Source organism: Magnolia sinica, chromosome 2, assembly GCF_029962835.1.
Source record: "Magnolia sinica isolate HGM2019 chromosome 2, MsV1, whole genome shotgun sequence".
In the NCBI taxonomy this organism is placed as follows: domain Eukaryota; kingdom Viridiplantae; phylum Streptophyta; class Magnoliopsida; order Magnoliales; family Magnoliaceae; genus Magnolia; species Magnolia sinica.
Genome location: NC_080574.1, coordinates 121,438,476 through 121,510,564, shown reverse-complemented (window position 1 = coordinate 121,510,564; position 72,089 = coordinate 121,438,476). Strand labels below are relative to the sequence as shown.

The 72,089-nt window shown below is 41.1% G+C and overlaps 1 protein-coding gene and 1 long non-coding RNA gene across 4 annotated transcripts; one reads left to right on the top strand and one right to left on the bottom strand.

The window, feature by feature from the left end:
- Positions 1 to 19,423: 19,423 nt before the first annotated feature.
- Positions 19,424 to 20,613, top strand: LOC131237507 (uncharacterized). Its single transcript, XR_009167289.1, has 2 exons — positions 19,424 to 20,206; positions 20,405 to 20,613. It is a non-coding gene; the product is annotated as an uncharacterized LOC131237507 (long non-coding RNA).
- A 10,167-nt stretch (positions 20,614 to 30,780) lies between these two features.
- LOC131237503 (fatty acid amide hydrolase-like) lies at positions 30,781 to 55,226 on the bottom strand. 3 transcript variants are annotated; one of them, XM_058235314.1, is made up of 20 exons: positions 55,002 to 55,224; positions 51,044 to 51,153; positions 50,023 to 50,083; positions 48,886 to 49,073; positions 48,680 to 48,809; positions 47,572 to 47,649; positions 47,028 to 47,175; positions 46,451 to 46,563; positions 42,695 to 42,770; positions 42,517 to 42,588; positions 42,356 to 42,407; positions 41,380 to 41,451; positions 41,144 to 41,224; positions 40,721 to 40,824; positions 40,525 to 40,617; positions 37,756 to 37,824; positions 34,206 to 34,270; positions 33,666 to 33,727; positions 33,487 to 33,582; positions 30,781 to 31,070 (listed from the first exon to the last, which is right to left on the bottom strand). In XM_058235314.1, the coding sequence occupies exons 1-20, from the start codon at positions 55,102 to 55,104 to the stop codon at positions 31,011 to 31,013; spliced, it is 1,833 nt and encodes a 610-aa protein (XP_058091297.1). In that variant the 5' UTR covers positions 55,105 to 55,224; the 3' UTR covers positions 30,781 to 31,010. The 3 variants fall into 3 exon arrangements, with proteins under 3 accessions (XP_058091297.1, XP_058091298.1, XP_058091299.1); XM_058235315.1 differs by lacking the exons at positions 33,487 to 33,582; positions 33,666 to 33,727 and having other exon boundaries at positions 55,002 to 55,226; XM_058235316.1 differs by lacking the exons at positions 30,781 to 31,070; positions 33,487 to 33,582; positions 33,666 to 33,727 and adding an exon at positions 33,745 to 34,087 and having other exon boundaries at positions 55,002 to 55,225.
- Positions 55,227 to 72,089: the final 16,863 nt, after the last annotated feature.

Below are 72,089 nucleotides of genomic sequence, written 5' to 3'. Positions count from 1 at the left end.
CAACATAAGATATACGTGAAAAAACCCCAACAAGGGTAAAAAATCACAGATGGAAACTTTCACTATGAAGAAAAACGAAGATTACAAGGCAATATACTAACCTCTCCCTTGGAAGTACAGAGAAAACCCTTTGCCCACACCTTAGAATTATTTCCCATACTCTAGAAAAGCCCCAGGGACACCTATTTATAGTTTAGGCAACTCCCCTTTCGCACCTCTGCGAAAACCGACTCAAATTTCCGCAGTCTGTATCCAATCCGGACTCAAATCTGCATAAGCTCTACTAGTCGTGCGGAGTCTTTGACCGGTCGAGCGCACCCACGACTGGTCGAGCACCTCGGAAATCCAAAATTCCAACTCACTGAAAAATGAGTCAAGCCAGTGCACGACCGGTCGAGCAGGTCACTCGACTGGTCGAGCGGCCGTCCAGATGTGGCTCCACATCTCAACAATCTTCCACTTGGAGACACATCACCATAAACCTTTGTCTTCTTCATCCAGAGTGCACCATCTCCCTGTCTTCAAGCCTGAAGACCAATCAAAGCTGAACAGAGCTTTAACTTCTCCCGTGTGACCACCTTGGTCAGCATATCCACAGGATTCTCACTTGTATGAATCTTCTCCAGAGTAATCGATCCATCTTCCAGTAATGAACGTATAAAGTGATATCTGATGTCAATATGTTTGGTCCTTGAATGAAAGGCTAAATTTTTAGCCAAGTGTATTGCACTCTGACTATCAATGTACAGCCTACAATCTGCTTGCTTCTTACCCAACTCTTCCATGAAACCTTGCATCCACACCATCTCTTTACACGCTTATGTAGCTGCAACATATTCTGCTTCCGTCGTACTGATAGATACTATTTTCTGTAACTGAGAGACTTTACTGACTGCAGCACTACACAGAGAAAAAATATAACCTGTTGTGCTTCTTCTCGATATCTCCTGCCAAATCTGAATCCACGTAGCCTTGTAGCTTGATTTTCGATCCTCCATAATACAACCCTACATCCTTAGTACCTACTAGGTATCTGAGGATCCACTTCATAGCTTCCCAATGTTTCTTCCTGGGGTTGTTCATGAACCTGCTAACAACTCCCACTGCTTGAGCAATGTTTGGCCTCATGCTCACCACAACATACATGAAACTCTTAATGGCTGACGCGTATGGGACTTTAGCCATGTAGTCCCGTTCCTCCTGCGTCTTTGCACATCGCTCCTTAGATAGCTTGAAGTGGTTGGCTAATGGAGTGTTAACCGGCTTAGCACCTCTCATATTGAATCGATCAAGTACCATAGCTATGTACTCTGCCTGTGAACTAGTTTCTTGTTTTCCCTGTCACGCTTTATCCTCATTCCTAGGATTTGTTTTGCAGCTTCTAAATCCTTCATGGCAAATTCTCTAGATAGTTGTCTTTTGAGATCTTAGATGTCCTTAATGCTTGAACCGGCCATAAGCATATCATCAACATACAGAAGAAGGATGATGTACGACGTATCAAACTTCTTTAAATAACAACAGTGGTCTGCATGACATCTCCTAAAACCCTTTCTCGACATGAAACTGTCGAACTTCTTGTACCACTGCCTCGGGGCCTGCTTCAGGCCATATAAACTCTTCTTCAGTCTGCACACCTTGTTCTCCTTTCCTGGTGCCACGTATCCTGTCGGCTGATGCATATATATCTCTTCTTCAAGGTCCCCATGAAGAAAGGCTGTCTTAACATCTAGCTGCTCTAGATGTAAGTCCTCTGTAGCCACTATACTCAAGACCATGCGAATCGTAGACATTTTCACTACCAGTGAAAATATTTCAGTGAAATCGATACTGTCTTTTGTTGAAACCCTTTCACAACCAGTCTAGCCTTGTACCGTTTCGAACCATCGTGCTCCTCCTTCAGTCTGTAAACCCACTTGTTATGAAGAGCTTTCTTACCCTTAGGTAGAGTGACTAGCTCCCATGTACGATTAGACTTAAGAGAGTCCATCTCATCATCCATGGCCTGCTCCCACTTAACCCGTGTATCCGACTGTAATGCCTCTTCAAAACACTCTGGTTCACCATTATCTGTCAGCAGTAGATAATGTAAGGAGGGTGAGTATCGGACCGTGGGTCTCCTCTCCCGAGTAGACCTCCTCACAACCGGTGTATGCAGCTCTGCCTCATAATGCTCCTGTGCATGATCATCCTGTGGCGCTGTAACACCCGTGTCCGGTAACTCTTCCAACTCTACGAATTCTTTCTCCTCGGCCTTATTTTCCTGCACACTGTCCTTATGCATCACTTTTTCATTGAAGACTACGTCCTTGCTTCTGATGATTTTCCTGTTTTCTGCATCCCAAAACCTATAGCCAAAATCATGTTGCCCGTAGCCTATAAACGTGCACCTCCTGGACTTCGCATCCAGCTTGTTTCTGTGCTCTGCATCAATGTGAACATATGAAGTGCAACCGAATACTCTGAGATGTGTAAGGTTCACTTCTTTCCCAGTTCACGTTTCTTCTGGTAGTCAACCATCCAATGGTGCTGAGGGACTTCTATTGATGAGATATGCGGCAGTATTCATAGCATCTGCCCAAAAGGTCTTGGGCATCCTTGCATGTAACCTCATGCTCCTAGCGTGCTCAAGGATGGTCCTGTTAATGCGCTCAACCACACCATTCTGCTGCGGTGTCCCTGGAATCGTTTTCTGATGTTTGATTCCATTTGCTGCACAATACTCCTCAAACCTCTTATCACAGTATTCTCCCCCATTATCAGATCTGAGACACTTTACTGTTTTACCTGTCTCGTTTTCTACCATAACTTTCCACTTCTTAAATACATCAAATACATCAGATTTGTGCTTTAAGAAATAAATCCACAGTTTTCAATTAGCATCATCAATAAAGGAAACAAAATAACGTGAGCCACCAAGAGATAATACCTGTGTTGGTCCTCACACATCAGTGTGTACAAGCTCCAACAGATGCGTTTTTGGAGCACGTCCTGTCTCTTGAAACTTACCCTCTTCTGCTTGCCATACACATAGTCATCGCAGAATTCCAAGTCAATAGACTTCAGCCCTGGTAGCTTTCCTTTTGACAATAGTACTTTCATCCCTTTCTCACTCATATGTCCCAACCTCTGATGCCATAACTGCCCATTCACTCCAGTTGATGCGACCGCGAGTGAACTATACGATCCTGAAGTCACGTACAAAGTACCTTCCTTTTTGCCTCGAGATATCACCAAGGCACCTTTTGTGATCTTCCAGGAATCACCGGTGAATGTCGTCACATAACCGGTATCGGCCAACTGCCCCACTGAGATCAAGTTCCGTTTCAAACTCGGTACATGTCTGACATCCTTCAATTTTAAAGCCGTTCCGTCTTTTTGATTTATATGAACATCTCCCTTTCCAACGATACTGCACGGCTCATCATCACCCAGGTAGACTCTCCCGAAGTCACTTGATGCATAATTACGCAGAACGTCCTTACATGAAGTGGCATGAAACGAAGCACCCGAGTCTATAACCCACGACTCATCCTCGCATCAAGAGACAAGATCAACGCCTCTGTGTCACTCTCCTCAGATAGATTCACTGAATCCTTCCCGCCTTGAGAGCTTCCTTCTTGTTTCTTGAGCATCCTGCAATCACATTTTATGTGCCCCTTCTTGCCGCAATGCCAACACCCATCTTTGTCTTTCTGTCCTTTGGACTTCTTCCTCGACTTAGAACGTCCGTGTTTATTACCTCTTTTGTTCAGCGATCTTCCTTTTCCTTCAAGGTTTAGAGCATTCCCTGAATCCCCTGAAACTCCTGATGTCTTTCTTCTAGATTCTTCGCTGAGAATTAGACCGGCCACATCATCAAATTTCAGTTTTGTCGACCCTGAAGAATTGCTCACAGCAATCACCAAACCATCCCAACTGTCTGGCAAACTGGACAAGATCAATAACGCCCTGACCTCATCCTAAAAAACAATGCCAACGGATTCCAACTGGCTCGTGACTGTATTGAACTCATTTAGATGTTCAGCCACGCTCCCACCATCTGACGTCTTCATGCTGAATAGATGTTTCATAAGATGAAACTTGTTGGACGCTGAGGGTTTTTCATACATGGTGGCTTGGGCTTCCATTAATTCTTTTGTAGTTTTCATCTTGGATATATTGAAGGTGACGCTCTTAGACGAAGAGAATCGGATCGTTCCTAAAGCCTTCCGATCCAACAAAAACTATTCATCATCTGTCATCCTTTCTGGTTTCTTCTCTTTTCCTCCTAGAGGAATATAGAGGTCATTCTGATACAGATAATCCTCCATCTGCATCTTTTAGAAGACAAAGTTTGAACCATCAAACTTCTCAATTCTAGTCTTCCCTTCTTCCGTCATCGCTCCCAATAAAACTAAACCAATAGCTCTGATACCAGTTGTTGCACAGCATGCCAACAACGTAGTGAACCGAGATCCAATCTCCGGTCTCACCCACAAACGATAAATAAGAAGAAATATAGACTAGAAACAGAATCAAAGCATTCCAAACAAACCACAAAACAAGATATACGTGGAAAACCCCAACAAGGGTAAAAAACCACGGATGCAAACTCCATTATGAAGAAAAACGAAGATTACAAGGCAATATACTAACCTCTCCCTTGGAAGTATAGAGAAAACCCTTTGCCCACACCTTAGAATTATTTCCCATACCCTAGAAAAGTCCCAGGGACACCTATTTATAGTTTAGGCAACTCCCCTTTCGCACTTCTGCGAAAACCGACTCAAATTTTCACAGTCTATATCAAATCCGGACTCAAATCTGCGTAAGCTCGATTCGTCGTGTGGAGTCTTTAACCGGTCGAGCGACACCCTTGATCGGTCGAGCACATCCCACGATTGGTCGAGCACCTCGGAAATCCAAAATCCCAACTCGCTGGAAAACGAGTCGAGCCAGTCCACGACTGGTCAAGTGGGCCACTCGACCGGTCGAGCAGGTCACTCAACCGGTTGAGAGGCCGTCTAGATGTGGCTCCACATCTCAACAGGATCCAAACCGCATTCCACACCAATTGCCTAATTTACCTCCAAACTAGCTGCTTGTCCTACCCAAAGAAATATCAAACTGCCTATCCTACATCGGCAAGTCATGTGGCCCACTTGAGTGTTGGATTTTCCTCATATTGACACACCCCTTAAACTGAGCTACTGACAATGGTGGATGGATGGATTTCTCTAAAACATCACATTGGCTCACGAATGTTTCAACGGTGGTGGATTGATATTGTCCACGGTGGGCATTTAATACCACTGTCTCAAATAGTGTGGCCCACTGAGTATTGGATTAGTCTTATATTGGTCTCACCCCCTAAAATGAGCTGACAAAAACGGTGAATAGGGTGGATTTCTCAAAAACATCACTGAGAGTTCTTGGAGCTCTGTTCTAATGATGGGTATTGAATGCCATTGTTTCAAACCATGTGGCTCACTTGAGTTTTAGATCTTCATCATATTTGGGCCCACCGGCTAAAATGAGTTAAAAAACTAGTGGATGAATGGATTTCTATAAAAAAAAATCATAGTGGGCCACCTAAATTTCAATGGTGCACTGGCACCATTTCAACATAAGGCATTCAATACCATTGTTGCAAGTCACATGGCCCACTTGAGTGTTGGATTTGCCTTACATTCGGTCCCACTCCTAAAACCAGCTGATGAAAATGGTGGAGGGGATGGATTTTTCACAAACATCAATATGGGCCCCATTACTTTTTCAACAATTCGCTCAATGGACAACTACCCAAAAAGCCCAAAGTACACAAATGTGGCCCATGATGATAATCATGACTATTAAGGCCACTATGATACCTATTTGCCATCCAACATATTCAAAAGGTCAGACAGACCTAGATGAAAGGAATACAAATATCAGCCTGATCCAAAACATCTGCAGCACAAGAAGTCATCAATCCCGGCTGTTTCATATGGTGGTCCACCAATGATGCCTTTGTGACATCTATTTGAAAAAACCATCCATCCAAAGTAGGGGCAACTAGACGTATGGACCTGGTTAATTCATTACACTGCCTCTTGTACTGTGGTGAGTTGTCACGACCATATTCTGATTCCACCCACTCTACTACATCAATCTCTTAAAATGGATTTGGGTCGTCTAGATTTTTTGGATGCCACACGCTTTGGGGGAGTGTTGCATGAATATCCCGTATCCTGCATGTGCACCACATTTGCCCGTATGGCACATTTGTTTGATGGTTGTTGCACTGTAGAATACAATGAGGTCGTCGTAAACCACCAAAACCCTAACAATTATCCACCGCACATCCATTTAGTGTACATGCAAAGCCAATCCAATCCATCCAAAGTATGGCCCCACCATGGCACTGATCAATCGATCCCAAAGTCGAATTGGTGCCAACAAAACAGAAAACTGGCACGTTTTCATCCAGAATATACTAGTCCAAGTTTCTGGAAGGTCCTTCTCCAAGAAGCTAGCTTTCAATTCCCAGTTTCAACTGGCATTCGGGCTTGAAAACTTCTCAGGCCATAGAAGTTTTAGTTCAAGTTGATATTTGTGTGCTCCCTTCATTCAAGTATGTGTGATCTCATGAACATGTTGGATGAAAAATAAACATCACAATGGCCATTTGTACTTGAGGCTTTTTGGGGTATTGTCCATTGAACCAACCATTGAAAAGCAGTGACGCCACAGTGATGTTTGTAACAAACCTACCTAATCCATCATTTTCATCAGCTCATTTTAGGGGTGGGTCTAAATATGAGGTACATCCAACACTCAGACTTGCAACAATGGTATTGAATGCCTACTATTCAAACATCGCTAGCACACCCTTGAAACTCATATGACCCACTATGATTATTATTATTTTTTTCAAAATTCCACCCTATCCACCAGTTTTCCAACTCAATTTAGTTAGTGGTCCCAAATATAATGAAGATCCACAACTCAAGTGGGCCACACAACTTGAAATAGTTGTATTCAACACCTACCCTTAGAATGGAGGAGCTCCAAAAAATCGTGTGGCCCACCATCATGTTTTTTTAGAAATCAACGTCGTCCACCATTCTTGTCAACTCATTTAGGGGGTGGGCCCAAATATAAGCCTAATCCATCACTCAAGTGAGCCACACTACTTGAAACAGTGGTATTAAACACCCACCACTAAGACAACGCCAACCCACCATTGTTGAAAGATTCGTGACCCAACGTCATGTTTTTTAGAATTCCACCCCATCCACCATCTTTGTCAACTTAGTTTAAGGGGTGTCCCCAAATATTAGGGGAATCTAACAGTCAAGAGGCCACATGACTTGCAACATTGGTTTTGAACACCTACTGTTGAAACAAAGCAAACACTCGTTTTGTGGCCCATCCCGATGTTATTGAGAAATCCACCTAGTCCACCGGTTTTGGCAGCACATTTTGGTTGATGTGCTCAAATATGATGAAAATCCAAAACAAGTGGGTTACAAGTCTTCAAACAATGTATTGAAGTCAAACTGTCATAACATAAAACATCTAAAAACTTGTGTGACCCACCATGATTTTTTAAGAAATCCACCATGTCCACCATTTTCATAAGCTCATTTCAGGTAGTGGGCCCAAATATGAGGCAGATCCAACACTCCAATGGGCTACACTACTTGAAACAATGGTATTAAACGCTCCCTATTGAAACACCAGCCCACCTTTTGAAACATTCGATGGAAGGCCCATATCAAAGGTGGGGCCCACATGATGGGTAGTCCACATCAAAAATGGGTTCCAGATGATAGGCAGTGGACATTGAACATGGCCACCACATGATGGACAATTAACATTAATGGTGGGTCCACATATTGGATGACTTGCATCAACATGAGCCCCACATAATGGGTGGTCCATATAAAAGGTTTGTCCCTAATGATGAATGGCCCACATCCAAGGCGAGCTACACATAATAGATGACCCACATTGAAGGTGGGGCCAACACGATGGATGGTCCACATCAAAGGTGGGCTACACCCAAGAACCATAGTGAATGGGAATGCTTTGTATTGCACTAGAGGGAAGATTACAACTCCTGAGGAGTTGGTAAGTCCCAAATGAGGGGTGGAAGGAGTTATTAAGTCCAAAATGAGGGGGCTTCCACCTCATATCATATGGACCTAGGAACCAGACAATGGCTAGGATGGTGCTATATGTATTGCATTCATCCAATAGTCAAGAACATTTTAGAAGCATTCTAGACTCTTCTAGATTAGTAGCTACCAAAACTCACTAGAGAACTCCGGAACCTCCCACAAATCTCTAAACAACTTTGTCATATTGTAAACCACTCTAAAATTATTTGAACTATACTACAACACTCTAGATTATATTAGATGCCTCTACACTACAACACTCTAGATTATATTAGAAGCCTCGGGACACCATGTCATGAACTTCCACTCCCATGACAGCTTCATAATACACATCTCATAATACAAATACTATAGGATAGATGATATTCCAAAAAAAAAAAAAGTTGTGGCATGCAGTACAATGGCACCATTGAGTACTACAAACCTCGATTAGCTGCAATGGCCTTTTATCAACAGCCCGGGGTCGAATTTTTGAAATTTTTAGACTTGTAGAACTGGTGACTGTCTAAACAGTCCTTACTAATGCCATCTCATGTGCTTGGTGCATTCGCTGACTTGATGTTAACAATGCATTTCTTCAAGCATCTTAAAAGAAGAGGTTTAAATGCAACAACCTTCAGAGTTTGTTGATTCATGTCACCCTCACCATGTATGTAATGTTTATAAAGCTATTTATGGTCTCTGACAAGCATCACGAACACGGTTTCAATGATTAAGCGGATTGCTTCTCGATGTAGGTTTGTGATACAGTGACATTGATTCCTTCTCGATGTCGGTTTTTGATATAGTGATGTTGATTCCTCCATGTTCGTTAATTACTCCATCAAACCTATTGTGGGAGCACTCTAATATCCCACTTAAACTCATCCCGACATCGCCAATTCATGCATGCTCCTAAGATTGTGTACATGCAGACCATCAAGAACATACTTTGTTATCTCAAGGGCTCTTTGAGTTATGATCTTCAACTAAAATCAGGACCTTTGATTCCCTTACATGCCTGCAGTGAGGCTGATTGGTCAGAATGCCCCTCCATTGGTTGATCAAGGTACGGTTTCTGCATGTTCCTTGTCCAAATATTGTCTTAGAGCTCAAAGAAACTACCCACCCTTCAAATTGTTTCCCTCGGTCCAGCCCACATGAATTATTAATGGGCATTTTTTTACCCATGCATAAATTTTGGTGTGCCATTTAATGTTTTGAGTGGATGTCACATAATCATCATGATGGGTCCTATAAAAAATCGACGATGGACATCTCTCTTCCAACCATTTCCTTTGGTGTGCCCCACCTGAATCATAAATCAGCCTAATTTTTTTGCCCTGTGCCTAACATGGGATGACACGTGTAATGGTCAGAGTGGATTTCACATAATCATCATGGTTGGCCCCATTAAAAATTAAGGGTGGGCATTCCCCTCCCAATTGTTTCCCTTGGTATGGCCACCTGAATCACGGATGGGGCTGGGTTTCAAGCCCTAAACCTAAAATTTAATCATGCACCTGACGGTTGGAGCGGATTTGGGAAACACATCATGGTGGGGCGCACTGCATGCAGCCGACCCTTTCTAGCACTAGAAGACATTTATGGGAATAAATGTTGTTTCTTGGAAAAGGGGCCCACTGGTTTATGTGAGATCCATTCTGACTATAAATGTGTAATCACATGCTAGGCCCGGATCCAAAAAATCAAGCTGATCTATAATTCAGATTGGCCACAACAATGAAAACAATCGGTAGAGAGACATCCATCCTTAATTTTTACAACTCACCATGATTATGAGATTGAATCCCCACTAACCATTCGATGCCACACTAAAACTTAAGTCCTAGGGCAAAAAATCAGGCCAATTAGTGATTCATGTGGACCACACCAAGGGAAACCGTTTAGAGGGTGAGCTTTTCCCTATCCACTGCTTCTAATTGTGTGGTCCACCTTAATCACGGATAGGGCTTATTTTTGGCTCCTGGGCCTAACATGGAATGATGGACATGGTTTTCGTTGAGGATTTCAAATAAACACAACAATGGGGTCTACTCAAGCCGGGCACCCTATTCTTTCCCTCCCTCATATAGACATATTGAGGGCCTGCCTGTATATCACCTTATATTTGTGGGGGGATTTGTTCATATGGCTGCTGCCTTTTTGGGCTATGGACTGAGAACCTCCTAACTTAAATATATTTCTGAAAACCTGCCTATAATTTTCATTGTTAGATATTAAACCCTCTGCCCACACTTTAAAGTCCACTTACCTCTCAGCTAACACGCTCGCCACGCCACGCTTGGTTGACATGCGATCCCAACTCCCACTGCAGGTGGGCCCATCATGATGTTTAAGAGAAATCCACCCTGTCCATCTATTTTGCTACCTCATTTGAAGAGGTGAGATAAAAAACGAGATGAATCCAAAACTCATGTGGGCCATACGACAGGAAAAATGGAAAGGGAAATGCATATCGTTGAAACCTTTCTGGTGTCCATTGTGATGTTTATATGCCATCGAAACTGGTCATAAGGTCATTCCCACTGGGATGAACCAGAAAAGATGTGAATAGTAGCCTAATCCAAATCTTCGGTGACCGAAGTATTTCGACGGTGGGCATGTTCAATCCCGACTGTGACCCCACTGTTTCTAGTTGTGTAGCCTACTTGAGTTTTGGATCTGCCTCGTTTTTTAGGTTATGTCTTAACATGACACTGCCTTGTTTTTTTAGGTCATGTCTTAACATGAGGTGGCAAAACAGATGGACATCATGGATTCTTAAAAACATCTTGGTGGGCCTGAATAGTGACCCTTCAGTCTCCACTTTTTCCTGGTGTGTGGCCCACCTTAGTTTTCCACGCACCTGACTTTTGGATCTGAATCATTTTTGGGCTCACCCCATAACATGAGCTGGCAAAACTGATGGACACAGTGAATTTCTCAAATACATCCCGATGGATCCCACAGATGATTGAAGTTGAACGATCAGTGTTCAATATGCAACATGCCGCATACTTGAGTATTGGATCTGCCTCATTTTTGTGCCAACAACCTATATAAAATGATCCTGCTGGAATGGTGGATGGAGTGGAATTATCGGAAACATCACTGTGGCCTGAGTGTTTCAAGGGCTGGCGTTCAATCTCCACACACTTACACTTAGTATTAATGCATGCATGCATGGATGATGTTAATGTATTTGGATTGCTACTAACCAGGGGCCCATGTGATGTATGTCGTTTATCCATGCAGTCCATCCATTTTGCCAACTCATTTTAGGGTATGATCTTGAAAATGAGTTGAACTCTACCTAAAGTCCAACGAAATGTTTTTGAGAAATCCATTGCGTCCATCCATTTTTCCCCTCCCATGTTAAGGTGCGGGCCCAAAAATGAGGCAGATTCAAAACTTAGGTGGAACACATGGCATGAAATGGTAGGGAGGGCAATGCCTGCCTTTGCCATTAAAAAAAAAAAAAAAAGAAGCTTTAGGCAGGGCCCACCATGATGCATGTTGAGAGGTCCACCCAGTCCATCCGTTTTTCTAGTTTACATTAATGGGTGGGCCACACTTAAGGAAACAATAGAAATTGAAACGACCACCGTTGAGTATTGGATCTACCTTATATTTAGGCCTGGCCACCCCCTAAAATGATTCGAAGAAAATGGTGAACATTATAGATTTCTCAAAAAACATCACAATAGGCCACAAATGCTTCAAAAGGTGGGCCAACGCTATTTCAATTGTGGATATTCAATACAACTGATTCAAGTTGTGTGGCCCATTGGAGTGTTGGATCTACCTCATATTTGAGCTCACTACCTAAAATGAGCTGAAAAAATGGTGGATTTCTCAAAAACATTATGATGGGCTATGAGTTTTTGGAGCCTCTATATTCTAAAGGTAAGGTTTGATAGTGTTTGAAGCTATTTGGCCCACTTGAGTTTTGGATCTTCATCATATGCGGACCACGGAATAAAATGAGTTGGAAAAATTGGCAAACTGGTTGGATTTCTCAAAAACATCACAGTAGGCCACACGAGTTTCAACGGGTGCTAGAGCTATCTATACTAGTGTTACAAGTTGTGTGGCCCACTTGAATATTGGATTGGCCTCATATTGACACACCCTCTAAACCGAGATGATGAAAATAGTGGATGGGCAGATTTCTAAAAAAACATCACAGTGGCTCACGAATGTTTCAACGATGGTGGACTGATGCTGTCTTAGCGGTGGGCATTTAATACCACCGTCTCAAGTAGTGTGGTCCACTTGAGTGTTGGATTAGCCTTATATTGGGCCTACGCTATAAATGAGCCAATAAAAGTAGTAGGTAGGGTGGATTTCTCAAAAACATCACAAAGAGTTCTCATAACTCCTCCATTCTAATGATGGGTGTTAAAAACCACTCTTTCAAGCTCTATGACTCACTTGAGCTTTGGATCTTCATCATATTTGGGCCCGCTGACTAAAATGAGTTGGAAAATCTGGTGAATAGGTGGATATCTATATAAAAAAATAAAATCACAGTGGGTCACACGATTTTCAAGGGTGCTTTCAATACCATTGTAGCTGCAAGTCGCGTGGTTCACTTGTGTTGGATCTGCTTCATATTCGAGCCCACCCCTAAAACAAGCTGATGAAAATGATGGATGGGGTGGATTTGTCACAAACATCAATGTGGGCCCTATTGATTTTTTAATGGTTTGTTCAATGGGCAACTACCCAGAAAGCCCAAAGCACACAAATGTAACCCGTGATGATAATCATGTTTTATTGAGGCCATTGTGATGCCTATTTGCCATCTAACATGTTCATAAGGTCACACTGACCTGGATGAAGGGAACATACAAATGTTAGTCTGATCCAAAACTTCTATAACACAAGAAGTTTTCAATCTCACCTGCTTCATGTGGTGTGGTCCACCAATGATGCCTTTGTGAGATCTATTTGAAAAATCCATCCATCCAAAGTAGGGGCAACTAGATGTACGGACCCTTCGATTCGACACACTCCACTGGATAAATCTCCCGAAATGGATCTGGACTGTCCAGATTTTTTGGATACCACACATGCGCTGGGCGAGTGTCACACGAACATCTCATATCCTACACTTGCAACATTACCATGTATGACACATTTGTTTGATGGCTGTTGGTTTGTGGAACACAACGGGTCGTCGCAAGTCCACCAAAACCGTGACAATTATCCACCGCATGTGCATTTGGTGTACATGCAAAGCCAAGCCTGTCCATCCAAAGTATGGCCCCACCATGGAACTGATCAATCGATCCAAACAGTATTGGTGCCAACAGAACAAAAAACTGGTGTGTTTTATTCCAGGATGTAGTCCAAGCCCACTTGAATATCTCTTTATGGAAGGTCCTCTACAAGAAGCTACTCATAGCTTTAAGCTCCCAGTTTCAACAACATGCTTTCAATCCCAGCTTTTTCATGTGTTGGGGTCCATCTATCCTGGCTTGAAAACTTCTCGGGCCATAGAAGTTTTGGATCAACCTGATATTTGTGTGCTTCCTTCATTTAGGTTTGTACGATCTTATGAACATGTTGGATAGCAAATAAATGTCACAATGACAGTAATAGGCATGATTATCATTGTGGACTGCGTACTTGGGCATTTTTTTTTTGGTATTGTCCTTTGAACCAACCATTGAAAAGCAGTGGGGCCACAATGCTGTTTGTAACAAATCCACCTCATCTACCATTTTCATCGGCTCATATTAGGGGGTAGGTCCAAATATGAGGTAGATCCAATAATCAAGTGGGACGGATGGCTTGCAACAATGGCATTGAATGCCCACTGTTGAGACAGCGCCAACACACCCTTGAAACTTGAAACTCATATGGTCCATTGATTTTTTTTTTTCTTCAAAAAATTCACCGTCCACCAGTTTTCCAACTCATTTTAGCCGATGGGCCCAAATATAATGAAGATTCACAACTCAAGTGGGCCACATGGCTTGAAACAGTTGTATTCAACAACTACCCTTAGAATGGAGGAACTCCAAAAACTAGTTTGGCCCACCATGACGTTTTTGAGAAATTAGCCCAATCCACCATTATATTGTCAACTCGTTTTAGGGGATAGGCCCAAATATAAGCCTAATCCAACCCTCAACTGAGTCACACTACTTGAAACAATGGTATTAAACGCCCACCACTATCACAATGCCAGCCCACCACTATTGAAACATTCTAGACCCACCTTGCTGGTTTTGAGAAATCCACCATCTCCATCTTTTTCACGTCAGTGTAGGCGTGCCCAAATATGAGGTGGATCCAACACAAGTGGGCCACACGATTTGCAACATTGGTTTCAAACGCCTACTGTTGAAACAATTCCAGAACTCGTTTTGCAGTCCATCATAATAATTTTTGAGAAATCCACCTGATCCACTAGTTTTGCCAGCTCGTTTTAGTGGATGGGCCTGATCCAAAACAAGTAGGTTACAAGACATCAATTGAAGTCAACTATTAGATCATAAAACCTCCAAAAAACTTGTGTGACCCACTATCTCATTTCATGTAGTGGGCCCAAACATGAGGTAGATCCAACACTACAATGGGTCACACTACTTGAAACAGTGCCATTCAATGCTCCCCATTAAAACATTGCCAGCCCATCTTTTGAAACATAACAAAGGTAGGGCCCACATGATGGACAGTCCACATCAAAGATGGGCTCCACATGATGGGCAATGGACAATGAAGGTGGGCCCCACATGATGGGCAACTAACATTAATAGTGGATCCACATATTGGATGACCCGCATTAAAGTGACTCCCACAGCTACGCATGATGGACAACCCACATTGAATGTGGGGCCAATATGATGGACAGTCCACATCAAAGGTGGGCTACACCAAGACAGTGAATAGGAATGCTTAAATTGCACTCGAGGGAAGATTACAACTCTTGGGGACTTACTAAGTTCCAAATGAGGGGGCTTCCTCCTCATATCATATGGACCTAGGAACTCTCCAAAGAACGAACAATGGCTAGAATGGTGCTATATCTAGCATTCTAGACTCTTCTAGACTATACTACTAGTTACCAAAAGTCACTAGAGAACTCCAGAACCCTCCACAAACCTCCAAACAACTCTATAATAATGTAGACACCACTCTTAAGATTATTTGAACTACACTACAACACACTAGATTATATTAGATGCCTCGAGACGCCATGTACAATCCTCATATGTACAAGATGTGGTAGAAATGGCTAAGTTCCTATGTGAACTTCACCCCATATATGGTCTTTGACAAGCATCACAAGCATGGTTTCAACGATTAAGTGGATTCCTTCTAGATGTAGTTTTGACACACTAACACCAATTCGTTCTCGATGTAGGATTTTGACACACTGATGTTGATTCCTTCTGGATGTCAGTTTTTGATACAATGAGGTTGATTCCTCCATGCTCATTCATCACTCCAAAACTATTGTTCCTCTCCTATTGTGGGAGCTCTCCAATATCCCACTTAACTCATCCTCATGCTCCTGTGTTGTGCACATGCAAACCATTATCTCAAGGGCTCTATAGGTCATGATCTTCAACTAAAATCAGAACCCTTGATTCCCTTGTATGCCTAAGGGAGGCTGATTGGTCAGAATGCCCCTTTGGCCCTCCATTGGTCAAACGAGGTCCGGTTTATGCATGTTCTTCGGTACAAATCTTGTCTTGGAGCTTAAAGAAATGAGCCACCCTTCAAACTGTTTTCCTTGGTCTGGTCCACATGAATTACTAATGGGGTTGATTTTTTGGCCATATGCCTAAATTTTGGTGTGCCATCTAATGGTTTGAGTGGATTTCACATAATCATCACAGTGGGCCCTATAAAAGATCAACGATGGGCGTCTCTCTCCCTGACTGTTTCCTTTGGTGTGACCCACTCACCTGAATCACAAATTAGCCTGATTTTTTTTTCCTTGGGCCTAACATGGGATGACACATGTACTGGTCAAAGTAACTTCACGTAAACATTACAGTGGGCCTGGTTAAAAATCAAGAGTGGGCATTCCCTTCCCAACTATTCCTGTTAGTATGGCCCACTTGACTCACAAAAATGGGGCTGGGCTTCGAGCCCTATGCCTAAAATTTCATCATTCACCTAGCAGTTTGAGTGGATTTAGGAAACACATCACGAGAAGATGTTTACGAGTATAAATGTTGTTGTTTCTTCGAAAAGGAGCCCACTGTTGCATATATGAGATCCCCATTAGATGTGTAATCCCATATTAGGCCCAGATCCAAACAATCAGGCTGATCTGTAATTCAGATTGGCCACAACAACAAAAACAATTGGGACAGAAACATCCACCCTTGATTTTTACAACTCACTGCGATTATGAGATTAAATCCCCTTTAACCATTAGATGCCACATTAAAACTTAGTCCCATGACCCAAAAAATCAGACAATTATTGATTCATATGGGCCACACCAACAGAACTATTTAGAGGGTGAGCTTTGCCCTATACACATGCTTCTAATTAAATGGTCCACCTTAATCATGGAGAGGGATGATTTTTGGGTCTTGCCTTGCGGCTGGCACCCATTTGCTTCCCTCACTCATATTAAGGGTCTGCCTGAAAACCACCCTATATTTTTTTTTTAGGGATTTTCCATATGGCAGCTGCCTTTTAGGCTATGGAGAAAAAAACTACTAACTTAAAACTATTTATAAAAACCTGCCTAAATCCCCTGACATTATTACTTATGTGACAGCTTTTTGCATTGAGGAAACTGCCTACACTTTAAAGTCCCTCATCTCTTGGCTAAGAGGCACTCCGCCCTATGCTTGATTGACCTCACCACACGTGGGCCCATCATGATGTCCGTGAGAAATCCACCCTGTCCATCCATTTTGCTACCTCATTTGGGACAACACGAGACCAAATACGAGAGAAATCGAAAACTCAAGTGGGCCCCCGACAGGAAAAATGGAGAAATGCCTACAGTTGAAACCTTTATGGGTCCCTTGAGATGTTTGTATGCCATCCAAAACAGTCAATGAGTCATAAGGTCATTCCCACTAGGATGAACAGAAAAAACGAAAATACTAACTTGTCCAAATCTTCTGTGGCCCAAGGAGTATTTCAACTCCCACTGGGATGAACAAAAAAGACGAAAATACTAGCATAATCCAAATCTTCTTAGTCCCAAGGAGTGTTTCAACAGTGGGCATTCAATTCCCATTGCTTCTATCTCGTGTAGCCTACTTTAGTTTTGGATCTGCCTCATTTTTTAGATCATGTCTCAACCTGAGGTGGCAAAATAGATGGACATGATAGATTTCTCAAAAACATCACCGTATGTTTGGACTGTGACCCTTGGCCCTTAATCTCCACTTTTTCCTGCCGTGTGGTCCACTTGAGTTTTGGATCTGTCTCATTTTTGGGTTCATCCCATAACATGAGCTGGCAAAACTGATAGACAGAGTGAATTTATTAGATACATTGCGATGGGCCCCACAAATGATTGAGGTTGAACAATCAGAGTTCAATACAAATTGTGTGGCACACTTGAATATTGAATCTGCCTCATTTTTGGGCCAACCACCTAAAATGATGCCACCCAAATGATGGATGGAGTGGAATTATTAGAAACATTACGGCAGGCCCAAGTGTTTCAAGGCTGACATTCAATCTCCACACTTACACAGAGGTAGTAGTAATTTACTATTGGATAACTATTTACCAACCTTGTTGCGACTCCGTGAGGCCATGTAATGTATATGGTTTATCCATGCAATCCATCCATTTTGTCAACTAATTTTAGGGCATGAGCCTAAAATGAGGTTGATCCAAAGCTCAAGTGGACCACACCAATAGAAGTGAGGACCCACTATTGATACCAACCTAAGGCCTACCATGATGTTTTTGAGAAATCCACTGCATCAATCAGTTTTGCCCACTCATGTTAGGGTGTGAACAAAAAAACAAGGCAAATCCAAAATTTAAGTGGGCCACATGACATGAACCAACCCCCCCCCTCTGTTTTCCTTCATTGGGTGGGCCGCATCTCCACTCCATCCATCCCTTTTTCTAGCTCACATTAATAGGTAGGCCACATTGAAGGAAACAGTAGAGAATGAACAACTGTTGAGTATTTGATGTACCTCATACATGGACCCAGCCGGCTTGACCCAACCTATCCCCTAAAATAATCCGAAGAGAATAGTGGATAGGGTGGATTTCTCAAAAACATCACATAGGCGCGCAAATGTTTCAAAAGGTGGGCCGGTGCTATTCCAATGGTGGGCGTTCAATACCGCTGTTTCAAGGGATGCGGCTCATTGGAGTGTTGGATCTGCCTCAAATTTGAACCTACTATCTAAATGGGCTGAAAAAATGGTGGATGTAGTGGATTTCTTAAAAACATCAAGGTGCGCTACAAGTTATTAGAGCTTCTATATTCTCAAGGTGGGGTTTGATATCGTGTTTGAAGCCATGTGGCCCACTTGAGTTTTGGATCTTCATTGTATTTGGACCACCATTAAAATGAGTTGGCAAAACTCGTGAACTAGGTAGATTTCTCAAAAACATTACAAATGGGATCTAGGACTATCTATAGCAGTGTTGCAAGTCATGTGGCCCACTTGAGTTTTGGATTTACCTCAGATTGACACACCCCCTAAATTGAGTTGATGAAAATCGTGTATGGGTGGATTTCTCAAAAACATCAAAGTGGCTCATGAATGTTTCAATAGCGGTGGACGACACTTTGTAGTGTGAGCAATGTTTTTTTTTTTTTTCTTCCACCCGCCACACACCCCCGCATGCCGTAGTCGGATTTCACCACCTATGGGTTTCGAACCCAAGACCTCATGTTGAAACTCCTCATAGTCTACCACTCAGGCAAGGACTGGAACCCATAGGTGGTCAAATCCCACTACGGCGTGCGTGGTTGTGTGGCAGGTGCATATGTAAAAAAAAAAAAAAAAAAAAGTTCACTGCAAACTGCAAAGATAATGTCGAGTTGAAACATTCATGAGCTATCTCAAGTAGTGTAGATCACTTGAGTATCAGATTAGCCTTATATGGGGCTCACTCCTAAGGTGATCACAAAAATGGTGGTTATGGTGGATTTGTAAAAAACTTCATAGCGTTGTTTTTGGAGCTCCTCCCATCTAATGATGGGTGTTGAATACCACTGTTTCAAGCCACGCAACTCGAGATTTGGATCTTCATCATCTTTGGGCACGCTAACTAAAATGAGTTGAAAAAACTGATGGATGGGGATGGATTTCTCAAAAAAAAATAAATAAATAAAATCACAGCGAGCCATACAAATTCCACTATTTCAATAGTGGCCATTCAATACCATTGTTGCAAGTTGTGTGGCCCATATAAGTGTTAGATTTGCCTCATATTTGGGCCCACCCCTAAAACGAGCCAATGAAAATAGTAGATAGGGTGGATTTGTGACAAACATCAGTGGGCCCCACTACCTTTTCAACTGTTCATAAAATGGACTACCCAAAAAGCCCAAAGTACATATATATGACCCATGATGATAATCATGTCTACTAGGGCCACTGTAATAATATTTATTTGCCATCCAACATGTTTACAAGGACCTGATGAGGAGAACAAACATCACCTGATCTAAAACCTATGTGCAAAATGTTTTCAATCCCGGCTGTTTCATGTGGTTTGGTCCACCAATGATGCCTTTGTGACATCTATTTGAGAATACCATCCATCCAAAGTAGGGGCAACTAGATGGATGGACCTGATTAATTCGTTACCTTGCCTCCTGTACTGTGGAAGAGTTGTCACCACCGTATTCCAGTTTCACCCACTTTACCGTATCAATCTCCTGAAATGGACATGGGCCATCCACATTCACCGCTTTTGTTTGATGGTTGTTGCGTCGTAGAACGCAATGAGTTCGTCGCAAGTCACCAAAATCCTGACAATTATCCACTGCACATGCATTCTGTGTACGTGCAAGCCAATCCAGTCCGTCCAAAGTATGGGCCCTACCGTGGCACTGATCAATCAATCCCAACAGTCCAATTCGTGCCAACAAACAAAAACCAGGCGTGTTGTCATCCAGAATGTAATGTCTCATGGTCTTTTCCAAGAATCTACTCAGTGCTTTCGGTTCCGAGTTTCAACGGCATACCTTCAATCCCGGCTATTTCGAGTGTTATTGTCCATCCACCCCGTTTGAAAACTTGGCAGAGCTACATTAATTTTGGATCTAAGCTGATATTTGTGTTTTCCCTTCATCCAGGTAGGTGCAACCTTATGAACGTGTTAGATGGCAAATAAACATTACACTGGTCCTTGTAGGCGTGATGATAAGTGTGTAGTTGGGGCTTTTTGGATGGTTGTCCATTTAATTCTTGAAGAATAGTGGGGCCACCATGTTGTTTATAACAAATCCATCTCGTCCACTATTTTCATCAGCTTATTTTTAAGGTGTGGGCCCAAATATGAGGTACGTCCGATACTCAAGTGGGCCACATGACTTGCAAACAATGGCATTGAATGCCCACTATTGAAACAATGCCCACACACTAGTTTATTTAGCCAGTGGGCCCAATTGTGATGAAGATCAGGCCCACAACTTAAGTGGAACACATGACTTGAAACCGTTGTATTCAACTATTATCATTTGAATGAAGGAGCTGCAAAAGCTTGTGTAGCCCACCATGATGTTTTTGAGAAATCAACCATATCGAAGAGCCACATATAAGCTTAATCTAACACTCAAGTAGACCACGCTACTTGAAACAATGGAATTAAACACCCGCCGCTGAGACAATGCCTGCCCTCACTGTTAAAACATTTGTGACCCACCGTGATGTTTTTTGAGAAATCCACCGTCCACCATCTTCCATCTTACGTCGGCTCACTTTAGGGAGAGTGCCCAAATATGAGGCAAATCCAACACTTAGGTTGACCACATGACTTGCAACATTGGAATTGAATGCCTACCATTGAAACAACACTAGCACTTATTTTTGTGCCTATCATCATGTTTTTAAGAAATCCACCCAATCCACTAGTTTTGCCAGCTCATTTTACCCAATGCCCCAAATAGGATGGATCCAAAACAAGTGGGCTACAAGACTTCAAAATTTGTGTTGAAGCCAACCTGAAAGCTCAGAACCTCTAAAAACTTGTAACCTAGTTCTTTAAGAAATCCACCCCTGATTTTTATTTATTTTTAAATAAATCCACTTTGTCCACCTTTTTTTTAAGCTCATTTTAGGAGTGAGGTCAAATATGAGATGGATCCACACTACTTGAAACAGTGATATTGAATGCTACTCATTGAAACACCATCGGCCAACCTTTTGAAACATTTGATGGATGGTCCACATCAATCCACATCAAAGGTGGGGCCCATGTGACGGACCATCCACATCACAGGTGGGGCCCACGTGATGGACAATCCACATCAAAGATGGGCTCCCCATGATGGGCAATGGACATTGAAGGTCGGCCCCAGATGATGGACAATTAATGTTAATGGTGGGTCCACATATTCGATGACCTGCATCAAAGTGGGCCCCACATAATGGGTGGTTCATGTCAAAAGGTTGGCCCCTGATGATGAATGACCCACATCCAAGGCGAGCTACGCATGATGGATTGCCCATATTGAATGTCGGGCCCATATGACAAACGGTCCACATTAAAGGCGGGCTCCATGAGATGGGCAGTTGACATTGAAGGTAGACCCCATATGATGGATGACCCACAGGAAGATGGGCCCCATATAATGGACAGTTCACATTAAAAGTCGGCCCTTAATGATGAACGGCTCACATCCAAGGCGGGCCTTGCATGACGGACAACCCAAATCAAAGGTGAGGCCTGGGCTGCATGATGGACAGTCCACATCAAAAGTGTACTCTACATGATGGGTGGTGGATATTGAAGGCATGCCTCACATGATGGACAATTACATTGATGGTGGACCCAACATGATGGATGACCCATATTAAGGTGGGCCTCACATGAGGACAATTCACATCAAAGGTCCAGAAGGTTGGTCTCCAGTGATAAATGACCCACATCCCAGGCGAAGGCCAGTCTCTAGTTATGAATGACCCACATCCAAGGCGGGCCCTCATAATGGAGCGCTCACTTCGAAGTTAGGCCTTGTATGATGGATGGTTCACATTAAAGGTGGGATCCACATGGTGGAAGGCCCACATCCAATGTTCAACATGAGGATAACCCACACCAAGGTAGGCCTTGCATAATGGACAACCTACATCGAAGGGGGGACTCACAAGGTGGATGGTCCACAGTGAAGGTAGGCCCCACTTGAGTGAAGGTTGACATTGAAGATAGGGCCAAGGTGGGCCACCATAAAGAGGCATTTCACCTCAAAAGCTGGCCCCCACATGATGGACAGTGGATATTAAGGTTGGACCAAACAAATTTGAGAAGTAAGTTGCTTATGTGAAGTTGGAAAACTTCATATAGGTACATTGTTCACGTAACATACTTATTTGATGAATAAGTAGAAACTAATATAACTACTTGAGTTATAAGTAGCTTATGTAAAGTAACTTGGGACCGATCCAAACAAGACTTTATTAAGGTTGATCAATCATCAATTTCATTAAGCATCAATTTCAAGGGTGGTTTGACATCCAACCAGTTGCACTTAAGAGTGTCTTTCCCTACACAAACAGTCAAATGCCCAACCTGTTATGGTTAAGGGGGAAAACATACATAAAAAACCTGCCTTCTTCTACAGCATTTCTTGCATCATTTTAAGACCCAACCCAACCAGCCTAAAAACAAACTCCATGCTAGTTTCCAATAATCTATGATTTAAATTTCAAAATTTTAATGGGCCTCTTGGGCGCCATCATACAGCTGTGGACAGTGTCTCCTAGATGATGATAACTCCATAGTGTTTGGCAATGATAATAAGCTATTGTGGATAATTCAAAGGTATTGGATACTTCATCACATTGCTATGTGTGATTAATCAAGTGCATTTTTATTTTTTATTTTTTGCCAAACCCATCAGTGGTTTGAGTCCATGATTTGTTTGGTTTGGATTGTCGTATAATGATGAGATGTGTACAGTTGTTGCCATGCATGAGTATCAATCATCATACTCCACAAAACATGGAATCCACTTTGGTTGTGCCAACCGCTGACATGGGTATGTGTATGAGATCCACACCATAGGTGTGTCATCACGTCTGGCCCATGGCCCTGATTCAAATAATCAGATCAATCCATGCCTGAAACCTCTAAATGGGCCTTTGGAAAACCATGTATAAAATCTCTAAATTCCCATGATTGGGCCCACCTTAGTTTTGGAATGGCCTATTTTTGGAGGGCTTCTTTTATCTTTGCCGGGCACATCAAATGAACAATAAATAAATGATATACACACACCATGGTGGGCCCCACACACAACTAATGGCAGATGTCCCCACCAGTTGTTTCCTACAGCATGGCCCACCCGACCTGATTTCTGGGCCCGGGCAGTGAACATTAGCTAACACATCCGATGGACGGTGTGGATCTCGTTCATGTCCTCTTCCCCACATGTGCCTACATGAGTTACACGAGCCCTGTTTTTATCAAAATGGCTGGTTCCAGCTTCAATTGGGATTCTTACAGCAAAATGCCTCCGTGGTTCGGATTTTACCAAACAGTGCCTACGGAAACATTCCCAGCGGTGATTTTTCAAAGGAGAAATTACATTACTGCACTCTTTTTTTCTTCTTTTTTTTTACTTTACAAAGAGGACGATCCAAAAATGATGGGCCCACATGATATGTGTCTGACATCCAACCGTTCAATATGTGGACACCAACGCTATTAATTAGCTGAAGGTCAATTCATAAAAATTAATATACATTACTAAAAACGTCTAAATTCAAGGGTAGCCCATATGATGATTTGAATGGCCTGGTTTTTGGTATATATATTAGATGGCTTGTATGTCATACACATACCACGTGGGCCCATAAGTCTGGACTTCCACTAATTTTTAAAGAAAAAAAATAGCTGAGGTCATTTTTGTAATTTCCTTCTCCAAAAAGATCTCCCTTGGCCTGAAGGGCATGGATTGGATGAAGCCCACCTTGTTATGTGTATTGAATATCCATAACAGCCCTTTTGCCATCTCATTTTAGGGCATGGTCCCAAGAATGATGCAGATCCATATCTCAGGTGGACCACACCACAGGAAAACTGTGGTGATTGAATGTCCACCATTAAAAACTTCCTATGGTATTTGCCATCCAAACTGTCGATAAGGTCACGCAGAGCTGGATGAAGGCAAAACACAAATAGCAGCTTAGATCCAAAACTTGTGGCCCACCAGAAGTTTTTAACGGTGGGAATTCAATACCTACTGTGTGGTCCACATGAGATTTGGATCTGCCTCATTTCTAGGATCATGCACTAAAATGATCAGAAAAAAGGAATGGACGGTATGGATATACAACACATAACATAAAGCTTTGGATCTCCCTCATTTTTGGACTCATGCCCTAAAATGAGCTGGCATGGGATGGACGGCCTGGATGAAACACATAGATCATGGTGGGGCCCACGGAGCTTTTCCACCAGCTACATTGCTGGTTACCAGCCAATCCGAGTCCGTCTCTACAGCTCAACTAACGAGCACGACTGTGTGGCCCCTTGCACCAAATCCAACAAAATCGGAACATCCTAGCCATTGAATGTCAGTAATTTCTTAGTTAAATGTGGACCGTTGATCTGTTTCCTCGTAAGCAACTATTAAAAGCCAACCATTCTCACCATAGAGATTTTTGGTGGATGGGCCATCCACAGCTCATACCAAGCATAAAGAAAGAGTTCCAAATACCTCTACTATTGCAGTGAAGACGGAGTTTGTAGCTTGCGAACCAGATCTCCAAGTGCCCAAACCAACGGCTAGGATGGAATGCCCGCTAACAATCTTAAAAGACCCGGTTTCCACATGGGGGAGGAACACGAACTTGCTATGCCCTCTTCCTTCTCGTCCAGCTACCTTGACCTTGGCCCAGAAGACCATGCTCATATATATATAATAGATGGACGGTGGACAGTCATTTGCATGAAGTGACACGTGTCGAATATTTATATACGTGTAAGGTAAATGGCCTTGTGGTGATGCATGCGGAGTCCGTTGAACAAGTGTTCTCTCTCGTTTTATTTTAAGAAACCAGCATTACGGGTGGCGCGGCTTCGGTGGATCCCCGGGTCCACCGAGGTGGGTGGGATCCCTGACCGTGGGGCCCACCCTGATGTATGTTCCTTATATCCACGCCGTTCATCCGTTTTGAAACTCATTTTAAGGCATGATTTCAAAAATAAAGCAGATCTAAGTCTCAGATAGACCATAATACAGGAAATAGTGGTATTTGTGACCTTATCAAAGGTTGAATGGAAAATAAACATTCTGGTTGCCATATGAAGTTTTTAATGGTGGGGATTCAATCATGACTGTTTCCTATGATATTATCCACCTAAGATTTGATTTCTTTTTTTTTTCATTTTTGTGTTCATGCTGAGTTTTCAAAATAGATGAACGGTGTAGATGTTAAGCAACATCAAAGTGGGCACACAGTTACGGATCTACGGGGCAGCAGTCGCAGGACACCAGGTTTTTAAAATAACCGTACAACAGCGGTACGTGTCCCGGTGCACGCATGTATGCATACATGCTAATGTTAGGAACAACCGTACACGTGTGGCACGTGCCCCGGTACACGTATATATGCTAATGTGTGATAGCTAAAAATCTGAAAACTCGACTCGACTCGGTACCCAGCTGAGTCAAGTTGACTCGAAGACGAGATTAGATTCAGAAGCGGATTGCGTCCTGCCCCCACCAGGCAAGGCTACATGTGCTCACCCTCATGTATAGGCTTCATTCACGCCGTCTATTCATTTTTTTTTCATGGGTTATTTTAAGGTATGGGCTCATAAATGAGGTAAATCCAAAGCTTAAGTGAACCACACGGTAGGAAAAAAAATTCTTAAGAGCGGAAATTTTTTCGATCAAGCCGATATTGGAGTTTTCTATTCATCTGTGATGCAGGGGAGGATGTGAGGTCGAGCACCGTCTTCCTCAAGAGGATAACTATTCCAAATCCACGGAACTTCTCTGGACTCTTCACGGAGACTTTTCGATTCCACGAGGAAAGAAAGTAAGAAATAGAAAGAAATTCTAATAAATTCGAATTTGATTAATGAATGAATAAAAAGGAGTTCACAACCATTTAAATAGGGGTAACAAGCAATGGGAAAGAAATTAGAATCAAACTACAACTAAAACTCCTAGAATTCGCGACTTACTATAGATAGTAAACTTACTATTTATAGACGGTCGTGATGTCTACTAGTGCGCAAGGTTTTCGGCCAAAAATAGTAAGTGTCCTATTTGCTTCATCAAACCATTCTCCTAATTATTCTAAGCTCTTTTCACATTGGGCGCAACTCCTAAAGCCCGATGAATGAAGAGTTATAATCAAACTAAAACTTACTATTTATAGTAAAAACGAAATTAAAACAGAGAAACGACCGTCGATCCAGGGGTTTTTCGCAATTCCGGGTTGCGCAACTCGGCGTAGCTAGGTTGGTTGGCTAAAGTAGCTCGCTCTACCCCAAAATCATATATTTTGTGTCAGGTAACTCATTTTGGATTGCGAGATACGCCCGATCTAAGGTCCGATGGTCCGGATCACTTCTGTCGTCAACCGGGCCTTTTCTGATCCATCTTGGCCATGAAATTGTCCGCGACCCGCTCTACATCAATCTGCGACTATGTGACCTTATAAATAAACATCATAGTGGGCCCTAGGAAGATTTTACGGTAGGTCTAATTACAAACGTTGTTTCCCTTGGTGTGGTCCACTTGAGCCTTGTATCTACCTTATTTTTGGGTCCATACCCTTAAATGATCGGGAAAAATAGATGACAGTGCGGATAAAATCTATACATCATGGTGAGCCCCACTGAGCCCTTGCCTGGATCGAGTCCATCTAGGCAATTTACTTACATTTGACTCGGCTTGATTTTTAATAAGCAAATTAGAAACTTAAGTGTAACAATAATAGCTACTATGAATATAAAAGCAAAGGAATTAAAAAGAAAAAGAAAAAAAAAATCTGCCTATTTAATGGTTTTGAATAACTTACTCTCTTATTTTAAGTAATTACCACGAATGCGGATAGAGGAAGTTCCTGTGGGGCCCACAGATATGCCTATAAGAAATCTATTCCATTCATTAGTTTCTCAAACTCAAATCTTGTGGGACATTACATAAGAATAGAAATGTCAACCAATGAAAATTTCCTAGAGCCCACCATGATGCTTATATACCATCCAAATTGTTCGTAATGTTATTAACACTGAGATAAATTGTAGGCACAAATATCATATTGATTCAAAACTTCTTTGGCCCATAATGTTTCCAATGGTAGGCGTTCAATCCACCCTATTCCCAAGCCATGCACTAAAACAACCCATGACCAAGGTCACCTTGGTCCAAACCGTGAATGAGGTGAGCCACTTGTAGTCATTGTACACGCCGAAAATTAGGTGATCCAAAAATCGAATAGGCCTACCACAAGAAACAATGTAAAATTAGTCTTAAAATCTTTAAATTTACGTGGTGTAGCCCCATCTAAGCTATGGAATTGCTTGGTGTTTGGAGGTCCCTTCATCTTAGTGGGGCTTGTTTGGTGACTAGATTAGATGACATATACATAGCATGTTAGGCCCAAGCACAATTTAGAAGTTTCTATGGCAGGCATTGTTAGGATTTTGGCCTGTGAAATCACATAGATCTAGATCTAGGATAGCAATCCAATGGCACTGAGCACACACGAGAACACACAGATTTAATGTGGAAAACCCTTGTGGGAAAAAACCACGGCACAAAGCGACAGATCTCCACTATGAAAGCATAAATTACAAAGAGAGAGGACTTACCCGATTCGAACAACCTCGAATCTCACCCTTTCTACACCATTTGATAACCCTAGAACCCTTTAGAATACTTTTAGGAAACCTTAAAATACTTCAGAATAGCCTTAGGGACCGCTATTTATAGTTTAGGAAACTCCACTTATACACATCCATTGGAAAAGTCCGGAAACCGTCTCAACTTTACGCAGTTTGCGCAAGATTTGCGTAACCTCGACTAGTTGAAGGAGGGCCTCGACCGGTCGAGCAACCCGCTCGACCGGTCAAGCCATCCCCTCGATTGGTCGGGCAACCCGGGCACCAAAAAACATAGGTCGCTGGACTTTGAGTCGAGCGGCTCTCGACTGGTCGAGCCTGACCCTCGACTGGTCGAGCAACCCAAAAAACAGATTGGAGACATCTGTTCTGACAACAGGCATCCCCTTCCCGATTACTCCTAGTTGTTTCGTGTAATGTGGTTTATTGGGAATTAGGTGTCTTGGAAAATCAATAATGATTGTTATGATCATATAAATTGATGACCTTATATCTTTTCTCAACATGGATGCCTTAATTCGGGGCTGTTTGGATAGTAAGTTACTTAAGCTACTTATGCCTTACGTAACTTATCTTGGTTTTTACTTATTAAGCTGAAGTGATTAAGTTACTTTAAGTAAAAAAGTTACTTATTATTGATCTTAAACCAAACATACTTATCTCAAATAAGTTATTTATCCACTGTTGTAAGTAGAAAAATTAACTTATTTGGTGGTATCCAAACGGGCCCTAAATGTGTGGGAAACCTCATTTATGATTTCATGGGTTAAGAGAAGGGTTTCTCTAGTTGTTCTAAGTAAAGATAGATTTGGACACAATAACTAATGGCCAAGGAAAAATTGTGTTTCATAGATCGTAGTACTCTAAATTCCATAACCATGGTAGTAGGATTGGGCAATCTGTGAAAGGTAAATTCATCATCTTGTGTGATGGAATCAAGTACGAATTAGGATGAAAGGTCTCCACCATCGAACTTGGCTAGCTTGAGGAGAGATTTCTTACTTGGAAGATTGTCATCGGTTGACTGTAGCTATCGGATGACATGAATCAAAGCTATGATTATGATATGGTTTTATGCTTTTTGGTACTTGATAATATATGAGGGATCCTAATTAGGTTTGTTTTAAAATATTAAAAATTGAAAAACTCACCAACATGTCCGACATGATATCTGGATTATGATAATTTTTGGGAATTGAGCCTAACATCAGGCACAATCATATATATAATTTCATCTGAGGTGAGGCAAGCCATCAAGCATCTTCTGGCCTTCAGAGTTCTCTTACATAGTGATGTGTCCTTGTTTCTAGCCATAATTCGTCTCTTAGGAGAAAAAAGGCAGTAACACACCTTTCCAAGAACAATGAGAAAGAAATTTTAATTTGCACTCACTGCTGGTGTCATCATCATACTTACAACCAGTTTTATGATCTTCATCCTCATCTTCAGCCAAAGCCTAAAAACATTGCTAATAATGCTAAAACTGAGGGGGGAGCGCCCTACCCAGGGCCAGGTGCCTAGAGGAATTATTTTTGGATCACGACTGTCCATGTCAGACTTTTTTTTTTTGGTCCACATGTAAAACTCTATTCTGATTTTTAAGAATTTCCATCTAGTTTAATTATAGCTTTATGATGACACCATGGGTTGATTGCACTAGGTATGGACGATCGCACTAGGTATAGACTGACGATTGCACTAGGTTTGAGCCAGATTGTATTTATTTTTCCACATGGTACCTTATTTCAGTGATCTCTAAGTATCATTTTTGTGTAAGGTTTTCTAAACAAAAAAATAGGGCTAGAGAGTCTTTTCTCTCTACTTTCTAATTTCACCCAATTCTCTTCAGCTCCTTTTACATGGTATTAGAGAGGTTTTCTCTAACCCTATGTTTTATTAAAATAACATAAATGGTATGATGTCCTAAAGGAGCAATGAAATAGGATATGAAAAGGAAAAATAAATACAACTCTAATAGATATCATTTCAGGAGCGATGAAAATGCAATGGCTGACAGGATAGGAAAGGAGATTTTTCTTTTGTGTTTGGAGTGGGACTCTACCCTCTCCCTGTTGAACTTTTTGAATTGTGATAGGATCTGTGTTAACTCTGCCCAGAAAAAAATAAAGTTTTTGAAGTGGACCAGCCAGATGGGTTCAAAATTCAGGCCAAGATCAACTCAGGCCAGCCCATGGATAGCCCAGTTACTGGCTATGGTGTGCTGGCAGTTTCAGATTGCCACACGCCAGAGAGATTGAAAGATTGGATTTTTGCCTTGCATTTCTTCAAAGGTTACCACCGTCCAATTGCGATTGGATGGGATAGGAAGTGAATCCAACCTCAATCCCATTCACATCATCTTCTAAAAGGTCAAAGCAAGTGGCCTCCATCTCCCACCAGCATCCTAATTTAACTAGCTCATGTGTCCTTTATTTTTTAAGCAGAGAATACCCAAAAGTCGATATTGCTCCTGCTAGATTGTTGTTAAGTTGGTACTAATAACAATTATCCCATGGTAAATTTCTGATATGAGGCTCACTGGCTGCTAAAGAAATGGGCCCTCGAAAGGAGAAAAAACTGTCAGATCATGATGAACGGTGATTATTGCTGACATGATGGCAATTATTTCACATGTAAAAGGTCCTGAACAGTTCTTTAACTTGTATTCTCATTTATTTAACTCATATTACGAAGATGGACAGACATAAAATGAAAAAGAAGAAGGAACAAATGAAACAGTTCTTTGGTACGTATTATACTAATTACAACTTGGGCATTTTCCTCGCCTGATTAAATGCCATTTTCTAATGAGAAAAAGGAAAAGCTTGTTCATTTCATTTGTATTCTATTGCATAATTCAACAGGTGATGTGTATTTCAGCTATTCCTTGAGCAGATCATAGAAAACTTTTGGCTCTCTGTAGCTTCCGATGCACAAACCCTAAGATCAAAACAGACGTCAAATTAATCAGTACAGAACATAAACAATATATATATATATATATATATATATATATATATATATATATATATATATATATATATATATATATATATATATATATATATATATAGAAAATCAGTTCAACATTATAGTTGGCACTAAAGTAGCTGCAGCAAGGCTTATGATGATTGTAATGATCAGTTGAACATGATAGACGTGTTCAGGGGAAAAAAAATCCATGTGGAGCTAATGAACTCGCACTATGGTGCAGTTGAAGCTTGTGTTCAGCTAACATCTTAGGCATTATAGGATGATACTAGACGCTTGCCATCCACATGTGTGTAGACCCAAGCTGTTCTACATGCCACCAGATCCAAACTGCATGTCAGGTAGGTACCACTACGCATGCACCTAGGCACAAGAATCAAGTTGGCCCACTCATCAGGTGGGTAATCACAGTGTTTGAAACAAATGGATTGCTAGAAAGATCTCAGCCAAGGTTTTCAGCCACTCATTTTGTTTCCTAAATTGTGGCCCATGCAGGGCCCTCCTGATGGACACTTCAGATGTTCCACAAACTCGCAAGCTTGGAAAATGTGGAAGCGTGTAGAGAGACTCGGATCTAGAAAATGGAATTTACCAAAATGGATCTGGCAACTACTTTCCTTGCACACATTACGTTTCTTCCTCTTTTGTTTATCTAACTGTTACAATGAAGTATCTTTACAATGCCTTGTATGGCTTCATGTTTGTCTCAAATGTTTATGAGATGCCTGTGCCTTTATCATTTCATCATTTTGGGAATATGTCAAGTACAAATAGTTGTATCCATGATGGTGTATATCTGGATCTGGGTCATGATGCTAGCAAATTAATGCCCAGTTGCTTTCTAGGAAAAACCAGACTTATTTTATAAGTATTTTAAGGAGTCTTGCTAGCAAGGTATGTGGGCCTTGCTAGAGATGCTCGCCTGACCCATCTGTAGCTATGGTTCTGAATGACGGTATCGGCCGCCGTATTGGCCCCACAGAAAAATGATACAATACGGCGTCGCGTATCGGAATCAGGGCTGTATCGGCCCGTATCAGCCCGTACAGATTTTTTTTGAAGCAATATATATATATATATATATATCAGAAAATAGGAAAAAAAATCAGATATTCAGGAATCTATCATTTTTTGTGTTTTGACCATGTATTCAACGGTGTATTGGACCATTCTTTGATGAGAATGTTGTCTGTCGATTTGACTTGTTGAAAGTCAACTAAATGGGCCCTAATTGAACACGAATTAAACATGATTTGGTGAATGATGGCCCTTGCATTAGAAATACACAAAAAGATGATGAAAATATAAAAAAGAAAGTGAAGGTTTACTCTTCTTTCCGATTTTTTCCATAATGGTCCACTTCGCCTCGATTCGTTGAATTCCATTCAAATAATTTGTTTTGATCCCAAAATAGGTCTAGATCTAGCCTAAAATGAGTTTTTAAGATTCTTCCATGGTTTAAATGAAAAAAAGAAGAAGAAGAGGAGACAAAAGTGAATTTTTGAAAAAAATAATTATTCAAATTTGGACCGTTATTGGCCCTGAATCAGCACTGATATGGGCCGATACGGACCGATACGGTCCAACCGATTCCGATACGGCCGATATAGCCCCGTATCACGTATTGTATTGGCATATCTCTCCTTTTATTGTCTATCTCTAGGACTTTGTAAATTTTCCTCATTTGTTTCTTCTCATTTTGTTCCTAGTCATATCAGGAAACTCTTTCTCGTAAGGTGTGGAATCAGGCTATGGAAGAAGAGATAGCTAGTCTTGATCTTCATGACACTTGGGAACAGATCAGTCTTCCAGCCGGAAATCATGTTGTTGGATATCAGTCAATGTATGCCATTAAATTTTAGCCTGACGGTATTGTGGAAAGATTTTTGGTTGCTACATATACACTAAGATTCTTGGCGTGGTTTATTCAGAGACACTCTCTCCAGTTGACAGGCTTAACTCTATTCGTGTCATTATTTCTGTCATGGTTAATCATGGATGGTTGTTATTCCAGCTTGATAACACATTTCTTCATGGAGATTTCAATAAGGAGGTCTATATATGTGGAGCAACCACCTGGTTTTGTTGCTCAGATGATGATGATGATGATGATATGGAGAAGTAGAAGCAACTTCCGTGACCATTGCGTTAATATTTCTATCAGTCAAGTTATTAAGGCAACCACAACAAACATGCATATTTGTCCTAATAAGCCTGGTTTTCACACAAGATCAAGGGATATCTGACGAATATTTGCAAGAAGATGATGGATGTATGAATGTGTAGAGGTTTCCAATATGTTAGCTTGTTTGAAACTGTTAAAGGAAGATGAAAATAACTCTTTGCCAGAATTAAATCTGTCTACCTGAATTGCAAAAGCGAGGTGGAGTAAGGTTGCTTCAGACCATGGTGGGCCAATAAACTGGAGGCCAATCGGCAATCCCAACTTGTCATACCCAATCTACAAGTTCGCAAACAAAGATTGGTCTATGACAAATCAATTGGTACTTGTGTTAGATAATAGGAAGATGGAAGGGATTGTACCGGAATAGTCACTGCAGGCAATCCAAGAAAGTTTCCTGCTATCTGGAACCTAACAAGTGCAGCTGCAACAATGATACGCCTCAAATCACCATAATGAAATCACAACCCATTAGAATATTGAGGAATTATCTGGTCCTGCAACAATTTGTGTAATTTGGCTATCCATTGGCCCCATTGTGGATGGAGGATGCCAAAAAATCTCACTGATTGGAAGATCATAAATCTATAATCAGTGGACTAAATGTTGCGATGATCTGGAAATGCCAAATATTGGATTGTTAGGATCTTTCAATCTAGAATAATTTTGGGGTGGCCACCATCTACTCTTGTCTGTGGGGTTCATCATATCAATGGTCTCGATAACTGTATCATGGGCCCCCCTTGTAAATGCACATGAGGATATTATTTACCTCCTGACACACCTGGACGTGATAACTACATAATATTGGCGATAACATGTGAAAAGTCGAGAAGTGCAACCTCAAGATTTTATTTAATGTTATCTTGCTAACCAGAACAATTCAGGTACTGAGTGCCTACCTCCATTTATATAGTCAAGTTCGCCGTACTTCAGAGCATCACTTTTTATAGGGTATGCCGTTACACTGTCAAAAACATTAGGAAAATTCCTTATATGGAAAGACATGTACAAATGATGCATACAGAAGCAGCAAGTTACCAAGAAAAACCGACTTGTAATAACAATCAGTAAAATTTCTCCCACTGCACTTTGGTGTATTAAAAAAGCAGCACTTTGGGGTTGTAATGCATACTGATGCCACTTGTCCATACAAGTGAGTTCACAGTTTGCTGATCCAAGTGGGTCCAACATGGAAGGGGGATGCCCCAAAAATCTTCCAGGATGGTTGGAAGATCCTAACTGTCCATTCATTGGCCCTTATTGTCCAAACAGTTGTTTTTCCCTTGATTTTATTAGCTACTGATCAAAGGGTTAGAATCTTCAAAACATGGAAGTTTCTGAGGCATTACCCATTGATGTGGTGCCCACCAGATCAAAAGACCAGATTGCTAAACCATCGGTTCCACTTACATGGACTGGACATATCCTATACATGTTCTAATGCTGACTTTGTTCACGATTAGATGGAACCAAGTTTTCTCAAGAAATTTAATGAGCAAGCCCTGAAACCATAAAGCGTGAAAGATTGAACTGCATTCAAGAAATGGCATAACTCAAGTGGACAAACAAACATGTAGGATTACTTGCACTTGAGAAGCAAAATTCTGTAGTTGGGAACTTCACATTATTGACAATTGCTTGCATAGGTAAGCTTACTTCCAGTATTGAAATTGGAACCACAAAACTGCAGCAACTATGACAAAGTTATGCTGCTTGTGGACATTAAAAGACAGACCAAAACATAGCCCTAAGGCATTGTTCATTTTCTTCTTAAATACAAACTTCATAGCATATGATAATTCCTTTTCAAACTTACATTCGGCTTCAGGTTTTATTGATATGATCTCTATATCCATTATTGAGAAAGCAAAACATACTCATTCGTAAGGACTGGAATCTAATCTATCTCAGTTCGAGAGATTGATGTGAAGTATTTTGATTGCACTAAGTGTTGAGATGTGGAGCCACATCTAGACGGGCACTCGACTAGATGTGGAGCCACATCTAGACGGGCCGCTCGACCGGTTGAGTGGCCCACTCAACCAGTCGAGGACGGGCTCGACTCAAAGTTCAGCGAGCTATGTTTTTTTGGGGTCCAAGGTGCTCGACCGGTCGAGGCCGATGCTCAACCAGTCGAGGTTACGCACTTTCGTTTTACGGATTTGATACGGACTGCGGAAATTTGAGTCGGTTTTGCAAGGGTGAGAAAGGGAAGTTGCCTAAACTATAAATAGGGGTCCCTAGGGCTTTTCTAGGGTAATGCAAAAGGTATTTAAGGTGTGGGCAAAGGTTTTCTCTATTCATCTAAAAGGAAAAGGTTAGTATATTGCTTGTAATCTTCGTTTTCTTCATAGTAGAAGTTTGCACCCGTGGTTTTTTACCCTTGTTTGGGGTTTTTCCACGTATATCTTGTCTTGTGGTTTGTTTGGTATGCTTTGATCCTACTTCTAGATTATATTTCTTTCTGTTTATCGTTTGTGGGTGAGACCGGAGATTGGATCTCGGTTCACTGCGTTGTTGGCGTGTTGCGCAACACTAAGGAAATGAGATGGTTAGCTCTGATGTTACAAATTTCAATGAAAAAGATTTCAAATAGTGATTGCATAAAAATCTTTACACACACACACACCTGAAAACCCCCCTCGAAAGACAGAAATATTGATGCAACATCAAATTGAATAGAACTTTGTGGTTGGGAGCTCAATTTTCTAAAACTGTTCTGCTGTTTGGTGAGGCTATTTTCACCAGATTCACATGTGTCAGCATTATTTTTTAGGGCTTAGTTTTGGTGTGGGATTAAGGGTTAGATTAGTGTTTTAGTTTTTCCGCTGGGCACTCTAGATAATAGTAGTGTTGGTAGTTTTTCTTCATTTAATGGTTTTAGAGCCATTACATACTATGCTTAGTTTTCTAGTTTTCTTAGAATTAGCCTTTTGAAGAGAATATATATTTGTTTTGGGTATTGATATATAGAAGTCTTTCTGAATGTACTTCATTTTTTGTTGGTGTTTCTGCATGAAACCCTTGTGGCTGAGATTTTTCTCCTGCATCAGTTGTGCTAGAATCGCACAAACCTGTCTTCAATGTTTCATTATGAAAGACCTGATCAAATAAAAAACTTGATACATGATTTTTTTTTCTTCTCTTTTTATCTTCTTCTTTTTGAGAAATCTAACTTGATATATGCATAGAAATTCCTACTCTTGATTTGGAGTGAGTTGAGATTTATTGTTTAATTAGGATTTTTGTTGGTTTTGAATTCTACTGCCAATAGCTAGTTGTACTTGTAGAGAGCTAGAAAATGAGTAGTAGGCGTCATGGAAGTCCATGTATAGTTTAGTCTTCTTTGTGCTCTCAATGAAGGCATGTGTAGCAAGCCTTGAGGCGTGACTTCTTCATGAGAAAAGAGCAGAGCTCATTGAGTCCATTTGGAATTTTTTGTCAAGCATAAACAAAGGTTTCCTTCACACTATCTTCTTCTTCTGTCTTCTATTAGTTTATTGTTTTGAGGTAATGAGAAGTTGATGTGATTGTGTTGGTGGTGAGATCAGGATTTCCTGGCCACATGAATTCCATTGTGAGCAAACATGGTGCGAATGCAAACACAATCACGGACGCGGACACAAACACGGACATTAAATGAAACAGAGTAGGGAGAAGTATGGCAGCACAAATTTTGGTTGTGAGAGGCTCTGATATCATGTCCCAACATCAAGAAGGGATGATTGTGAGAAAACAGAATCACCCAATCCGTTTATCACTTATAAGCTATAAATGGACGATATAAAATCCACTAGTTTAAGTCAAAGAATTTACAAGATCCTAATAACAATGATAGAAGGACGGGAAATATTGGCATACACCAATTAGTACAAACAAAATATACACTTGAGAGTCTAAAAAGCTAGCCTAAGTTTGACCAACGGTTTCAACTCTAACTAGTTGATACAGTTAAGACTGATATAACTAAGACAATGACATGTAAACAATGATTCATAATCTTCATCGTCTAAGCCTTGTCCTAACTAAATGGGGTCAGCCACATGAACCCTGTTCCGATCAGATTCATGATCAAGTTATGGCATAAGGTTGATACTGGCTGCCAACCTGACGCAACCTTTCTCCTTTATCCTGCTAGGACCGGCAATGAGAGCACAAAAATCCCACAGGCACAATGTAATAGACTATTATGTAGGTTGGCTACAATCAAGTGCTATCTAAAAGTCTATTACGTAGGTTGATTACAACAAACGAGTTGCATGTAAATAATGATTAAACATACCAAAAGAAAGGCCCGTGTATGCATCTAAATGAAAGGGTAAAAGTGATGTTCAACACTACAAGACTATTTCAGGTGCCAGATCTATCACTTTATCAGATAAAGAAAAAAGACAGAGAAGAACCCATTTTAGTAGCAGCAGGTATGTGATGCAAACAGAAATGAAGTACCCTGTTGTAGGTGTGACAATAACATCTGCCTTCTTAAAAATCTTCATATGGAAGTGCATTTGACGATTCCTGGAGAAATTAGGAAATCAGCATCGAATATATTGTGAAAAAAAATGATAGAACAAATGCTAAAATGCATAGTAATTGGCACTACACTATAAACTGGGATTTAAACAACTTAATATTATTGGAAAAAAGAAATAACTCACCAGTGTATAAACATTTAAAATTCAATGTAGATGAAAAGTACAAAGAAGAGGATGATACGATATCGAGGACAATATTTTCAAAACAAAAATTTCAGAACCATCACAGCTTAAGATTGCAGAAAACTGATGTATCAAGTCTTACCTAGTATGCAGGTTTTGTTCTTGCACATGTGAGTGGGTTAGCATTTTTTCTCATTGATTATGCTAATGGAATTGAGTCATTTTGTGCAATGTGACTGCATGTGGAGTGGAACACATCTGAGTTTTTCAATTCATTCCTTACTGTTATTCCACAAGTTACCTACACCAGTTGGCAAATTCTCATCATCATCAGCATCAGCACCACCATTTAGCAAATCTTACAGATAGAAGGTCTCATTAGAAGCTCTATAGGCTGTGCAAATAATGATTGCATAGATTTCATAAAGCGAAGGTTCAAATCCCAAATGTTATGATCTTTCCCAAAATGCTTTATGTTAGAAGCCAAAATCTTCTGCCAATGAGTTGGTTGATAAAGCATCCATTTATCACATTTTCTGAGATACAAGCCCAGCCTTTTGATTGTGTTGTGTCTTCTGTTTATTGCCTTGTGTGTTTAGTCCCACATCGGATAATTGTGGGAAGTGGGTTGTAACACTCCTATTTATATAAAAGGGGTTCAAGTCATGTAGCCTGGAGTGTGGAATGTGTGAGCAAAGTAGCACCTTGTGCACTTGGGAGGTCTAATCTACAGTTCCCTGCCCTTTTCTCAATATAAATCTTACATTTCTCTCTTTCGTTTTACTTTAGTTATCATGGAATCAAAGCAGGTTAGATCCAAATGACTTTATCTATTCGACCTATTCTCTTCTTCTTCATCCCCACACAATCAATCAATCAATTCGTGTGGACACCGAGGATACCAAAAAGTATCTTCTTGATCGATCACCTCTTCGGCATTCTTAATTTTGCCTTTTCCGCACCCTCAGTTCTCTTCTTAGTCCATTCTTGTTCTGATCATCCTTCAAGTCACTAAAGCTGGCAAGAAGGCTTCATTATTATATAAAAAAAGGTCATTATTATGGATCATTTAGCCAACTTAGAGCCGCTATCCAGAAACATGTTTTACACCAATTTTGCTTTTTTTTCATAATGCTTCGTGTTATGATCCAAAGGGTTTAATAGCCTAACTTGACGTGTTCCATCAGCCTTGGGGCTTTTGGTGTCCTGGTTAGGTTCTTAACAATTGGTATCAGAGTCAACAACAAATCCTATGTTCGATACATAGAAGGGGCGACCTGTGGAAAGGGCAACCTAGACCAGAGTGAAATCCTTCAGGACATGGAGAGGGCTACTTTGACAACTAGAGTGCAGCTGCCATGAATGCAGAGGGCTACCTGGACAACTTGAGTGCAACTACCATGTTTGGAAGGGGCTACCTAGAAAAGAGGCTAGAGGAGTGCCGCCATAGAGTGGGCCGCTGCAGATGTTGGCTGTGGATCATGGAGGAATGTTACGATCCCAAGGGTTTAATTGCCTAACTTGATGCGTTCCATCAGCCTTGGGCCTTTTGGCATATTGGTTAGATTCTTAACACCTCACTTCTTCAATGTCACCATCCGTCAGTAGTGTGATTGGTGCTGTAGAGTTTCATGATGTTCCCTTGGGAATTGAGGGTTATTGTATTTGTGATCTATGTGTTGCATGGTGAAGTTTGGAGGAGTGGGGATCAGGTTATGGATTACCATCTTACCTAAAACCTAGCATTCCCAAAATAAATGAGTTCATACTTTATTTTTGCTCCACTCACACAAATTGTTCGATGTAATGTTTGACCCAACATAATATGGAGGATTCAACCAGCACTAGAGCTTTCCTTTTTTATTGATAGCTTTTCCCTTATTATGCTTTTGTCATTAGTTGTGGGCGTATTTCACTCACATATTCTGCAATATTGCATTTGTGTCTTCACACGCCATTGTGGGTGTAGCCCCTCTCTCAACCATCATGAGTGCAGTTAACTCACTTTGCAGTATTGCACTTGCGTCTTTGAGAGGATTTTGCATGCCAATGACATTTTGGTCGATCAATGGTTTTCGAGTTTGGCTATGTGTTGCTCTTTCAAGAGAAGACTCAATAAACATCAGATGTTCAATATAAAGACAAGCTGCAATTGAAGATCCCGAACCCTAGCATGTTGGGTTTGAGAGGGAATGTTGAGAATAGAAACTCAACCTTTTATTGTGTTGTGTCTTAAGTTTGTTGTTTTGTGAATTTAGTCCCACATCAGATATTTGTGGGAAAGTGGGTTATAACTCTTTACTATATAAATGGGCTCGTCATGAAGACTCTAGTATGCGGAGTGTATAATCAATGTAGCACCTTTTGCACCTTGGAGTTCTAATCTATAAGACTGCCCAGGCCCTTCTCCTAATACGAATCTCTAGTGTGTTATTCTCTTTCCTTCTAGTTTTGTTAATGGCATTGGATGTACATCACTATTAGCTGCAAGTAAGAAGAGTTTTCCATGGTACTAAAATTATACTGAATGAACAACCAACTAGAGCAGTCTAGAAAATACCTAATTCTCTGGGCATTCAGATACTCTTTGCTGCTAAAAGAACGATAGATACGAAGAGCTACTCTCGCATCCCATCCTGATTCCTTGATATTCCTGATAATACATGATATCAGTGGGTAGATCTCTAACTGTTAGAAAAAAGCATTGAGGAAAATAAATTAAAAACCATAACATCCATGCAGTGAAGATAGCATACAGCTTCTCAAGAAGAGGACCCAATGAAGCAGTGCATTCAGAGCCAATTGTTGAATAATGAGCCAGACGCATCACTTCTATCTCTGGTACAGTCACCTCCATAGTCTTACAGGTAGCAAAGGCTTTGGCAGATCAGAAAATAGTAGCCATTGAATTTATGAATTAAGATTGAAATTTATGTCATTAGAAAATAGTAGCTATTGTATTTATCCGTTGACATTGAAAGTTATGTATCACATGGCCTTCATCCGGCTCATATTATCATTAAGTAGTACCTCTATGAAAAATCAGTAAGTCATTGGCTCTGCATTTTAATTTGTAGTAGGAAAATTGAAAATGGTGCCAATAAGATAGTTCAAAGGAAGTAAGTAACGTTATCAATAGAAAGATTAGTGCCTATGCAATGAGCATTAGAGGACAATACCTTCCATCCATATTGCATACACAACCGATCCAAAGCTTGGTTACAACAGCTTCTAATCTCATCATTGCAATCATTAAACCACTAGTTGATCAAACAAAAATACAGAATTAGCATCTTCTTTGGAAACAAAGAAAGCTAATTCATTTGGAGTAACAAAGTGAATTAATGCAATGCTTAAATGTAATTAAAGGATCAATATTTTGTATGGTTTCAGGTTTTAAAACTGTATCACAAACCTCCCCATATTTTGCGAGCTTGACATTAGAAATGGAATGTGTTGACTTGAGCAGTGGAATATTCACTCTAGGCTGGTAATTTATCCAAAATAAAAAGAGCTTGAGTCAGTCGCATCAAGATCATGATTACGAACCACACATGTAAAGAAAAGATGTGACTGAGGAAAGCACAGATTCTTATAATTGATTTCAAGAGACAAGGGAACCAAAAGACCCATTGTTAGGATATTTGTTTGCATGCAGGCATACACGTGCATCTCGAAGACATTTAGCAGTTTAGTAGAAAAACTACATGATCCTTGGCCTTTGAATATGTATAGTGTCCTCAGACCACTAGTTAGCCCATGCTCCTGCAATCCAAATGCCGACAGATGGGCATGACCATGTATACACCATGCCCTGAAATCTCCATATTAGAAGATCCTAGCCATCCAGTCCACAGGAAGTTTTCATTGAATGTGGAATGTTTATGTTTTTTTTCCTTCTTAAAAGCTGGCCATCATTGAGGAGTCAGGATTGCTCCGACAGGGAAATTTTTGGGTCATGAAGCATCCACGATTGGGTGTGCTGGATCAACCGTCTAAATCACAAAACAATGGGCCCCACATTATGAACTCAAATACTGAGGATCCCATACATATCCATGGGCTGAGGATCATAGAATTCCTCAAACAGTAGAAGCATAAGTTGGCCATTGATAGATTGGCAAAATGCGATGCTTTCCTAGCTGCACTGTCCACATGGAAGGCAATCACTGCAGTGGTTATTGTCACTGTCACTATCACTACTGAATTTGATTTAATAACATTTTTCTTAAGAGAAATAAAATGCATTTACTGAAATCTAGTCTATAGAAAGAAAACAAAAATGACTAATGAAAATAATAGAAAGTTTAAGTTCTTTATGATGAACCAAATGCCTAAAACCTTTGAATGAAGGGGAAACTTCAAGAATCAGACATAGAGATCTAGCTCACCAGCAAAGCAGTAGGTTCATTTGATGGAAGGTCACCGCTCATGGCCGCATAACTGGGAAAAGAGAGAAAAAGATTTAGCTTTCCAATTGACTTCTGTCTGGAACTAGAAAATGAAAGAAAGACTAGCAACCATAATGAATTCTGAACGAAGAAAAACTAACGCAATCAATGCATCTTCAACTGTCGCCGCCAATATCCCAACCATTCCAACGGTCCAATTCAGAGGAAGAACACTGAAAGTTTAAAGCACATCTTAGAACTGTATCAGCCCATTAGTTCTTGATATAGAGGATGAGATTGGATGATCTCTATACAACGGAGTGATTAGATTCCATTTACCCTGAGTGAGGTATGCGCCTGAAAGTTGGCTTGAAACCGACTACACCACATAGAGCGGCAGGCATTCTCACGGAACCTAAAGAAAATAGCAAACTTTATTGATGTAAGAGTTCTTGTACTTTCTTGTGATGGTTTAGGAGGCAGTTTCACATTCACTCAAATTGTCTATGACTCCTCTAAAGGATATAATTCATAAAGCAACTTCATTTCACATATCATGAAAGTTATGGTGGCCTGCATAACACCTTGTTCAACTATAGATATCACCAAATGAGGGATACAAATGATTCAACTACCAAACCATGAGTATTTTGGGGGGTGAGTGTCATCTTTGGTTAGGTGACTTCTATCCAGGTGGTGTCATGGTTATGTTTATATAATTTCTGAATTAATGACTAGTAATGACACTAACTTTTTTTTCCTTAAGTATAAATAACTTTCTTGTTGTAGCAAAAGTTACTTCGGATTCAATTTTTCATTCCAAATCTATCTCATATTGCATGCATTGGCAAAAAAGAAATATGATCCTTTCAAATTCTATGTTCTTTATACTGTGTTTCTTCACAAGATTCTAAGATCATCTTTACCTCCTTTACTTTTCAGAAAACTGGAAGTGTCTCCCTACTCCTTTTCCATCCGATTCCAGTAACACCTTGCTTCCACACACACGTGTGTGCACAAGCATGCACACGCCTTTCAATTTTCCTATTTGGTTACAATCAGTGTTCGAAGTATTGGTATTGCTACAAGTTTCGCTTGCCAGGGATACGGAAACAATATCGATATCGCCGGTAACTGAAAATGTGGGGAAACATTGTGGAAACATGGGGGAAAAGGTGATTTTTTTTAGCGAAACTTCAGGAGATGCTAAAATACACATAGTTGCCTATTTAGGAACTTAAAAAAAATGCAAAAAGAATGCATAAATAATAAATTTCTATTTAATAGGGCCTAATAGTGTGTGTTGTTGTAAGAAATCAGTCCAACGATCTCATCAATCTATCCATCCAATCATCCAACCTTCCATCCAAACATCCATCGATATTTCAGAATATCGAAAAAACACGATATTTTGTCGAGAACTCATCAACAATTGGAAAGGAAACGAAAGATCGTGGTCTCATTAATGCCCATGTTGCGATAATGATAATATCGGGATATTATCACTATTATTGTCAACAATTTGAACACTGCATACAACCATGCGCCGATAAAAAATTTTGAAATGGATTTTTTTGGATTTTTTTAATAAGCAAATTTTTGGCGATATCAATACATTGGCGATATTATTGAAATATTGTCAATACACTAGCGATACAAGCGACACCTATAACTTTCATGATAAAAAATATTGGCGATACAAGCGACATCTGGAATTTACACAGTAAAAAATATTGGTGATATCGATACATTGGCGATCCTCAGCAATACATCGCCGATACCTGGAATTCCTAATACCACCAATTTTATCGTATCGCTACCAGTGTTATCGGTATCATCGAGCTAGAAATACGGATTATATTGGGGATAAAGAATGGTTACAATTCAAATTAGAGCAAAACCCTTTCACACACAGACACAGACACATACCCCTCTCAATTTTCCTATTTAGTTACAATTCAAATTAGAGCAAAATCTTTTCACAAAGACACACACACACACACACACCCCATAGAGCGAACCCTTTTCCATGCAAAACCCGAGTTTGTGGGAGGCCCTCTATTCTCTTCCATTTTCTCATTTTCTCATTTTCCTATCTACTTACGCATTTTTTATAACTACTTTGGCAATCCTTTTGTCTCCTTTTGGAACAAATTTCAAATACCCTGCAGATCCAAGAACTTTTCCACAATAGTATAATTTTCAAAGCTTGAGTCTCCAGATATAGAGATTTTACTGATATGGAAAGGAAATTATCAAGAAACTTAACAATCTAGAAAGCTCATCAATAAAACAGAAGCACAAGAATCCAAATTCCTCCATCCAGTTCTGTTTCTATAAGTCTTCCATTGGAATATACCGAATGGCATTTGAAGGGCTTAAGAGCCAACCAGTAAACAATCCCATCTACCGTCTCTCAAAGTGGGATCATTGACCTGATACCTGTATGGGTATTGAGTAGGCTCAGTATCAGGTATGGATGATTCTCCAAATCCCAAATTCTTCGGATATGGGTATGACAAGGTTGGTTCACAATTCACAAGCATAATCTTGTTAGAAGACTTCCTGACTACATCGCAGGTTGGGCTTGTAGCCTAGTTGGATATGACTATGATCCGACTAAAATTTAAAGAATTAGCAGATCTAGAGTGCATATTTCGAGGAGGTATCCTTATGGGAGTATTATGAGTTGGGTAGTCCAAAATCATTTGAAGGATCCAAGTAAAACAGCTTAGCGTTTCTAGAGCAAATCATCGTGCTACAAACACCAGAGGATGCATGCATTTTGTTCCACAAAAGCCTTCTATGTTTCAATGCATAAGATTAGCAAAATGAGTTGCATCAGTATCCTCCATCAAAACCAATAAATGATGGGAAGTTCTTCCAAAAGAATAGTTTACTTTCTAATCCACCCAGTATTCATGTTTATGAACTTGTAACACCACTGACCAATTTAAACTGTATCTTCAAGTTTTGATATTGTGTTTTTTCCTTTTGACGAATGAAATGACATGTAAGGGATTATTTATTCAAAGGTGAAAAAAAAAATCCAAATCTGGCACAATGTCGAATCCACCCATCTCTTTGTAGCTTAAAAATAAAATCTAAGAATGGGAAAGATCTCCTATAGAATTCATCAAACTTCTTGGTAGGAAGATATCATGGTATCATAACAGCTGTGTTGGGAAGCGCGGAAGGTGAGCCTTCAAGATCTGACGGTCTACACGAGTTTTGTAACCCTCACAAAGCAGAAGATAAATGCTCCAATAGCCCATCTATCTACTACTGGAGCAGATGGATCTATTCACACCTCTGATCCTACGGTATAAGTGGCCCCGGATCGCGATCTATGGATTAGATCGTCCCAAGGACGAGCCAAAATGGACAGATTACTGTGCACACGATATCTCTCTGTATACTCTCGGTATTTCGTATGATTTCTTTACGAGAGAAGCTCATCCCTTTTTATAAGAAAGAAAGGAGATAAGATGAGACCGGATTATCCGATCTTCTCTCTATCTCCTATCCAATATCAAATTCAAAATTGAATTTGAAATCTCAACCGAATGGAAAAGGCCAGAAGAAGCCAAACCATATGGGACCTACCCACTAGTGATTGCTCATGAGTGGGCCCCACTAGCCTACGTCTAACAAGCTGTGACCATTTTTCCAGGCCGCTGAGCTGATCTACAGCATCTTACGCAACATTAAGAACTGAAATCCTTGGTGAAACCACCCAGGTAAAAACGCAAAGCTTCTCAAATAACACTAAACATTACAGATAAAATAACGTAAATAATGAAGACCTAAAAGAAAGATGCCTTCCTCATCGTAATAGTTGAGAGAGAGAGAGTACAGATAAAATAATGGAAATAATGAAGACCTAAAAGAATGATGCCTTCCTCATCGCAATAGTTTAGAGTGTGTGTGTGTGTGTGTGTGTGTGTGTGTGTGAGAGAGAGAGAGAGAGAGAGAGAGAGAGAGAGAGAGAGAGAGAGAGAGAGAGAGAGAGAGAACAGTTTTTTTTTTCTTTGCTTGTAATAGAATCTGGTGGTCACTGTTTCCATCTATCACTACAGAGTGAGAGCCATTTACCTCCTCCATCGACACCAAGAGCAACAGGGCACAGCCCTGCAGAGACCACTGCAGCAGAACCACTAGAAGAACCTCCAGCTACCTTACTTGTATCATAAGGATTTCTAGCAACCCTGCAGTATATGCAAATTGCAAATGAATATCTCCCATTATGCTACTTTGTCTGGTTGACTTCTAATCCTAGAACACAGACGTGGAAATATTGAGAAAGAAAGGAAACATTTGCATTCCATTGGGTTCTATATATTAACGTAGAGTTTATTTTCTGTGGCGGTTGCATCAGGACATGAATACTACCAAGATACACTCATGTTTCAAAGATCCTGACCATTGATCTGATGGGAACCGTAGTTGATGGAGCATGTCCCAAAAGTACTACAGATTGGAAGATCCTACCAATGCAATCTTTGGACTTTCCTCCATCACATTGTTGTAATTTTCAGAAGTGCCTGTTTGTTCCAATCGAATGGTTAGCATCTTCCTACTTGGAAATTTTTTGAGGCATGCTCCATTCACTATGAAGCCATAACTGCTTTGAAACATCAACACCTGAATAACTCCTCAAGGATGTTCTTACCCATAATGAGGATTGATCCCACTTGTCCCAAGACCAAGCTCGTGCATGTTGGTTTTCCCAACGATTATTGCACCGCATGACCTCAGGCGCGAGACACAACATGCGTCATTTTTACAATTTCTCATATTGTGCAACCACTTGGTACCACCTACAAGAACCATTGCATTGAATATCAAAATGAGAATAAATAAATCTCCAGCACGAAACATTGTTTTAAAACTCGAAAAACCCGACTCAAAAGTCTGTCTGGTCAATTAAAGATCAAGCTGTTTTTAATCTTGAATAACTAAACATGGTAATATTTATGACTTAAAAGTTATGAATATGGTAAATCTAGGCAATTTGTTTTTTGAGTTTTGTTGAGTAAAATCAACTTGACCAAGTCACCTGTCTAGATGGAGTTAAGTTTTTTTTTTTAAGTTTTGATGAACTGATCAAATCGACTAGAGATTTTTCAAGTTTCCAAATAGAGGTACAAAAAGACAATGATTAGTCAACCAAAGATAAAACATGGCTGCTAAAATCAGAGCAAAAAGGAGATCACCTGTAGTTGGATAGGGCATGCAATCTATCTCATCCTTGACAGCAATTGGAACCCCATCCAAAACTGAGATTGGTTTGCCTATAAAAGATCATAATGAGCACTTACATAGGTCAGAGTACAACAAAATTTTTTACATCACGATAAAGACACAATGAACAATCTGAATGAACTTAGGCTGCATTTAGATGCATTATTGGATTTAATTGCAATGACTAGCTAAATTAAATTACTGAATTGCAATCATTCTTAGTTGTCTTTTTTTCTTCCCTTCTCTTTTCTTTTTCTTTTCTAATAAAGGAGCCCCGCAATTGTAGTTACATTTCTTTCAAGTCCAACTTGAAAGCAATGAATATGGAGCTCAGTCCCCTAATACAATTACTCAGTTAATTACATTGTGTTCATCCCCACTTAATTGAACTACTTATTGCAATTCAATTCCATAATGCACCCAAACACATGTTTAGCTAGTGACATTTCATGACTTTAATTTCATGGACCATGGAACACCAGAAAACCAATTCCAAAGATCATATTTGTCATAATACATGTTGAACTTAAAGACACTATATTCATGGCTGGTTTTCTTTATAGAATCAATCTCATGAAGATCAATGACACATTATGAAATATTTTTCATTTAGAAAAATGACTTTCAGTAACTCATAAAACTCATGTTCAGATCCTCAACCCACAATGGGTACACTTATAGACATGTATTTAGTTTTTTACAAGTGGTGCCTATCGTTCAGTGATTGAGAATATTGATGGATTGACCATGCCTGAAAAGTCTCGCAGATTGGAAGATCCAAGCCACCAATCTCAGGAATTATTTTTAGTTAAAGATGGACCATCATTGTATCACTTTTCTTAACCATCTATCTGCAGGCCATATTTGAAAGGCTTTGGTTGTCCTTCAAGGAGACATTTAGGGGCATGGTCCATCTTTGGTGGGGCCTCAATGAATCATGGGCCTCTTCTTTACGAACCAAAAACCTAGTATGCATATCCTCAGTTCAAGATTGCTATACTTCCTCCATTTAGATTGACAACTATTATGAAAGAGTATGTAGTTTAGCAATGCAATGAATTGTCAGTGGTGTTGAGGTACCTTTCTCATATCGAAGAGTTGACTCAGTGGCTTGTCGGAGAATATCTTCGACATAATGATTAATAAAGAATGACATTTGCAGGTCAGGCTTGGAGGAGTCCTTGACTGCAGTTATAAATCGCTCTGCGACCTGTGCAAACAAATAGTCAAGCTCCCAGAAGGTGTAAATGGAAAACTGTAAATGCACTTGCAAAGAGATTGCATACCACAAGGGGAGTTGTTGCTCTCGAACTATAGGCTCTCGCATAATCTTGTATTGTCCAGCGTCGGAAACTGGATGCTGGATCACCTACTACTGTTTCTGACTGGAGAGGCAAGCACTGCACTGCTTGCTGAACTTGATCGGATGGAGATAAATCACGTTCTACAAAACTGCTCTCTCGCTCTTCAATATCTGCAATGATGGAGTCAAATCTGGTATACGTAACACAGTTGCATTTACTTTGCTAAAAATTCCCTATAAATAACTGCTCATAAGCACAATAAAGCTGAAGAAAATGCAGTAATTTGTGGGATATAAACTCGTATCTGTTTGTGGACTGCAATCACGAGGAAACCATAGTGATGTAGGAAAGGTCAGGAATGACTCAATGGAGCACCAGCACAGCACAAATTTGGGCCAGAGGGGCCCTGATTGGTCAGAAACTGACTAAACACGCACTATAGCTTTGACGGCCATAACTTTGCAAAACGCATATCCATTTTGGGTGTTTAATATGTTGTTAGAAAGCCATTGACAAGCTCTACATCTTGGCCAATCACCCAAGGTTCATTGGCCCTAGACAACTTCACAAATTCAATTATTTTAGGGGTCAAATTTGGATTTTAAGTCAAAGCTTAACTATTTTTTAGCAAATTCCATTTTCGCTGTTTTTGGGTTTTAAGAGTCTGGTCCAGTCCAATGCCTTTGTTTTAGTCATCTAAGAGTCTTTTACAAGTTTGGATAGGATTAGATGTCTTTTACTGTCTTTAGTTATTTTACTATTTCAGAAAAGTTTCCTACTTTGAGTTGGATTGGGAGTCTAGGGCCTCTTTTTCCTTATGTGAGGCCAGATACATTTTAAACAACACCTTTCATCAATAATATCAATTTTATTTCTCATTTTTAGAGATTTTTCTCTCCTTGTAGAGTCAAGGGTTATCCTTTGGAAAAAGACGGTGATCTCCTATTTTATCCATGCATCCCCAAATTGGTAGATCAATGTCCCATGGGCCTCACATCTATTGTAATCATGGACACATTTGAAGAAGCATTGAATCTTGATATCATCGAACAGGTTTTGTACAAGGGACGTGAAAATTTCAGAGGCATTTAAGAACTTGGTTTCATGAAGGAATTATACCTTCACAAAGGTGCTCAGGTAAAAATGCGGGCGGCTCCTCCATTTCTGCAAAGGAGATAAGCTGCAAGAAGTTGAAGTTAGTTGTAAGCAAGCACGCAAGTAATTACTTGAACCAAAAAAAAAAACCTTTGATGGATAGGCAAAACAAAATGATTCAAACTCTCTTGCAAGAAAAATGCAAAGAAATATGACAAACTCAGTAATCATTATCATTTACACTTCATATGATAGTGAAGAAAGAGTTTTGTTAAGCCCACATGCAGCCACCTGGCACATGTGTGGGACATCTGCATTGCACATCAGGTAGGTCCTACTGTAAGGATGACCTGGCCCAAAAATTAGGCCCATCAACTCATGAGTTGGGCCACATTTGTATGAACATTTTAAATGATTCAAAAGAACTTGACAACATCCAATGCACACATCTGGGTCACATGATCAATTGACCAGCTGTTGGGGCCAAACAGATGCATGGTTCCGGTGTCCCATACATGCAACAGGTTGGCATGTGTGGTCATGCATATAGTTGTTTATGGGCTTGGCTAATCTCCACTAGACATGCCCACTAAATAAACATTAAAACAGTTGCATATTGGAAAGGTGGCCCTGCGTTTGAAGATAAAAATGTAAACCATAATGTGAGAAGACTCTACTAGCCAAAAACATATAATTTCATGAGGCCACAGCAATGGACTATAGGAACTATTTCACCCGACGGATTAGAATTGGCTTCGCCGATCATATTTCTCCCGAGATGCAAGAAAAGAAAGAACACAATATATAAAAAATAAAAAAACTTATTAAAAAAAAGAAAAGTGAAGCATAATTCAAAGCTTAAATCGTGGATAGGTTCCATAACTTGCACAAACTTATTTTAGAAGTTGAAAACTGAAGAAGATAGCAGTTAGTAGTGCCAACTACAGAATATGAATGGACATCCAAATTATCAAGCACATAAAATACAAGCAATGGAGAGGGAAAGAAAAAAAAAAAAAGAAATCAAGAAAGTTTGAACCAATACCTTGTGGATCAAATTGTCTCTCTTCAATATGTACACTACGAGTGGACCCAAAATCCTCAACTCCAAAATCCACACAAAAATCTTCACCACAAGTCCGGCAAGGCGAGGAGCTAATCAAACGTGCAAAATTTGACATATCAATAAACTTTAACCTTATACATGACAAGAGGACCATTCTTATAATAGTTACTCTCACACCACCAATGAAATATCCAAACTTTAAAATTATTTAAATAAGGGAACTTTGAGGGGGGGGGGGGGAGAGAGATCTGGTACAAATGTAAGGAAAAATACACAACCAAGCATAGTTCCATTTGTCAATAAGAAGCAAGCAGATATCAAACTACCAATCAAGTATAGAGATTTTCTATACACTATTACTATTTAACTACACGGACTATATCAGAGGGAGAAACGGGTTAAAAAAAAAAAAAAAGAATAGAAAGAGAGAGAGAGTATAGAGGAAACATCAAATGAAACCAGTAAAATCAGTTTTAATGCATGAGCAAGAAAATGATATCAAGGTAACAACTTCCCAGCTATTGGGGTTGGCTACATGAATCCTTTTCTGCCATTCCACTCTATCAAGGGCCATAATTACGCACTAGCATGAGTTTGGAATGTCATATTGTTCGGATTCATGCTGGTATAAGTTCGATGCCGATTGCCAAAATAACGCAACCCTCCTTTGTCCAGTGTGGGGACCAGCAATGAGAGCATAAAACTCTCACAGGCATAATGTAATAGATTATTATAGCTTGACTGGAATCAACGAGTTACTACTAATGATAAACAATAAAAACTTCTTGATACAGAATTTTGGGAATATACACGATGAAGAATTCAAACATAAAACCTCATAAAATATATTGGTAGAAAACAAGGTGATGTTAAGCAACTGATAAAATATATTAGAAATAAGAAACAGCCCAAGTTAACGCCAAGCGAAACCAGTGGAATTCAGCTCTGTTGCATAAGGAAGAAACTGAAATAAAACTAATAGGCAAGGAACTGATTGCAATTGAAAATCTATAATGTGAACAAATGTGCAATCTTAATTCACAAGCAAGAAACCTGATTTAGAAGTTATTATTATTTTATTTTTTTGGTCACTAAATCCTAGAGAAAAGATAACATGCTTATCAATGTGAAATCGCAGAAAAAAAATTCACAAAGAAATTCAGAAGCATTGATTAAATGTGAATGGTTTTTATCCATCATTTAGTGCTTGTTACAGAAAACACCCACATATAATCAATGCAGGAAAAGCAAAACCACAAAAGAAAATAACGAAACCAAAAAGCAAAGAGAAAAACAAGAGATGAGACAAAGATTTACATGGTGTAATAATATGTCTACATCCGTAGGATAGCAATACAGAACTTTCTTCTTTACTAAAATACAATAAATTAGAAATATATTCATGTAGACAAAGCAAAATTAAAAAAGAACGGAGCCAAACAAAAAACCAAAAAGCAAAGAAAAAAACAAAAGACGAAGTAGAAAATTTTACATGATTCAGCAATATGCCTATCCATGGGCAGCAACACTACTGGACTGCATAAAGAAACATATAACAAAAGAAGCAAATGGTAACAGAAATCACTAGAATTTAACTCTAGTGAATAAGCAAGCAAGCAAGCAATGTCAAACTAAAGGGCCGGTGGTAACTAGATATGCAAAATAGTTAAGAGGTCTCTTTGCAAATAGAAATCCATGGATCATGAACTCCATCTCTGTCGTATGTGGGGCCACGAGTAGGATGATCTGGACCTCTATTGGGTATGCTCCACCATTGATAGGTCGTTGCCCAATAAAACAGGGTGGGTGGTCAAAGACCGGAAACCAAAAGTGGGAAGCACTCATAAATTAATGGACCAAATTTAATTGTTCAAACGGTTAGGATAGTAAGTTAGCTGTTATTATGGGGCTATTGTCCATCCATAGCACCGGCTATTGAATGGACAGTCAGGATTACCGTAGATGTGGCAACATGTATGGTGGAGATGGAAGCCTATATGGTACACTGCAGGTGCACATATCTGTGCACCTCAGGTGTATACGATTCTGTGTACACACTAACAGAACATATGGACCTTGATGTCCTTAGGTCACTGCGTACTGAAAAGACATCAATTTGAATATGATACCACATGCAGAAAAAGTTCGTTCGATTCTAGTTTTTAAAAGCTTCATTATAATTCCACCAAGGTAGACATCCAAACTAAAATAAAATAAGAGAAAAGAAGAAGAAGAAGAAGAAGAAGAAGAAGACTTGTATGTAGACTGCAGGAGCGCCAATTGGAATTGTGCTACTCAACCATTGGACCACATGTACAGCTGATGTGAATCATTAAAGAGGTGTGCCCCACCATGGAAAGGCCACCGGCAGAATACCTCTCTCACGGAACAAATGATCCCAACCATGCAATCACTGGGTTTGAATGCAAACAATTGTTCTTTGCCACTTTTAACAGTCCGTTGTCTCGGATGGTTAGGATCATTTCCAAAGAAAGGTGCTTCACCCATGTCCTATCCATGGTGGGCCCCACCTGTTGAACGGTACAGATCGCTACACACGTGTCCCAATCACAGAATTCAGTGCTTCCAGGGTGAGCGCAAAAAATGAAAATTACAGAAATTACACCTTCAAACTCAATAATTTAAGACCTCAGTCCACCAACAGAGTTCATCACACAATTAATGGCCTGTTTGGATGTGCTATCGAACTGAATTGCAATAATCAGACAAAAAAGAAGAAGAGGGATATGCCATCTGTAGTTTCTGTACACCATGGATATACCATCTGCAGAATACCTCTTGAATAGTACAAATGATCCTAACCGTGACCGTGCAGTCGCTGGTCTTGAATGCAAACCATTGGCCTTTTGCCACTTTCAATTGCTACGACTATTTCCAAGGTACTTTTCCTATGCCCTATACGTGGTGGTCCCCACCTCTTGAACAGAACAGATAACCACCTACGTGTACCAATCATAGAATTCAATACTTCCTGGGCGGCGCATCACCCTAGTTCCGAATATAGAAAAAGAGCAAAAAATGTATGAAATATGAAAATTACAGAAATTTACACATTCAAACTCAATAATCTAAAACCTCAATCCACCAAAAAGAGTTCAGCATACAATTAACAATATGTTTGGTTGCGCGATCGAACTGAATTGCAATAATCAGACAATCAAAGAGGGAATTAAAATTTAAAAAATCAAAAAAATAAAAAATAAAAATAAAACATTATAAAAAAATCAAACTCAATATGAAATAACTGCAAAAATTGCGTACTAAAAAAAAAACATTATTTATTCTCATTGTTCACAATTCATATTTATTGCGCATCCAACCGCAAGCCCATACTAAAAATTTAAGCAATTCTCACACGCGAACGAAAAAAGGAAGGAAAAAGAGAACAGAGCAGAATTCAGTACCAATGCAGAATCCAGTAACAAAGAATTCAGTATAAACCCACGGAGTGTTTGGATGCGCTATCAAACTGAATTGCAATAATTTCTTTTTTTTAAAAAAGCATTATCAGTTCTCGTCATTCGCAATTCAATTTGATCGTGCATCCAAACGCAGCCCATACTAAAAATCAAAATTGAAGCAATTCTCACACATAAAAGAATAAAAAAAAAGAAGAAATAAAGAAAAAGAGAACAGAGTAGAATTCAGTTCCAACACAAAATCCACCAACAAAGAATTCAACACAAACTCCACGGCGTGTTTGGATGCGCTATCCAACTGAATTGCAATCATCATACAAACAAAGAGGGAATAATAATTTTCAAAAAAAAAAAATCATTATCAATTGAGTACTAAAAAAGCATTATCGATTCTCATCGTTTGCAATTCAATTCAATCAAGCATCCAAACACAGTCCATACTAACAGAGTAGAAAACAGTTCCGATGTGAAATCAAGGAAACGGAATGGAGTTTTGCCTTTGACATTCGCTCGGAGATACGTCTCATTGCTGTCGGAGCTGAGATCGACAGCTCCGGCGGGCTGGTAGACTTTCTTGCTTTCAGTGCTGAAGAATCCCATGGCTTGAATTCTGGGAATTGCAGGAATGTACAGATGCTCTTGTTTTCAGAGTTTTTATAGAGAGACTGAGACAGAGGAGCGGAGAATGCGAGAAAATATTATAATAAATGGGGGTGTATGGAAAGCGAGAACACTTGCATGGATTGTCGTGCGAGAGGGACGATGGGGAGGGAGATTCTAGAAGCGGAGTTGATTAGTTGCGGCGCTGGACTCAGCCACCACGGTGCGGACGTTGAGTGTGGGACCCACCTTGAAGTATCTATTTATATCCACGCCGTCCATACGTTTTTATAGATTATTTTAGGCCATTAGTGGAAAATAAAGAGCATGAATATCTCATATGGACCCCACCATTTGAAACAGTAGTGATTGAACGGTCACCATTAAAAAATTCCTAGGGACCACTGTAACGCACGCTTTAATGTTTATTTTCCAATCCAACCTGTTGATAAGGTCAAAAATACATGGATTATGGAAAAATAAACCAATATTAATATTATCTTAATCAAAAACTTTTGTGGCCCACAATAATTTTTTAATGGTCAATCGCCACTTTTTCCTCTGATGTGGGTGAAATGATAATTTCATATTTTTTATTTTTTGTATCATTCCATAAAATGAGCTTGAAAAACGGATGGATGGTGTAGATATACAATAGAAATATCAAGGTGAGGCCCACGGTCACAGCCGCACTGGTTGTGGCCCAGGAACACCTGTTCCGGTTGCAGAGAATTCGGTTTTGGTCCTTCGTCATTGCTTTTTTCTTGGAAGAAAGGACCGGGGCGAGGAATTCGAGGCTCGTGTCTGGTTTTTTAAGACCCCCTGGGCCTATGTGCTGAATTCTGGAATGATCTGAACCGTCCATGTTGTGGACCCCAACGTCATACTAGGCATCTTAAGAAAATAACCGTGAAAGAATGATTGGGACCATTAGTATATCTCGATGCTTTTAGAAATCGAACAAAGATTTTCAATGAATCACATTCAACTCTGAAAATCAATGGTTGAGATCGTTACTATAAGTGTGATTACGGAAGAACCCGAAGAATATTGAAGTTTAGTATCAGCATTGAAGGTTAGTATCAGCATGTGAGCCCCAGTGGGTGGTGGCATACGCTGGATAATGTGTCGCGACAGAGGCAATACGAACTCGAGTGAGGCAGAGCTGTGAGATGTAAAGGTTGGGGCACTAACTGCTATTAACGGCCATTAAGCAGTTACGGACGCGCGCTGCCTGTGCAGCCGCCAAGGGAGGTTCATGTGGTGGACGATCAGTGGGCCAGAGATATGCCCATGAGAAATCCACTCCGTTCATCAGTTTCATAAGCTCACGTTAGATTATAAATTCAAAAATGAGGCATATCCGACACTCAGGTGGACCACACCACAGGAAACAGCAAGGATTGCCTGCCCACCACTGGAAACTTCATAGGGTCACATGAGTTTTGAATCAGGATGGTATTTTTGACTCCGGTTTATCCTAGCGATGATCATCCTATGAACAGTGTTTCTGTTATTTCAATCTGGTCAGGTGATTAGTGCCGAGTAGTCGGAATTAGGCTTGCAGCTCAATTCAAACTGAACAACTACAACCCCCGGCGCCGAAATAAGCAAACATGTTTGAAATTGACCATATATGATTGAGTTCTAATAAAATATGTTAACTATTTAATCACTTATACACCGTTGCTTAAGATGATAAGGCAGTAGTTAAAGATTGGGGTTCGTCATCTGAAAATGGGTTACACCTCCGCCTTCCGTGTAAATGGACTTTTTCTCTCCAATACAGATAGAATAAAAAAGAAAATTCTTATAGTCGATTGTACAAAACAACTACAAAATGCCTTTCTAAGTGGAGAATTTTGCTTGATACTCGAACTGAATCTAACATATGGGCGTAGACTCGGATTACAAGTAAAGTTAACAACTACTTTGATTACTACTACGGTTTTCATTAAGAAATGTAAATGGCTAATAAAAGTAAAGGATTACACTACATAATATAAATGATAAATAAAAGTAAAAAGTTACGTTAAGAAATGTAAATGACAGACAATTGAAAGATAGATTTGGTTTGATTTAGTTGGTATAAGACATTTTTTCTTGTTGAATTTCCTTGTTATTTATAACCTTAAGATGATCATCTGGATGCTTTCCACGTTCTGACGATTACTGTAAACATTTTAACACAACATGACCTTTTTGAGACTTCCTTCTAAACTCGCTACTTGTCCTAATAACCGCTTTAAGTTTCCTTACCGACTTGATAGCATTCCACTCAGCCGCTCAGTTGACCTCATGGATGATTCTCAATGGCTTGGTTTTCTTTTGAGTTCTTTTCAACTACTCTCTGTCTTATCATCATATTATCTATGATTCCGTAAAAAGCACTCTAAACATAATTAAATATCTTTAGCATGTTATATATTTCACTTACTATAACAAGTGTCATATCCAATTGGGTTTCCCAAGAATGGTTAGAAATAAGGTAAAACAAATAGTTTGGATGACTTATAAACATCATTATGACATTTGATATTGTTTTAACGAGATATATATATATATATATATATATATATATATATATATATATATATATATATATATATATATATATAGATATATGTATGTATGTGTGTGTGTGTGTGTGTGTGTGTGTGTGTGTGTGTGTGTGTGTTTTCCTTTCCATTCTCACCGTTTTCAATGATTTGGTTTAGAATTTTAGATCTACCTCATATTTGGACACCTATTTATTTTGAAACGACCTGTGAAAATCTAGGTCAACCCGAATAGCTCCTACCTACATTTATGGAATTGCCTACAATTTTTACCCCTTTTGCCTATACCTCTTGTCTGAAAGAGGTAGGGCCTATTACTGTTAAATCAATTAAACAAGGTCACATGTTTGAGGGAGGGTTTGAATTAGTTGTTCGTGTGAATGTAAGATGGGCAGGCATGACGAAGTGTACTTGACTCAAAGGTTTTGATTGAATCACTGGTAATCCTTGCGTCGAGATGGACAGATTGGAGACTAGATCGGGATCATATTATCCTCTTAACCACTGGTTTACGCTCTATTTAGGCAATTTAGGGGGTTAGCCTTTCAAAATGAGTTCTTTTTTACTTGTGACAATAGACATAAGCCTACGGACTTAAGAACTTTTTCTTTTACCAGTCTTCAAGTTTGTATGTATATCAAATGAACAAGAATGTATAGATAAATAAAATAAAGCTAAACAATATCAATTTTTCTAGAATCTGGATCCTTTACTGCTGGTAAACAGAGATTTTCCATTTCCTGCATTTCATTGGGCCATGTCAGCACTGATGTAAGGCCTGTATCCTGGACCGTACCATTCCGTAGACTTCTGCGATCCTCCCCGTCGAATTTCGGCAACCCACGACGCGTAGATAGCATTTGCGCACGACCTTGAGTCACACCTTGTCAACCTGAGTCGACTCAACCCAAGACTTGTACCTTAGCGACCGCGCCGTCGGTGCGGTTCCAACGCCATGTCTTGCGCACCGATGCGTTACCCAGGCCAGGAGTTGTGGGCCCACATTTATTTCGAGAAAATGCTGCGCGTTGCAAATCTCAAAAAAGAATCTCTACCATCCATCACATCCATCAATCAATCAAGTTAAGTACAACCCATCCCTCTCTTACCAACAAAGCATGGCACCCCTCTCTCTCCCATCCTCAAGGTCAACCCTTCCTTACAACAACCCATTCCTCCCATCCTTCTCTCCTTATATCTCCTCTCTTTCTCATTTTCTCCACCATTTTTCCCAAGCAACCAAGGGAGAGTGGACGTCCAAGCTTCCCACAGAGAGAAGCTAGGTGTGGCCCACTTCCTACCCCATAATCTCCCATCTTCACCCTTCGATCTTCATCTCCCACCATCAAAGAAGAAGCCAAGGAGCTTAGCTTGCCATGGATCCAAGAAGAAGAGTAAACAGTGTGTGATCTTGGGATTTCCACCGTTGATTTTCATTTGAGGATCCACTTGTGATGAGACCCATTTTGATGTATGTGTTATAAACAAAGAGGGGCCCATAGTGGCGGGGTCCCTCCATCACACCGCTCTCTCTCTCCTTCTTCTTCTTCTTCTTCTTATATTGTTGATGATATGTGTGTGGCCTACCCTGATGCACCCCACCATGAAGTATGTATTATATCTATGCCATCCATATGTTGGGCCCACCTTGCTGGACTGTCCAGCGGCAAGCCCACTGGCCTGTTCGTCTGGACATGCCCAGATGAAGAGAAAATACAAATATCTGCTTGATTCGATGCAGCTGGTGGGTCCCACACGTGTGGACCCACCTGGAAGTGGATTGGCCGGAGCACCACACCCAGCTATATAGCTGCTACAGAGATGTCAGCAAGCTCTGTGGGCACCATGATGTATGTGCATCTCCAAGCCGTCTAGGGTTGGGATTTTTGGGGACGTGGGGCCCATATGTTATGTATCCACACCGTCCATCCATTGGGCGTGGACCCCACCATGGCAGCTTGTGGGGCCCACCTTAACTTGATGTGTTACATCCACACCGACCAATCCATGGATGGTGGATGTGGATTGGCTGGAGTAGCGACCCACCCCCCCGCAGCAACAGTTGCTGCTGCCCACTAACGCTAGCAGGTTCCGGTGGTCTAATCACGAGGTAGTGTTATATCCAAATCGTCTATCCAGGATGTGGGACCCACTCCACACGTGTTGCACGTGTGGAGGTGGGACCCACCTTGATGTATGTATTCGGTCCCCACATCGTTTATCTGGACGGTGCAGGTCTGGGGTGCACCGTGATGTATGGGTTTAATTCCCACCGTCCGTCCGTTTAAGGATGTGGGCCACACCAAGATGCATGTGTTTCTCCACACCACCCATCTGTTTTAAGGGTGGGCCCACCCCACACGTGTGACACGTGTGGGCAGGCGGGACCCACCTCGATTTATGTATTTTGTCTCCACATCGTCCATCTAGATGGTGTGCTGGGTGGGGTGCACCCTGATATATGTGTTTGTATACTCACCGTCCTTCTCGACGGGCCATGGGGGGGGGGGGGTCCACCATGATGTATCTGATCCATGCCGTCTAGCGGCTGTGGACCCCACTGTTCTGTATTTGGTCCACCCTGATGTATATTTCGTATATCCAGACCGTCCGTCCAGGGGCTGGACATTGAGGCCAACCATAATATATGTGTTTTATTCCAAGCCGTCCTTTCATTTTTTTTGGACGTGGCCACCATGATCTGGATGGTGGGCCCTATCATGATGCATGTGTTCATCTATGCTGTCCACCATCCAGATATGGACGATGGGACCCATGCAATGAATGTGTTATATCCAAACCGTCCAGATCATGGGGCCTACCTTGATATATATGTGACCATTGTTTGAGGCCCAATTTGATGTATATGTGGCCCATGTAGTGAGGCCCAATGTGATGCATATATGGCCCTTGTTTGAGGCTCAATGAGATGTATGTGAGGCCCAATATGATGTATTTAAGGCCCATTGGAAGAGGCCCATTGAGATGTATTGAGGCCCAGGTAAGAGGTCTATTATGATATATTTAAGGCCTAGATATCAGGACCCAATGTGATGTATATGCGGCCCATTTGGTAAGGCCCATTACAATGTGTATGTGCAAGTGAGGCTCATAGTGATGTGTATTGGGCTCTTGAGTGAGGCCCATTATAATTTATATTAAGCCTTTGTGTAAGGCCATGGGCCCACTTTATGTTTGGCTCTATGTGGGCCACTTCTTGGGAGCAATGTTGGTTAAACATCTACATTGATGAGCAATGATGGTTAAATGTCCGCATCGTAACCTTCCCTTAGGCCGATTCCGATTGTCGATGCCGATTGTCGAGTACGTGCTTAGTATAGCTCTACGATCCATACCCATGCACATCATATGTATGCTTAATATGAGGAGTGATTAATCATAGCACATGTCATTGGGCAGATTATTATGGGACCCCCTGAGAGACAGAGTTGTCCCACATGATCATGCGATATACGTAGGATTGATGCATGACTGGATAGTATGACTCATGCATCTCACATTTTGTGATATGACCACCGTACGCCCTAGCGACATTAAGGCCGTGACCTCTACAGGCATGTTGTGGATGGTCAGATGGGACACCGAAAATGTTTAGTTTTAGCATATTGGTGTCGTAGACGTCCCTGGGTGGAAATTCTTAAACCTTCATGGCCAGGAGATGCCTCAACGTCTAGATCGAATGGATATATATGAGTGTATGAGGGCCGTATGCTAGTAGGCCCCGTCTCTCACCATATCTTGGTCGGTTAGGAGGGAGTGTGACCTTATCCACCTTAGTGAGGGGGCAATAACTAGGTTGAGTTTGACCAGCTTGAGGAATGGGTCCGTTATCAACAAGCCGGGCCCGATATTGGCAGGCGAATAATGAGGTCTCTTCCACTTACCCAGTTGTGTGCTCGGATAAGGGCGGCAAGCTGGCGTAGAGTGTAATAGACCCCGGTGATGATCCCAGAGATGTACAGTACTAATATGTGGACTTATTGAGCAGGAGTTGTATACTCATTCATTCATTCATTCACTATCCACTCATCTGGTTTTAAGGGTGGGCTCACCCCACATGTGTGATACGTGTGGGTAAGCGGGACCCACCTCGATTTATGTATTTTATCTCCCCACCATCCATCTGGATGGTGTGTTGAGTGGGGTGCACCCTGATATATGTGTTTGTATGCTCACCGTCCTTCTGGATGCATGTGGGGGGTCCACCATGATGTATCTCGATCTATCCGTCCCAAGCATGGACCCCACCGTGCGTATTTCGCCCACCTTTCGTATATCCCGACCATTCTTCCAGGGACTGGACGTTGAGGCCAACCATAATATATGTGTTTTCTTCTAAGCTGTCCATCTATTTTTATTTTTTTTGACATGGCCATGAGGATCTAGACGGTGGGCCCTATCATGATGCCTGTGTTCATCCATCCTGTCCATCGCCCATATCGTAAAGATATGGACGGTGGGACCCATGCAATGAATGTGTTGTATTCAAACCATTCAGATCATGGGGCCTACCTTAATATATATGTGGCCATTGTTTGAGGCCCAATTCAATGTATATGTGGCCCATGTAGTGAGGCCCAATGTGATGCATATATGGCCCTTGTTTGATGCTCAATGAGATATATGTGATTCACAATATGATGTATTTAAGGCCCATTGGAAGATGCCCATTGTGATGTATTTAAGGCCTAGGTAAGAGGCCCATTGCGATGTATTTGAGGCCCGGATATCGGGACCCAATGTGATGTATATGCGGCCCATTTGATAAGGCCCATTATGATGTGTATGTGGCCCATGAGTGAGGCCCATAATGATGTGTATTTGGCCCATCTGATGAGGCCCATTAAGATGTGTATCAGGCCCTTATGTGAGGTCATGGATCCACTATATATTTGACCCTATGTGAGCCACTCCTTGGGAGTAATGTTGGTTAAATGTCCACATTGATGGGCAATGATGGTTAAATGTCCACATTGTGACCTTCCTTAGGCCCTTTATTAGGCCGATTATCGATACCGATTGTGAGTACGTGATAGTATAGCATCATGACACATGCCCATATGCATCATCTGAATACTTGATATGAGATGTGGTTGACCATTGCATATGCCATTGGGCAGGTTGTTAAGGGGCTCCTTGATAGGTGAAGTTATCCTACATGATCGCGCGGTACGCATAGGTTTGATGCATGACTGGATGGTATGACTCATGTATATCACATTTTGTGATAGAACCACCGTACGCCCTAGCGACATCAGGGCCGTAGCCTCTGCAAGCATATCGTGGATGGCCAGATGGGACATCAAAAATCTTTTTCTATATGAGGTGTCATAGATATCCCTAGGTAAAAGTCCCTAAACCCATTAGGTACCAAAGGACGCCCCAACGTTTAGACCAAGTGAATACATAAGCGCTCGAGTGCCTAATACCAGTAAGCCATGTCTCTCACTGTGTCATGGTCGGTTGGGAGAGGGTATGGCCTTATTCGCCCTAGTGAGGGGGTTATAAGATGAATTTTACTAGCTCCTAAATGGGTCACTATCAACGAGCCGGGTAAGATTGGCTATCCACCGGCGGGTAGTGAGGTCTCTTCCACTTACCCGGTTATGCGCTTGATGGGGTGGCAGGTGGTGTCGAGTGTACTAAACCCCGGTGATGATCCCAAAGATGTACGGTACTGATATGTGGACTTACTAAGCATGAGTTGTGTACTCAATATTTTACTCATTCATTCACTATCCACTCAGGCTGGTGGTGCGCAACTAATTGTTATGTGTACCTTCGTAATTGCCAAGATTTCGGTTAGGGCGCGTGACTAACCCGAGATCGAGTTTACCACATTGAGTCCGGCTATCCAAATTTAGGTATGAGACTAGTATGGATAGAAGTCACTTGTGATGGACCCTATAGCTTGCGATACTACGTACTATCATCTCGACTTCACATTCCACTTGGTCATTTCATTCGATCTACATATTGCATTACATCTGCGGCATATGACATTTTGGGTTGCTCTATTTCTACATTTATATATCTTAGATGAGGTTGATGATATTTGTGGACTCATCGGATTTGCATATTGTATTGCATCTTGAGTATATGATATTGACTTATTATGTTTTTGCATTGCATAGCCTGGATAAAGTTGATGGCATTTATAGACTTACCGCATGTTTCCGCATTGCTCGATATTACATACTTGACACTTACCTTACACACATACTTACACCACCCTTTAAGCTTTCTATGAGCTTATGTACGATAGATGCGTGCAAGTGGTGTTAGTTTGCAGCGGCGTTGGCTTGGAGCGTGCAGTGTCTTATGGAGCTTTGATTTTCGATATATGTATTTCCCTTTCTTTACTATATTCAACTGTTTATATTAGTGGATATGTGATGATGATGTTGCCTTTGTGATTTGGATAAACTTGTGGTTATGCTTCTTACGAGATAAATGTACATTGAAAAATCCTCCTTGTAGGATCCTAAGATCAGAATCGGGCGTATGGGAGCTAGGAGCCGAGAATGGGGCATTATGGAGGCTGTCACACCGGATTCGGGGATCGGGAATTCTGTGAGCCCGATTTTCGAGTTTGGGGCATGATAGAAGTTGGTATTAAAGCATAACTTGGGAATACTTGAGGATAACATCACTATTTGCTAATAACTACCCTTTACGCTATGATTGTTGAGAACTTAGAATGATTAGGTCCCTGAGTTCGAATAACTTAGAAACTTTCTAATATAGCTCTCTACCATTGAGATTATGAGGCTGCATAGTATTCCAATCTTAATCATTTCTGACTGGGATCTGAGGATCAGTGGGGTTATCATATTGTAGATGAAGCATCTTGGGAGCAAGAGCCTGAGATTCACAAGCACTATTCGATTGTATTTTGTTTCCAATATATATATATATATATATATATATATATATATATATATATATATATATATATAATGCTACAGCTGATGCTGCTATTTCCAGAAGACAGGCAGTGCCTGCCGCGTTGACAGACAGACAGACAAGCTAGGACCCATGGTCCCAGCCGAGGGCCCCACCGTGATGTATGTGGACATCAATGCTGTGCATTTGATGGCCCTTTATAGGTAATCGGCGTTTGTGCGCGACCCTAAGTCGTATCCTGTAGATCTAAGTCAGCTCTACCCGAGACTTGTACCCTTCCGACTGTGCCATCATCGCGGTTTCAACGTCGAGTCTCGGGCACCGATAAGATACCCAGACCAGGAGTTGTGGGCCCGGTTTATTTCAAGAACACGCCGCGTGTGACAAATGCTAAAAAAAGAATCTCTACCATCCTTCACATCAATCAATCTATCAAGTCAAGTACAACCCATCCCTCTCTTACCAAAACAGTATGGCACCCTTCTCTCTCCCATCCCCAAAATCAACCCTTCCTTACAACGACCCATTCCTCCCATCCCTCTCTCCTTACATCTCCTCTCACTCTCATTTTCTCCACCATTTTTCCCAAGCAACCAAGGGAGAGTGGACATCTAAGCTTCCCAAAGAGAGAAGCTAGGTGTGGCCCACTTCCTACCCCCTCAACTCTCATCTCCGCCCTTCAACCTTCATCTCCCACCATTAAAGAGGAAGCCAAGGAGCTTAACATTCCAAGGAGCCTAGAAGTGAAATCAGTAGGTGATAGTAGGATTTCCATCCTTAATTTCTATTTGAGGGCCCAATTGTGGTGGGACCCATTTTGATGTATGTGTTATAAACAAAGAGGGGCCCATAGTGGTGTGGCCTCTCTCTCTCTCTCTCCCTCTCTCTCTCTCTCTCTCTCTCTCTCTCTCTGGAACGCCTTGAAATTTGGGGGTCGTGCAAACACTCAACCTCCAAGTTCTCGGGTGTCATTTATATCCTAATTTTAGTGACTTGCACATAATTGAATTTAAATGAGCAAAAATGGAATCGACTGAAACATAAACCACAACCACCACTAATTTATTAAGATGAAGGCGGCTAAGATAAACGGGTCCATAAGAAATATCAAACGGGTTGCACAAGGCGTCGCCCGACAAAATACATATATAAAATGTCTAAAAAAATAGTACGCTAAATCCCATACTCAACGGCCCATGGTCAGCACACTCAGTCTACGGTGACCTGCCCATCAGTTGGATGTAGGAAAGCTCCTCTTCCTTGTCTATGCTCACCCTACTCAGCTCGTCGAGCACTTTATCACTTGCATCTAATGAAGTGTCTGGTTGGTGTTTTAAAACACCGTCCCAGAGTGGGAGTGAGTGATCAACTCAGTGGGTGCCATTAGCCGTAAGTTACATCAAATATCAATTTTATGATGAATTTAATGAAAAACAAACATTCACACATCTCTAAATAATCCTTTTAATGCATATGTATGAATTATGGTATGATGCATAACCTCACAACAACACTCTCTCAAGCGACTTCGTCTAACGTTCGCGCATGACCAACACTCCCTCATTGCGACCTCAACTGCCGAGTCGCCAACCTAACTAATGTGATGTAATCATGAACGTGTTAGCCGAGTTTTTAGTTAATTCCATTCATTTAGCAGATTGGGGAAACTGGTACACCCCGACGATATCAATGCCTTTATCCCTTTTTGAGAGGCCATGACCCCTCAACGTGCGAGGCCAGGGCCCCACGATCCTTGATCCCATCGGGTTCCTCACCCCCGATTGCAAGCATGTGAGGAGTGCTGGAAAGTGGGATCGCTCGCGGTCACTATGAGGAGGCTCGTCACCCCAGCGTTGGCCGACAGCTCGGACATAATGTCTCATTCCACCATGCCCACCTCACGAGACTGTGGATCAATTTCTAGCTATTATCAGTGGGTGTCAGTGGGCGAGGGGTGTTCCAGGTTCCAAACAAGCGTGAGCAAACATAGTTAACAAGCATGGTTGGTCAGTCGGTGGACTAGACCTGCCCAAATTCAGGCGAGCGCGTAACGCATGACATCGGGTGTAAGCAACCCACGTAGTCCCACTATTGTCGCCCATTCGCGTCCTCCCAAATTAGTCAATCAAGTCACGGGACGACCCAACCAACGGGACCACCTTCACAAATCTCAGTTTCCTGACCAACCCAAAAAATGGGTTGTATTCAATAACACTTCTAAGCAGTTAAGAGTTCATCATAGTACAAATAAAATTATGTGTACAATACATCCAGCATAAAATTTCAGGATATTACAATGAATGCAACTACTCTTAACAACTTAAGTTAGACGTGTGTGCATGTGGTGCCAGATTTTCGAAGAGACAAGAGATAACACATCATCCATAGTGTAGGAAAATACAATCATGTATACAACAGGGAAGAATATGCAAAAAATCAGATGTAAGAATGAACATGCAGCACAAATTTCATGCCCAAACAATTTGAAGACTAATCAAACATCAATTTATCATCGCATGCATGTTGGGTAGACTTATCATATGGGTTCCTAAGTAGACTTATTTAAATTACGCATGCACATCACTCTAACATTCACAATCATTAAATTTATCATAAAATTGGTACTTGACCACCAAAGGATAATGGTCCGCACCTATGGATCGTTGAGAGCTTGCGGAAACGACCTAGGGGCGCCGAACTCGCGGGTCGATTTCCTGAGGTTCTGAGTCAAATGCATCCACATGTTAGGATACATGCAAGGACCTAACTTGATAAAATGAATTTATGAGAAAGATGGGTGATTACCTCTAAATTAGTTGAGATTTGTTTTCGTGGTTATGGATATGAGATCCCTTGGGAAATAGGAAGGAGATTCTTCAAGGCCCAAGTCCCTTGGGCCCCACCTTCTTCTACACTCTCTTCCTCTCTCTTCTTTCTCCTTTCTTTCTGTCTTCTCTCTCTTGCTACTGGAATAACTGTGGGAGTGGGTGAGAGGGGGTGCTTAAGGATCTTATATCCTGGATTTTTGAGTCAAATGACCTTAAGTTCTATTAATTCCCTTCAATGGCCTTGTGGGATCCGTCTTTGGCTGCTGGGGCTATCCTGTCACTCCCATGGCCACCAAATTTGTAGTGTAGGTGCCTCATGACTTGATGAAGGGCTGTGCAAAATTTGAAGGCAAACGAATCCGGAATTTTATCATATGAGTCTGATCTTTAAATGGCCTTGTGGGGTCCATTTCTGGCTGTTGGGGCTATCCTGATGGCCCCCTGGCTATAAAATTTGTAGGATAGGTGCCCTATGGCTCGATGAAGTACCGTGTAAAATTTTAATACTTGGGCCAAGGCTGGGGTGAGTCGCGCTTGGCAAATGCCGTCTGGACTGCGCGGATATTTAATTTCTAAGCATCCTCTGAGTCCGTAGTCCATAATAGACCACAAGCCCAGTGAGGCCCACGGCCTCCCCATGTTTTAGATTTTTTCCTGCCCTTCCTTAGCCATTGCATGGCCCGCACAGGCAGTTTCCAAGTACAATCAAGCGAACCGGCTTTACGGCCAGCGCTCGGTCCCAACATAATCGAACTCGCCTGTATTAATGGGATAACCCGGGTTCATTTGTTGGTGATATCCCTCACACGAGCGGTTTAATCGAGCAGTCTTGCAGCAGTTCCCACGTGGACACCTCAGGATACTGCTCCAGTTCTCACACACACACTCTCTCTTCTTCTTCTTATATTGTTGATGATATGTGTGTGGCCCACCCGATGCACCCCACCATGAAGTATGTATTATATCCATGCCATCCATATGTTGGGCCCACCTTGCTAGACCATCCAGTGGCAGGCCCCATATGAAGAGAAAATACAAATATCTGCTTGATTCGATGTAGTTAGTGGGTCTCACACGTGTGGACCCACCTGGAAGTGGATTGGCCAGAGCACTAAACCCAACTATATAACTGTTGTAGAGACGTCAGCAAGCTTTGTGGGCACCCTGATGTATGTGCATCTCCAAGCCGTCCAGGGCTGGGATTTTTGGGGATGTGGGGCCATATGTTGTGTATCTACATCGTCCATCCATTGAGGGTGGACCCTACCATGGCAGCGTGTGGGGCCCACCTTGACTTGATGTGTTACATCCACACCGTCTAATCCATGGACGGTGGATATGGATTGGCTTGTGGCTCACCTATCACTAGAGCTGTACACGAGTTGAGCTGAGCCGAGTATTGCCCAGCTCGTGCTCGGCTCGCACTGTCAGACACCCAGCTCGTACTCGGCTCGACTCGGCCTTCGAGCTCGGATGCCCAGCTCGTGCTCGGCTCGTCCGAGTTCGAGTCGAGTTCGAGAAGATATCGAGCCGAGTTTGAGTAGAGTTTTCGAGTTGAGTTCGAGTTCGAGTTCGAGTCTTCGAGCATGTTTCGAGTATGAGTTTTCGAACCCTGTAATCCATCCATCCCAAAACAGAAGAATAAAAACACAAAGCTCTGAAAATCTCAGCGTTGGAAGCCCAGGAACTAGAAAATCCAAACCATCTCCGGATCTCTGGATTCTTCTTTAACGTGATCCGGGGCGGTTATTTCTAATGGAGGGATGGAATCCAAATGAAACTGAAATTCAAGACTTCAATGATATATGGAAAGCAGCTGTAAAGGGAAGGCCTTAAAAGAGGAAGCTGGAAAAAAGAAATATATATCAGAGGTTTTGTCTTTCTAAAGCTCCTGGATCGTTTGTGGAATCCAATAGATTTAATTTTTCTTCTGGAAAGAAATAGGGGTTTTAGAAGGGTTTTGGGATGGATGGGATAAGGGAATTTCGTGGAAGGAAGGACGAATGGCCTTCGAAGGGTGTTGACTGGGAAATGGCTGTCTCGTCTTCTCTCCTTGGGTCTGCAGAGACTACTGGCTTTTCGTGCATGTCAAGTTCTCTCCTTAGGGTTTTTTGTTTTGAGGTATATATACCCCTGGTTGAGTACCGAGTCAAGTCAATTTAGAGTACTATTCGAGTTGAGCCAAGTCGAGCAGGGTCAAGCTTGTGCTCAATTCGAGCACCAAAAATCAGCTCGTGCTCGGCTCGAACTCATTTCGAGCCGAGTCGAGTCGAGTATTTCCGAGTCGAGTCGAGCGAGTTAACGAGTATACTCTGCTCATGTATAGCTCTACAGATGTCTGTCAAGTGGCATGTTGGCCAATATCCTGATAAGATGAGCTCACCACTCCGTGTACCTTGATGTATGTGTTTTATCCATGTTGTATATCCGTTTTTCCAGCTAATTTTACGGCGATCCTAAAATTGTAATATATTCAAAGCTCAAGTGAACCACACCATACCATACCATGGAAAATAACAGGATTTATTTGTTAGGGAATTTAACTATACTGATCTCATAGTTTGGTCAAATTACCTAACGAGATTCAACCTTTCAAATATTCCGAAGGTGGCCTTCTGACAGGCTTCCATAAATTACTTGGACCAAAATGCCCTTGTCCTTGTTTAAGCTAGACAGGCCGTGTGGGAGGGGGGTCCTCCATGATGTCTCTGATCCATGCCGTCCAATGGCTGTGGACCCCACTGGGTGTATTTAGCCCACCTTGATGTATATTTTGTATATCCAGACTGTCCGTCCAGGGGCTGGACGTTAAGGCCAATCATAATATATGTGTTTTATTTCAAGTTGTCCATCCATTTTTTTGGACGTGGCCACCATGATCTGGACGGTGGGCCCTATCATAATGCATGTGTTCATCCATGCTATCCACCGTCCAAATATGGACAGTGGGACCCATGTAATGAATGTGTTATATCCAAACCGCCCAGATCATGGGGCCTACCTCGATATATATGTGGCCGTTGTTTGAGGCCTAATTCGATGTATATGTGCCCCATGTAGTGAGGCCCAATGTGATGCATATATGGCCCTTGTTTGAGGCTCAATGAGATGTATGTGAGGCCCAATATGATGTATTTAAGGCCCATTGGAAGAGGCCCATTGAGATGTATTGAGGCCCAGGTAAGAGGTCTATTATGATGTATTTAAGGCCTAGATATCAGGACCCAATGTGATGTATATGCGGCCCATTTGGTAAGGCCCATTACAATGTGTATGTGGCCCATGAGTGAGGCTCATAGTGATGTGTATTGGGCCCTTGAGTGAGGCCCATGGTGATGTATATTAGGCCCTTATGTGAGGCCATGAGCCCACTATACGTTTGGCTCTATGTGGGCTACTCCTTGGGAGCAATGTAGGTTAAATGTCCACATTGTGAATTCCTTTAGGCCCTTTGTTAGGCCGATTATCGATACCGGTTGTGAGTACGTGATAGTATAGCATTATGACACATGCCTATACGCATCATCTACATATTTGATATGAGATGTGGTTGACCATTGCATATGCTATTGGGTAGGTTGTTATGGGGCTCATTGATAGGCAGAGTTATCCCACATGAGCGCGTGGTATGCGCAGGTTTGATGTATGACTGGATGGTATAACTCATGCATCTCGTATTTTGTGATATGACCATTGTACACCCTAGCAACATAAGGATTGTAGCCTTCACAGGCATATTGTGGATGACCAGATGGGACACTGAAAATCTTTTTCTACATAGGGTGCCATAGATATCCCTAGGTAAAAGTCTCTAAACCCTTTAGGTACTAGAGGACGCTTCAACGCCTAAACCGAGTGGATACATGAGCGCCCAAATGCTGAATCTAGTAGGCCGCATCTCCCATTATGTCATGGTCGGTTAGAAGGGGGTGTGATCTTATTCGCTGGAGTGAGGAGGCTGTAAGCTAGGCTGAGTTTAACTAGCTCCCAAATGGGTCCGCTATCGACGAGTCGGGTAGGTATTGGTATACTGCTAGCAGGCGCGTAGTGAGGTCTCTTCCACTTACCCAATTGTGTGCTTGATGGGGCGGCAAGTGGCGTAGAGTTTAATAGACCCCGGTGATGATTCTAGAGATGTACGGTATTGATATGTGGACTTATTGAGCAGGAGTTGCATACTCAACATTTTACTTACTTATTCATTCATTCATTTACTATCCACTCGGGCTGGTGGTCCGCAACTAATTGTTATGTGTACCTTCGCAATGACCAGGATTTTGGTTGGGGCGCGCGACCAACCTGAGATCAGGAGTTTACCACATTAAGTCTGACTATCCAAATTTAGGTATGGAATTGGTTTGGATAGAAGTCCCTTGTGATGGACTCCATAGCCTTTGATACTACGTACTATCATCCTGACTTCACATTTCAGCTTGGTCATTTCATTTGATTTGCATATTGCATTACATCCGCGGCATATGACGTTTTGGGCTGCTATGTTTCTGTATTTATATGGCATAGATGAGGTTGACGGTATTTATGTACTCGTCAGGATTTGTATATTGTATTGCATCCTCAATATATGATATTGGCTTATTATGTTTTTGCATCGCATAGCCTGGATAAGGTTGATAGCATTTATGGACTTACCAGCATGTTTCCGCATTGCTCT

Coding starts and splice junctions, on each gene's coding strand:
- LOC131237503 (XM_058235314.1), bottom strand. CDS start 55,104: ATGGGATTCTTCAGCACTGAAAGCAAGAAAGTCTACCAGCCCGCCGGA. Junction 50,084..51,043: donor GAGACAATTTGATCCACAAG/GTATTGGTTCAA, acceptor AACTTCTTGCAG/CTTATCTCCTTTGCAGAAAT. Junction 42,589..42,694: donor AGGCGCATACCTCACTCAGG/GTAAATGGAATC, acceptor TTAAACTTTCAG/TGTTCTTCCTCTGAATTGGA.